Source organism: Triticum aestivum, chromosome 7A (genome assembly GCF_018294505.1).
Source record: "Triticum aestivum cultivar Chinese Spring chromosome 7A, IWGSC CS RefSeq v2.1, whole genome shotgun sequence".
Lineage (NCBI taxonomy): Eukaryota > Viridiplantae > Streptophyta > Magnoliopsida > Poales > Poaceae > Triticum > Triticum aestivum.
Genome location: NC_057812.1, coordinates 105,558,513 through 105,630,601, shown reverse-complemented (window position 1 = coordinate 105,630,601; position 72,089 = coordinate 105,558,513). Strand labels below are relative to the sequence as shown.

The window sequence follows — 72,089 nt, the reverse complement described above, 5'->3', positions numbered from 1 at the left end:
TTGATATTTACAGAGAAAGTCGACCCCTAAAAATGAAGTTCTTCGACTGAAGACTTTGGATTTCTGAAGACTTTCTGAAGACTTTGAAAGTGAAGAAATTGGTGTGACCTTGAAGACTTGGTATTCATTCGAGGAACATGAAGCGTGAAGACTTTTGTTTTCGTAGTTTCATTTTCTCTTTCTTCAGTCATAGGAAATACCGTACTGTTAAAGGGGGTCGAGGAAATACTAAGGAAAATTTCCATGTGATGCTCAACTCAAAATCCTACACCTACCAATCCCTTCGAGTGAAGCCATTGGAAATCTCATACAGTTCAGTCATATTCTTCAGTGACAGAGACGAAGTTCCTCTGGTCACTGAGGAATTTGTTCTGACTGAGGAGTTAGGAATTCGCCAGTGCGGATTGTCTACACAGTGAGGAACATGATAGCCCTGAGGATTTTGCTACTAAAAATTCCGACCGTTGTTGTGCTATGCGCCAGCTGTCCCAAAATATCTATCCACCTAATGGTCATATCATTGAAGGGCATTTATGTCTTATCATGTCGGGCTGCTCCCTAGGCTATAAATAGCCGCCCCCTACAACCACTAGCTAGTTGGCTGCTCCGGGAGAAACTGACACTTGTCATTTGAGAGCAACCCATCCTCCGAGAACTTTGAGCAAAAATCATCAAGTGAGGAAAAAACCCAAACCCAAACACCTACAAACCCCAAGTGATTGAGCATCACTGAAGAGATTGATCCTGCGTGGATCCGACGCTTGTTACCTTTGAAGATTGTGCTTCTTCCAGACGGTTAGGCGTCATGGTCTAGAGCATCCAAGAGGAATTGTGGATCGCCGAGTGACCAAGTTTGTGAAGGTTTGGAAGTCGCCTGAAGACTTACCACGAGTGATTGGACGAGGTTTGTGTGACCTTAGTTCAAGGAGAATACAGTGAGGACTCAGTGTCCTGAGCTGCGTGTTCAGGACTGGGTGTTCGGGACTGTGTGTCCTCGAGTTTAAATACCCAGCCGCTCCAACCAAATGTACAACTGAGACAGCAGTTGGAACTGGTCTACCAAATCATTGTCTTCACCAAGCTCCCTAGTTCTATTTCCTCAACTCTTTCATTTCCTCATAACTGTGTTGTGTGCTTGTTCATATATGTGTTTGAAGACTTTTGACTGAAGACTTTCTCAATTTCCTCAGTTCAATTTCTTCAGTCTGTTTGTCTTCATCCTGTGTTATCCTGTGATTACGCTTTCAGTACTCTGTGCTTGTCTTCATTGCATCATGATGACCATGCTTGTCTTCAGTTATGTTTACTGCTGAGTACTTATTCCGCTGCTAGTAGTTCTTCACTAAGGAATTTCCTCACCGGCAAATTCCTCGGTGAAGAATTTCATAAAAATCGCCTATTCACCCCCCCCCCTCTAGTCGATATAACACACTTTCAATGTCATTGATGATCTTTTCAACTTGCACTTCTTTTGCAATGCGAGGATGAGCTGGTTGTCATTGAGGAATTTGATCAGCATTCCCCTCAGCACCATTTTCTTCAATATTTTCTTCGGGTGCATTAGCTCAACGTTCTTCATGTTCTGGAATGAATTCTTCAGCAGATTCTTCAGTAGGAATGACATCCTCAGTAGCCTTGAACTTGATAGTTTACTCACGTGCTGGTTCATCTATCACAGTAGGTAGGTGCTCTCTTTGTGAGCCATTAGTTTCATCGAACCACACATCTACAATTTCAACAACCTTGTGAAGAACGTTGTTGAAGACTCTGTAGGTGTGCGAGACCTTTCTGTAACCAAGCATAAAACCTTCATGTGCTTTCGGTGCAAATTTTGAGTTGTGATCAGGATCTCTAATCCAACATTTAGCATCGAAGACTTTGAATAACTTACATTGGGTTTCTTATCAGTGAGGAGTTCATAGGCAGTCTTCTTGAAGAATTTGTGAAGATATACTCTGTTGATGATGTGGCACGCAGTATCAATTACCTCAATCTAGAACCGATGAGGCATTTTGTATTTATCAAGCATAGTGCGAGCCATCTCAGCAAGAGTCCTGTTCTTGCGCTCCACGGCGTCGTTCTGCTAAGGAGTGTAAGGAGCAAATAACTCATGAGTAATACCAAGTTCATCAAGATAGTCATCTAGACCAGAATTCTTGAACTCAGTTCCATTGTCAGTTCTGATGTGCTTGATCTTCACACCAAAGTTGGTTGAAGCCCTCGAGGAAAATCATTTGAAGACTTCCTGCACTTCATGTTTGTAAGTAACAATGTGTACCCATGTGTATCGAGAGTAATCATCAACAATAACAAAGCCATATTGAGATGCATCATTTGAAACAGCAGAATAATGATTAGGACCGAAGAGATCCATGTGAAGCAATTCAAATGGACGAGTGGTGGTCATGATAGTCTTTGCTGGATGCTTAGCCTTTGTCATCTTCCCAGCTTCACAGGCTCCGCATAGGTGATCCTTGAGGAATTTGACATTCTCGATGCTGATGACATGCTTCTTCTTCGCAAGCGTGTGCAAATTCCTTATGCCTGCATGACCAAGTCGTCGATGCCAGAGCCAGCCTTCTGAAGCTTTTGCAAGTAGGCACACGGCTGGTTGTGGTCCTGTAGAGAAATCAACAATATACAGGTCTCCTCTCCTAAAGCCTTCGAAGACTTTGGAATTGTCAGCTTCCATAACCACAACACAACGGTACTTGCCAAAGACAACAACCATATCAAGATCACAAAGCATTGAGATAGACATAAGGTTGTATCCTAAGGACTCAACAAGCATGACTTTATCCATGTGTCGATCCTTTGTGATCGCAACCTTACCTAGACCCAATACCTGACTTTTGCGTTTGTCGGCAAAGATGATATGCTTCAGATGCGACGGAGATAATGGAGCATCCATCAATAGATTCTTGTCACCAGTCATGTGATTTGTACATCCACTATCGAGGACCCACTTAGTGGCTTTGGGTTGATCATTCTGCAGATGAATTAGTGCAGCTTACAAACTCATATACTTTATCAGTGAAGAATATGACATCAAAGCATCAGATCAATTTCATCAAGCAAAAGAACACATAAAGCAGTATGAGGACGTGAGAAATGAAAGTTCATTTCTTCATGATTAGCCTACGTCCTTTCAGGCATACTCAGGTCTCCAGCAAATTCTTCAGACGATTACGTACGTCTGGAGACCTGACCCTGCAGACGAGATTAGTTCTTTTTCTTCACCACCCACATCTGAAGGGGTGGCAAAGAGTTCATCATTCTGCGAGCTCCATAAGAGAAAGGTGGCATAGATGCCAGTCCATTTCGTTTCACATAAGAGGGGGTTAGAGTAAGCATAAGAGTAAGCATGAGAGTAAGCAGAGAAATTCTTTGAGGACTTATGAACATAATAATTTGAAGAATAATGCACATATCCATAATCCTTAGATCTTCCCTGCGAAATAGATGGGTTAGCACGATGATGTTCATATGAGGACTTTGATCCTTTTGAGGAATATGATCCATGTGAGGAGTTTGGTCCGTATGAGGACTTGGATCCATATGAAGAATTTGGTCCATATGAAGAATTTGGTCTGGGGTTCCTATTCTTCACAGGTGGCGTCATGATGACATTCACCTGAAGATTTTCAAGGCATCTTTTGAGAACCCAGATTTTCTTCATAGGGGGACCATTCCTGCAGTTAGTGCCAACATATCTAGCAAATACTTCACCATTCTGATTTTTGAACAGTTTATAGTTGGAGTCAAATGACTCATCATCAGAACAAGGAGATTCACATGCAAATCCAGATAAATTAGATGGATCAACTGTAGGTCCCTTTGTAGCAACCCATGTAGTTTTGGGGTACTGCTCAGGCTTCCAATATGTACCATCAGCATTGAGTTTCCTCTCAAAGGCAATACCCTCTTTCCTAGGGTTCCTGTTGAGGATCTGCTTTTTAAGCACATCACAAAGAGTCTGATGCCCTTTGAGGCTTTCGTACATGCATGTCATGTACAATTCCTTCAGCCCTACGTCATCAGTGATACTAGTAGTGTCCTCAAATGAGGAATTAGTGATAGCAGAGGCATGTGAAGAATTTGAAACATTAGCAGCATTTGAACATTCAGGTGAAGAATTAGAAGATTCACGTTCAATGCATTTCAAACAAGGAGGAACAAATTCTTCCTGAGAAGCACTGATTTGTTGAGCAAGTAATGAATCGTGCTCCTTCTGAAGATCCTCATAACTCACTCTTAACTTCTCAAGGTCTTGCTTTCTTTGAAGAAATTCATAAGTAAGCTTCTCATGATCAGATAAGAGAGTGTTATGATGACCTTGAAGATTGTCAAACCTAGTCTGAAGTCTTTGAAGGTTTTCAGTCAAGGCTTTAGTGCGACCCATTTCTCCACCCAACATATCATCACTTTTGTCTAGCATGTTTTGAACCTTTTCAAAAGCCCTTTGTTGTTTTACAGCAATCTTAGTAAGTTTAGAATAGATGGGCTTAAGGTTTTCATCAGATTCATTCTCACTTGATTCAGGGGAGGTATATTTGAGTACCTTGGCACCCTTTGCCATGAAGCAATAGGTGGGAGCGTAGTCATCATCGCCTTCATCAGCCTTGTTGGTGAGGTCATTTTCTTCAGTGTTGAAGATAGACTTGCTGACGAATGCAGTAGCGAGAGCTACGCTCGCCACTCCGGATTCGGACTCCTCAGATGTCTCCTCTTCCTTATTTTCTTCAGATTCAGCCTCAGAGTCCATTTCCTTGCCAATGAATACCCTAGCCTTCTTGGATCTGCTCTTCTTGTGATATGAAGACTTTGAGGATTTTGATGATGAAGATTTTGTGGATTTCTTATTTTTCTTCGCATCATCAGAACTGTGATCCTTGTATTTCTTCTTCTTTGATTCCTTTTCCCACTGAGGACAATCTTGAATGTAATGTCCAGGTTTCTTGCATTTGTGACAGAGCCTCCTCTTGTAGTCACTGGATGAGGAATCATTGCTCCTTGAGGGTCTTCCAAGGCGACCACGTCTTGAGAACTTTTGGAACTTCTTCACGAGCAGAGCTAGATCATGGCTTAGTTCTTCAGGATCACCAAGGCTGCTACCAGAGTCTTCATCTTCGGACTCAGATACTGCCTTGGCCTTCAGTGCACATGATCTGCCATAGCTCAAACCATAGAGATCTCATTTTTTAGCAAGTTGGAACTCATGAGTATTTAGCCTCTCGAGAATATCAGCGGGATCAAGTGACTTGTAATCAGCATGTTCTTGTATCATCAATGCCAGAGTGTCAAATGAGGAATCAAGCGATCTCAGCAATTTCTTCATCACCTCATGGTTGGTGATGTCAGTGGCACCAAGTGCTTGAAGCTCATTTGAGATGTCAGTGAGGCGATCGAAGGTTTGTTGAACATTTTCATTGTCGAGTCTTTTGAAGCGGTTGAAGAGATTGCGAAGAACATCAACTCGAGAGTCACGCTGTGTTGAGACTCCTTCATTCACTTTGGACAGTCTATCCAGATAAGCTTAGCAGTTTCCAAAGCACTCACTCTTCCATACTGTCCTTTGCATAGATGGCCACATATGATATTCTTCGCTTGAGAATCGAGTTGCTTGAATCTCTTCACATCAGCAGCATTCAGAGAAGGTGTGACTGAGGGAACACCATTTTCCACAACATACAAGAGATCATTATCAATTGCCTCAAGATGCATTCGCATCTTATTGTTCCAGTAGGGATAGTCCGTCCCATCGAAGGTAGGACACCCAGCAGAGACCTTGATCATACCTGCGGTTGACATAACTAAAACTCCAGGCGGTTAAACCAAAATCACACAGAACAAGGGAGTACCTTGCTCTGATACCAATTGAAAGTGCGTTATATCGACTAGAGGGGGGCTGAATAGACGATTTTTATGAAATTCTTCACTGAGGAATTTGCCGGTGAGGAAATTCCTTAGCGAAGAACTACTAGCAGCGGAATAAGTACTCAAAAGTAAACATAACAGAACACAAGCATATTCATCATGATGAAATGAAGACAGGCATAGAGTACAGGAAGTGTAAGCACAGGATAACACAGGATGAAGACAAACAGACTGAAAAAATTGAACTGAGGAAATTGAGAAAGTCTTTAGTCAAAGTCTTCAAACACAGATATGAACAAACACACAACACAGTTATGAGGAAATGGAAGAGTTGAGGGAATAGAACCAGTAAGCTTGGTGAAGACAATGATTTGGTAGACCAGTTCCAACTGCTGTCTCAGTTGTACGTCTGGTTGGAGCGGCTGAGTATTTAAAATCGAGGACACACAGTCCCGCACACCCAGTCCTGAACACGCAGCTCAGGACACCAAGTCCTCACTGTATTCTCCTTGAACTAAGGTCACACAGACCTCGTACAATCACTCGCGGTAAGTCTTCAGGTGACTTCCGAACCTTCACAAACTTGGTCACTAGGCGATCCACAATTCCTCTTGGATGCTCTAGACCATGACGCCTAACCGTCTGGAAGAAGCACAGTCTTCAAAGGTAACAAGCGTCGGATCCACGCAAGATCAATCTCTTCAGTGATGCTCAATCACTTGGGGTTTGTAGGTGTTTGGGTTTGGGATTTTCCTCACTTGATGATTTTCGCTCAAAGTCCTCGGAGGATGGGTTGCTCTCAAATGGCAAGTGTCAGTTTCTCTCGGAGCAGCCAACCAGCTAGTGGTTGTAGGGGGGCGTCTATTTATAGCCTAGGGAGCAGCCCGACATGATAATACATAAATGCCCTTCAATGATATGACCGTTAGGTGGATAGATATTTTGGGACAGCTGGCGCATAGCACAGCAACGGTCGGAATTTTGAGTAGCAAAATCCTCAGGGCTATCATGTTCCTCACTGTGTAGGCAATCCGCACTAGCAAATTCCTAACTCCTCAGTCAGAAGAAATTCCTCAGAGACCAGAAGAACTTTGTCTCTGTCACTTAAGAATATGACTGGACTGTATGAGATTTCCAATGGCTTCACTCGAAGGGATTGGTAGGTGTAGGATTTTGAGTTGAGCATCACATGGAAATTTTTCCTTAGTATTTCCTCGACCCCCTTTAACAGTACGGTGATTCCTATGACTCAAGAAAGAGAAAATGAAACTATGAAAACAAAAGTCTTCACGCTTCATTTTCCTCGAATGAATACCAAGTCTTCAAGGTCACACCAATTTCTTCACTTTCAAAGTCTTCAGAAAGTCTTTAGAAATCCAAAGTCTTCAGTCGAAGAACTTCATTTTTAGGGGTCAACTTTCTCTGTAAATATCAAACTCCTCATAGACTTATAGACCTGTGTACACTCAAAAACGCATTAGTCCCTTAACCTATAAGTCTTCAATACACCAAAATCACTAAGGGGCACTAGATGCACTTACAGCATCACTACTAGGGAAAAGCCTAGCAGTAACGTGGGTCTGAGGGCTATCAGTAGCGCAGGGACCCCCGCTACTAATATGGCGCTACAGCTAACACTTAGCAGTAGCGCGTTCCTACCAGCGCTATTGTTATAGCTACTTAGTAGTAGCATTGTCCATACAGGCGCTACTGCTAATCCAACTAGTAGTAGCATTTTCCGCGCACCCGCGCTACCACTATTTAGTTTTTTATTTTTTTTAGTGCATTTATACGTCGTTATACAAATTTTGATACAATACCAATTAAGAGGTTGTTATATCATTATGTCCATGATGAATTAATATATCATTGTGAGGAAGAAACATGGACTAGATTCATTTGGATGAATCAAAAGTTGAATTAGGACGACGATCCTACTAATTCAACTTTTGGTCACTTTTGATCCATCCACATGAATCTAAATCGCGTTCCTTCCACCTATGATATAATAACTAATCATGGTCATAATAAAAAATCATCATGATAATCATGATCAACATCATCATCATATCAATATAAAAACTCTTGCATCATATCATCACCAACAACACTAGCTAATAATCATCATAGTCATTACCACCAACACTATTTAATCATCATATTCATAGTGTAGCTATCTAATCACCACCGATACTAGCTAATAATGATCATCATAGTCATTACCACCAACACTAGCTATTTAATCATCATAGTCATAGTGTAGCACATCATCATCTTCAAACTCATTCTAGCTAGCTAATCACTCCTGCTGCTCTCTCTCTCTCTCTCTCAGGTAAAATAGCATAGAACATATGTAGCACTCCTACTTCATCATATTGGAGCATGCAGATGAACATGTCTCCTAATTGTGGGCCGCGCTTCTGATTGCTGCCCCCTAGTACTTCTCTGCTGCAATCCTTCACAATTTTCTTCCAGTCTTTGACTATTAAGACTTGCTCGCTTCGAGAAATCTTGAATGCACTCATGTAGAATGTAGGATGTCTTGGTCGTAAGCTAACCATTGTCATGCCATCTTTAACCTTGATCCAATGAGGCACAAATATCATTGGGAGTCCCTGTTGAAGAACATCATAGTAACATACTTAGCAATGAAGTTTGGCTTAAAAATAATGTATGCAAAAGATGCACGGAGGACAAATAGTAAAAATATTACCATCTTTCCTAAATAGATGTGACCGTAGTTCAATACACACACTAGTGGTCGCAAGTTTTAAGTACTAATATCTCGAAGTCCAGGAAAATAACCTGTCTTGACAGTATCAAGATCTTCAAACAATGAAACATAATGACCTATCTCCTCGCGGTTTAGTTCAACCCTGGGACAGTAGTAGGTGCTGTCTACCAAGCGCCGGACAGGTTTGCTTGAATGGAAATAAGCTGTCAATAAAAATTAGTTGTCCACTATTTTTAAATAAACAATACAAATTACTTGATAAATATGGTTGAGAAACTCACATAATGGTAGAACTAGAGGCGTCTGCGCGTCGACCCAGATGTCGATATTACCTTCAATATCATCTTCCAGACGAATATCAAAGGTGATAAGCATATCAGTTTCAAATGCATAAGCCTTGCATGGTGCTCTCCAATTTCTGCATTCAAAATAGATGTAGGTGTCTGCATTGTATAATTTTGCGGCAAAAGTATAACCATGCTCGGTCCTCAAGTGAACTCTCTTTACCTCCATACTTTCCATAGTACTGAAACCAATCTTATCCAAGACATAAATTCTTGCATGGCAGGGGATACACTAGTAGAGTAGTAAAAAAATTAAAATTATAAGTTGAAGCAAAAGAAGCAGAAGTCATGCTTAATTATGAAAAAAGACTTGTCGTTGTGACTTATTGTATCCACTTCGAAGGCCTCATCCATCTTGATGTTGAAGCGCCTACCACCAACTAGGTGACGCCTGTCGCACAGGTCGTGCTCGTCTTCGTAGTATTCGCACATACAAAAATTATTTTTGTCGTCAGACATTTCCTATGTTCATAGTTGAAACATTAATTGAAAATCGATCGAAGGCAACTACTAGGAAACTCAACACATAGATCACTATTACTCAATATGCAACGGGTTGACTTTAGGTCCGTCGAGTCTTCCTTCCTAAACTCTCATCTCACGTATATCGTGGGCACTCCCTCTCTGATATTGTGACCGTCGGTGATGGTCGCTACTCCTCCTTTCCCTAGTGCATTACAAATATCTAGCACAAGGAAAAGAAAGAGAAGCGACCCCCACAAAAACAGTCGGCATTCTTCTTCTCTCATATATGATGGACACTCCCTCACTGTTTCAACTGTCGATGATGGTCGCTACTCCTTCTTTCCCTAGTGTGTAACAAAGCTCTAGAACAAAGAAAAGAAGGAGAAGCGACCCCCACAACAATAGTCGACATTCTTCCTCTCTCAAATATATATATGGTGGACACTCTCCCTCACTGAAAGACACACAAGGAGCCGAAACAGACCTAAAGTCAACCTTTTCCATATATCGAGCAATGACATAGAAAAAATGCCCAATGTTTTCCGGAAATATCATTGAATTCCCGTTCTGGCAAATCACAAGCACTCGATATGCCCTACATTGTAGCACAAGTCATGATAAAATTCATGAAAAAATTCGGCATGACCTTTGCTAAAGACAGGACATATCGAGCGCCTGAAATTTGCCGGGACGGAAATGAATCAACATTCCGGGAAAACATAGGTCACTCAGAGGCACATTGCAAACAAGAACACCAAGACATCCTCTATATTCAGAATGCATCATCATCGACATCAATGGCATGGCAACTATATAGCACTAGCATTTTCATCATCGACATTTACAACAAATTATCATTTGGCTATTCTCACCTAGAGGTCTTAAGAGGTCGGCGATGGGGACAACTGCGGGGATGAGGCAGGGGCAAACTTGATTTCTGCATAAACAAAATATATTAACCACTTACTATAAATAAACTAATTCTATTAAGCACTTACTATAAATAAACTAATTCTACTAAGCACTTACTATAAATAAACTAGTTCTATTAAGCAGTTGCTATAAATAAACTAGTTGTATTAAGCACTTATTATAAATAACCTAGTTAGTTAACCTAGCTAGTTAACCTAGATAATTAACCTAATTAAACTAGTTAACCTAGCTAGTTAACCTAGCTAGTTTGAATTTTTACTAATTTACTAAAAAATCTACTCTATGCAAGAACAGAGTGAGGAAAGATGAGGGAGGGAGGAGGGAGCAGGGGGTGGAGGGAGGGAGGAGAGAGGAGGGGGAGGAGGGAGGAGGAGGAGAGAGGACGAGGGGGAGGAGGCCCGTGGGAGAAGGGGGCGGCCGGAGGAGGAGGGAGGAGGGGCGGCCAGAGGAGGAGGAGGGAGGAGGGGCAGCCGGAGGAGGAGTAGGGAGAGGAGGGAGGGGGGCATACCGAGGACGGCGGCGGCAATGCGGTGGCGACGATAATGTGGCGGCGGAGGAGCGAGGCAACGGGGAGTGAGTGAAGGAAGAAGGTGGCGAGGGCGCGGGGGAGGAAATTTGGAGATAAGTCACCAATATCAGTAGCGCGTTCCTAGTAAGAGCGCTACTGCTAAGACCAATAGCAGTAGCGTTGGCTGTGGACCAGCGCTATTATTATACCTAGCCTGCCGGCAACGGTGTGGCAGTTATAGTAGTAGCGATTTTTACGTGGCACACGCTACTGCTAGTTATATAGTAGTACCGGTCTTGTACACAAAGCGCTACTGGTACATAGCAGTAGCGCTAGTTTTTGACCATCGTTACTGGTAAGCTTCTGTGTATGAGGTTTTTTTCTAATAATGTATATTTATAAAATGTTCGTTGCATACTTTTAAAGTTCATCCCACATTTTCAAAAAATTGACCCTATATCTTAACAAACATAAACAATTGTCCATGTGAAAATAAATGCCGAAATAAATATTATTCAAATTATAACGGAAGAACAAATATGAAAAGAAAAGGTGAAAATGGAAAAAATGAAACACCTAAAGGAAAGAAATTGAACAAGAATATAAAAGTGAAAAGAAAATTAATAAACCAAAAAAACGAACACAATCTCGCCAGTGAAAATAAGCCCAAAGAAGAAAAGCCAAAGAAAACCACTTGGAATAAAAAATAGAAGAAGTAGCTAGAAACAATATGGGTCAGACCCAGTCGAGCACGTCTCGTCTATTCCACGCATCAGGGCTATTTCTTGCCTACTGAGAGACCTATCGTCGCCTCGCCTCTGGTGCTGGGGCGCACTCTGCTTAGTCGGACGGCCCATCTTAATTTGGGAAGGTTCTACATATTGGTTTGGACCGGTAACCTTCCATGCATTTGTTTTCCAGTTTTCTAGTTTTTGAGTGGTCCTTTATTTTTTTCTACTATGTTTTTTAAATACATGTCGACTATTTTTGATACATGTCGTACATTTTTTCCTATACATGCATAATATATTGTGACACACATCAAATACATGATGACCATTTTTTAAAATAAATGTTAAAAAATTAAACATGCATTGACTAGTTTTTTAATGGTACGACACATTTTTTAAACTATGAGAACAGTTTTAAGGGTAAAAATATATTTTTTAAATGTCAAGAACGTATTCTTGCAATACGGGAACATTGTTTTAATGATACGAACATTTTTTGAAGGGTACCCTTTAAAAAACGTGACAAACATTTTTAGAAATGCGTGAACAATTTTTTGAATGGTATTAAACATATTGTTTTACATTGTGTAGGCACTGTTTTTTAGTAATGCTATGAACATTTTTTTGAAATACTTTGTACATGTTTAAAATATCTCAAACATTTTTTGAATGCTATCAACATCTTTTTAACATGTAGAAGGGCGGGCCTGGCGCAGTGTGAAGTACTCTCCACTTGTACCAAAAGGTCCTCGGTTCGAAGCACTCTCTCTGCGTTAGATGGTGCATGCCTTAGCGGCGGAGCCAGGAAATTTGTATCACTGGGGCCAAGCCAATGAAAAATAGGCGTTTAACAGTAGATAATCACTGGTTTTGCACTGTCCATCAACAAATTAGCACTACATCCATATTGTTAGGGGGAGGCCAAGGCCCGTGCTGGTCCTCCTGCCTCCGCCACTAGACCTGGTGCAGGGGTATGTTTTGCCTCGTATAATCCTTCCCCATACCTCACTTGATGTGTGAGCAGTTAGCGCTGGTTATATCCTTACTTTCCTTTTTATGGTTTTAAATATGTACTCCTCCGATCCTATTAATTGTCGCTCATTTACTAAATAAGCGATAATTAATATGACTCGGACGAAGTATATTTCATTTTCGCAATAAAAAAAGTAAACAACAAGTGTATATCGCGACTAACATAGGAGGCGAGCACTCTCTACGTCTCGCTGTGGCCGAGACAAAGTTGCGCCCCTATTCCACGTACGAATATAATTTGACATCAATGTACTATGCTCCTAGCTAAGAGCAACTCTCTCGTTCAGAAGCGTCGCCGTTCAAATTTTGAAGCCCGTAGCTTCGTAAAGGTTGCCATGACACCATAAATTGCACGCATATGTGGTTTTTGTGATCATGTCTCCTTGGGAGCTATGTCTCACCCGTACCGAGGCATAATACATCTCGCCTACAGCTCAGCGCTACTGAGCCGACCAAATATTTTAGTTGCGCACGAGTTTATTTCTGTATTATTTTCATCACTTCTGTCATTATTTTGTCTCAGGTATCTTTGTTTCCATCTTCAGTTTTCATAGGTTTCTTCTGTTTTTTCTTTTCATTTTTTTCTTTTTGCATAACACATTATACATTTTTCGTATATATAAGGATTTTTTATACATGTTTAATTTTTTTCAAATATATGTTTTGTTGTCTACTATTTTCATACACATCCTACTTTTTTGTATACATCTAATTATTTATATAGGTTTAACATTTCTTGAAATACATAGTTGACAATGTTTTTAAGAATACAGGTTAAACATTTCTTAAATACACGTTGATACATTTTTTTGAAAGATAATTTTTTTTAAACTATGTGAACAGTTTTTTATGTTGTAAAAACAATTTTAAATTTTACAGCCATATTTTTGAAACCCGTGAATTTTTTTAAATTTAACGTACATTTTCAATGGTTAGAAACAATTTTTATCCACAAAAACATTTTTTAACATTGTATACTAGTTTATAAAATGTCACAACTACTTTTTATTACACATGAGCATTTATAAAATGTAACATACAATTTTGTTTGAATGGTACATACATTTTTCAAAAGTTGAACAGACATTTTTTTACACTGCACGAACATACTTTGAATCTGCAATGTACATTTTAAAAATAACTAATTTTTTTCATAAGTGTATATTTCAAAATATAAAGAAAAGTAAAGAAAAAACTTGTGAGTGACATCATTATGATGTTAGTGTGACGAAACCACATGGCTATTGGACCGGCTCACTATTGATTCCATGTAGGTGAGCTCAGCCAAGCCGTATAGCCCCCTCAAAAAAAAGTCAAACCCTCTAGCCTCGCCTGGTTATATGAAAATCAATGTTGATGGTGATGTTGAGAAACATGGGGATAGAGGTGTCGTGGCTGCAATTTGTCGGGATCATCTGGGTAATTATATGGGCTCGTCGGTGATCAACTTCATGGGCATTATGGATGTGTGAGGCTTTGGCATTGGCCAATGATTTGATCATCTCTCGGGTCATAATTTCTTCAGATTGCTCCATGGTGATAAAAGACATTGAGTCAAATCAAGGTGGGAGGCATGCGACCATTATCAAGGAAATTCGAGTTAGTAAACTAGATTTCTTGGAGTGTGATTTTATGTATGAGAGAAGGTCTCGAAACTTTTGAGGCCGATAGTATAGCTAAATTTGCTTTGTCTCTAGGCATAGGAAGGCATGTGTGGTTCCTTCAACCACATGACATTCTAACGATTCCGTTGAACTTGATTGAATAAAGAATTGTTATACCGCTAAAAATAGCCTTGCCCTCATGTCTCCGCGAGTGATCACTTGCATCACTTCCCTTTGTATCTCCTTTTCCAATTTGTAAGGCTCACACGTAAGCCCAAATCAATAATTTAACCAACATAGTTTGGCTTATATATTAAAAATGCATCATTAGAAGCTTAAGAAAAATTTGAGCTAAAAACTTGTATTTTCTAATCGTGCTGTTTATATGATACATAATTTGTATTAAATTTATCGAATTGTCGATGTAAAGACACACGTGCACCTTATAAACCTGGAAGGAGGGAGTGGGCTTGCCAATAAAGCTCTCTGATCCATAACAAAAACACTACGCCATAGTTGTTAAGGATGTGAAGGTTGGCAGGGGAGGACGATATGGTGCTATCATTAAAGAAATCATTGCAAGATTGAAGGAGTTCAAAAGTTGTAATTTTATTCATGAGAGCAGAAGTACAAATTTTGAAGCTGATTCCTTAGCTAAATTTTCCTTGTCTTTTATCAAAAGGGTTTCGACCCGCTTTATATATAAAGCAAACCATCAGAGCCCTAAAGAGCCAACAAAGAGGTTCACGCCACACGCACACAAGAAGTACACATGCAAAGTACAGTAGGTTTTCCTGAGGGCACAGCTCAACAAGCTCTAAACGGAAGAAGAAGAAAAAAGGTAGCACAGGCCAAGGGAGCCGCCCCAAAGCTCTGGTGGTTTTCCTTATCTTTAGACATAGGCCGACATATTTGGTTCATTCAACCGCAACCGCATCATATTATAACGATAACTTATTTGAATAAAGAATCGTTATTCCCCTAAAAAAAACACTACGCTCCTAGGAGCAACTCCGACAGTTTCCTTAAAATGGGAGACCCTAAAACCATTTCAGGAGTAAACCCTACAGATTTTAGGGATTTCAGGCTGCACTTTTTTAGCACATTCCCAAACCCCCATTTTAAATTAATTTTCACATCATAAACATAATAATTTTAAAAATTAGGTTTAAAACTTATGTTTCTACACTTCAAATTCAAACATAAGTCCCACGCCGAGCAGTACTGTACTACGGTACTGCCGCACCCGTCCGTCCTCCGGCTTCCAGGGAAGGGAAAGGGACCACGCAAGACGCAATGCTCGCACGATCGATGTCGTTCACTGGCCCCGCCGCGCTATCCCCTCTCTCGGCGCCGGTGGCGCCGCACCCGGCTGCCATACCTAGCGGCGCACCTGCCGCGAGCCTCGCGCGGTGCTCTGGCTCGGGGGAACCCCAGGAGGGCGCCAGCACAAACCCAACCCCGCCACTCGACCAGATCGGTATGGCCAGGAACACCATGATCTTCACACCGCTACATGAGATTCACTAGACATCTACGTAGTACTATATCGAAGTTGCCTTCGACAAAACAGCGAAGACAATGAGATTCTGTGAACAAATGCCAAGATGATGCTGATGACTTTCCCCTTTTCATGTATTCAGCCAAAGACAGGCAGAAAGGCAAATCTGCCCTACCCATCCAGCCACATGATTTCCCAGGCACACACGCAGTTACACACAGAGCATCCAGTTAGAAATCACCACAGCAATCATCAAAACTCAGTTACCAGCCTAGACTAGACTACAGTCAGAACCTAGCCGATGAATCTGACTGTACATTCTATGTTTCACACTGTACTGCAGTCAGGAAGAGCCGCCGCCGGAGGAGGAGCCCGGCTTCCCCTGCTTCGACGACGAAGGGATGCCCGCGAACCTCGCGTCAGTCAGCTCCTTCACGACATCGACCATGGACGGCCGGCGGCTCGGCTCATTCGCCGTGCACCTAAGGGCCAGGCGCAGGACCTTGCGCACCTCCTCCATTTCGACAGTGCTGTACACTTCGTCCAGGAGGGCCGGGTCGCAGACGGGCCCTATCTGCTCAGTGCCGTTCAGGGCGTGGGGCACCCAGCCGACAATGTCCATGTTCTCCGGGAACGAGGGATCCACCGCTGTCTTTCCCGTTATCAGCTCGAGCAGGACGACGCCGTAGCTGTAAACGTCGGTCTTGATACTGTTTCTGGTGGAAAAGGCCAGCTCTGCAAGGAAACAACACGGCCTGTCAGGTATCAGCTTGTCACTGAAAAAACTCATGAAATGGAATACGATTCACTATCAAGAAATGGTTTGCATCATGCATACCTGGTGCCATATATCCAGTTGTGCCGACAACCCCGGTAGACTGTGGAGCAGCAGAACACTGATCCATGATCTTTGCTATGCCGAAATCTGCGATGCGCGGCACCATGTCCTTGTTTAACAATATATTGCTTGGCTTAATATCTCGATGAATGATCGCAGGGACAGAGTCATGGTGAAGATATGCCAGGCCATGGGCAGTTCCAAGAGCTATGTTATAGCGCATGCTCCAGTCCAGACTCGGCGTCCGGATCCTGTGCAGGACATCATAGAGGCTGCCATGCTCCATAAAGTCATACAGTATGAACCCAGAGTCACCCCTCACCCAGAATTCTTTCAGCTTTATCAAGTTCCTGTGCCGAACTTTACCAAGCGTCTTCAGCTCTCTGATCATGCTCTTGTAAGAACTGCTGCGTGCGGAAATTGCAAGCTTCTTTATAGCAAAGACCTCCCCTGAATTCAGTGTTGCCTTGTACACCGTCCCATGAGCACCTGTGCCTATGACATACTTGTCATCAAAGTTTTCTGTCTTCTCTATAATCTCATTTAATTTAGAAGAAGAGCCTTCAAGCAAATTACTGATTGTCTCCTCACTTTTTGTCTTCGAATCTCGATTCTGCAGAAGGATACAGCAGAGGATAAGTACCGCTACTGCTCCAATGAACAATGAACCAAGAATAATAAGTGCAACCTTGAATCGACGTTTTATTCCTTTTTTCCCTGATCCTCCACACGGTTTCAACACATCAGATCTCTTGCAAGAAGAGTCACTGTCATGGCAAGAGACGCAGAGACCTGAATTTCCATTGAAGGAGCTTGGTGTGGAGTTCAGAAATTTCAGAAGATATTCTGGCACTGGTCCACTGAACCTATTATAGGAAAGATTCAAGGCATGCAATGAATGTAGAGTTCCTAATGCGCCGAGACCTCCAGTGAGGTTATTAACTGACAAATCTAAACTTTGCAGTTCCACCAAATTGCCCAATGGTGTTGGAAGATCACCCACCAGTCCATTGCTGCTGAGATTCAATGCAATGAGTTTGATCAACTTTCCTAAAGATGAAGGGATACTGCCTCCAAGAATGTTGCCACCAAGTTGCAGCTCAAGAAGCATAACCAACTGCGAAAGAGAATCAGGTAAGCCCCCACTGAATTTATTCTCCTGCAACCGTAGTTGTGCGAGAAGCTTCAGGCTGCTTACTGTCATGAGTGCCGAACCATGCAGAGAGTTGAAACTCAGATCCAGGATATACAGCTTGGAGCAACTAGAAACCTGCGCTGGAAGTGCACCATGTAGACTGTTTTGTGAGAGGTTAAGGACTCCCAAATTCACCAAGTTTCCAATTTCAGGTGGTATTGGACCAACAAGTTTGTTTCCTGACCAGTTTATCATTGTAGTATTTATGCATTTGCCCAAGCTTGCTGGAATATCTCGACTTAAAGAATTATGACTGAAATCCATATAGCCCAGCCTTGCACAGTTTCTAAAATGTGGAATGGGCCCAGTAAGATCATTGTTTTTGAGAATGATTCGTTCCAAACCTGGGCAGTCTGCAACATTGGATGGGATGCTACCATTAAGAAGATTGAAGCCCAAAATCAACACCCTGAGTCTTTTCCTTGAACAAATGTACGGAGGTATTCCACCGGTAAAACTGTTGTTGGTGAAATCAATTTGCTGTAAAGGGCTATTAACACCCAAACCCGGGGGTATGACTCCGGTGAAGAAATTATCAAACAATGTGATGTTCTCCAATAACTTCAATTCAGCTAACTTAAGAGGTAGCTTCCCAGTAAAACCATTGCTGTAAATAAGAACACTTCGAAGGTACCGGATGCTCCAAATATCCTCAGGAAACTCCCCGGTCAGGCGATTCTCAAAAAGAAAGAGCTTCTGCAAGTGTCTCAGATTAGCCAGCTCTTTAGGAACAGTGCCCTCAAGCATGTTATGATCCAACTCTAGCCACTCCAGCAACCGACAGTTACCAATCTCAGGAGGGATTGAGCCAGACAAGGAGTTTTGAGAAAGCATAAGCAAGGTGAGGTTGCTCAATAGGCCGAGCGAAGCCGGAATTTGGCCAGAGAAACTGTTGTTGACAAGTGCAAGTTCTGTCAAGCTACTGCAATTCCCTAGCCGTGCTGGAATACCGCCCCTCATCTGATTGAACGACAATATGAATTTCTCCAACTTGCAGTTCTCAAAACTGAAATCAATCTCTCCGGTGAAGCTATTTCCAGTGGCATCTAAAACTTTCAGTCCTTTAACATAGCTCAAGGTTTTCGGAAGGCTCCCGCTCAGCCGATTATCCAGCAGATAGAGTTCCTCCAACTTGGTGCAGTTGCCAATTGAATCTGACAGACCTCCAGATAATGCATTGTGCATCAACCAAAATGATCTAAGGCTTGTCGTTTCACCAACTGATAAAGGGATAGAACCACTGAGTTTATTCTCATTGAGGTACACGTCCTGCAGAAACTGGTTCTTGAACAACCCCTCTGGTATTTCCCCACTGAGGGAGTTAGTGTACAACGAGAGTGATGATAGTTTTTTTAGGTTGGACAGTGATTCTGGTATTTCACCAGAAAGGAAGTTCTCGGAAAGATCCAACTGTTCAAGCATGCTACAATTGCCCAGTTCTTGAGGGATTGGACCAGATATGCTATTGTTTAGCAAAATGATGACTTGTATGTACTTTAGAAGTCCTATTTGAACTCCTAGTGAACCAGAAACTCCAGACGATGTTAGGTCAAGAGAAACCACATTGTTCCTTTTACCACAACTAATTCCAGTCCAGTTACATGGGGTTGTATCAGAAGCATTCCAACTTGATTTTATGGAACTAGGCAATATGAGATTTTTGGACAGAGCAAGAAGGGCACGACCATCTGAATTCAAACTCCATGACGACGAAACCAAACTTAAGAAGAGAAACAATGAATGCCACAATACAAGCCCCATTCCGTTCCTGCAAAAGTTCGTAAAGAAGTTAGCAGAAGATTGTATGTTTTCTCAAACTGATAGGAAACGAAACAATCGATGCCCAGAAGTGCCTCGCAGATATTACATCCCGAGCACAAAAATGGCAGCAAATTTTGCAATCCAGGGTCAGGCTTCTCATACTTTAGAAGGAATTACGCTATGTGCTATGGCCTAGTATACCATGTACACTCCAAATTATTTGCAAAAAAAATGTTGTACGTCCTAACAAGAGCTTTCTCTTGAAAAACATAAAACTGTGAGTTGGGTTTCATGGTTTATGACTCCTATCTCTTTTCAGCATAAATATATTTTACTACTAAATATTACCTCCGTATCAAAATATAAGACGTTTTTGTAGGCTAGCCTACAAAAACGTCTTATATTTTGGTACTGAGGCAGTAATATCTAAGGGTTGTGGTCATATCCATGAGGTCCCTCCAACAATCCCGAACCTCGAACAACCCACCACATGGGTGCAAGCATTTCTAGACTCGAATCTGGGTTCCTATTTATTATACTGTAGATTATTCAAACGAAAATTATTTTACTGTTAGGGCTCCCCTACAGCTTGTTGTTAAAAAATGTCCTTCAAACAAAAACTTTGAGGTGATTTCATAGGTGAGATAATTTCTTTTTTCCGAGGAAACTGAGGCTATTAGTAAGAATCAGGGTCAATTAAATTGAGGACCAAGTTGGCAATTGCTAGGACGTCATTAAATTAATATTTTGTTCATGGATACTGAAAAAGTTGATGTCATTTGCAAAGAATACGTGTAACTAATATTTTTTTATCGTTTTTTCTTTTCTTTTTGCGGGAAGAAGAGTGCTTAAACTTCTAGTAGCGCTGAGTCGAAGTGGTCTGAAATTCTAATGATAAACAGAGGAACAAACAGGGAAATAGCTGGGAATCCAATTATATTTTCATCAATTACAAACACTATAATTGTATAACAAAAGTCGCTTGGTGTCAACATATGTATTCTAGTGCGGCAACGCAAATGCGTGGAACATTCGACAGGCTCGATAATAAATTCCTGTAAAGTCAGACCTCCAAGCACCATCGACATACGCACCATTGCAGCGTAGCAACACAAACGCGCGGAATATTGCAAGTTGAACAATAAACTGAGAGAGCATGTGAAGTCAGACCGCAAATCACCATCAACCTTTTTTTTTCTTTTGAGAATCAAATCACCATCAACTGGAGAACCAGTTTGTAGTTTAGGCAAGTTTAGGTGGACCGGAGAAGCAAAACCCAGGACGACGCCGAAAGCAGCGACAGCCCATGGTTTTGAAGCTACCCCTCTCCTGGCTGGCCCATTTATTTCAGCGAAAGCAACTCAAAACAAGTTTCCCAAAGAGGTTCGGAAATGATAACTCTGATCCGAGGGGAGAAAAGATGATGCTGAATCACAGCTCTTCCCTGGCAGACGAAACCAGTGTTGAGCGAGCACCTAGTAATTTGTTAGTTTTGTAATTTGCACACATCTAATTCGACATTTGAGTTGAGGAAATGGGCACTCCGGAATGCTCTGCTCTATCGATTGTTCAGACTTCAGACCTAACCTCCAACGCGTTCCGCTAATTAATTTCCGCCGAATAGGTAGGCGAGCCAGCCCAGAAGCATCTCCGGGGAAACCACCAACTGTAATTTTTGCCCACACAACAGTTTCAGTGGGCAAGAAAGAACCAGCGGCATACCACGAGCTTGCTCCCTGCCATTGCTCCGTAACCGGGGGCAGATTCTGACGAAAATGCAGAAGCGCGCTATGTAACCAAGAACCAAGAATCAAGAACTGATGTGAAGGGAATGGCCCTACAACTACAAGGACGCCAGGCATGCCCAGGGATGAAGAACAGACAAAGCATCGGCCGGCGGTTCCACGGAAACGAATATTCCAGCCACAGCGAAAGCGGAAACTAACCCGACCCAGCGAGTGGAGAGCGAGCACAGGGGAGCGAGCGAGGAGGGAAAGGAGTGCGTACCGTGCAGCAGCAGCAGGCGGCCGGCGCCCCCGCAGATCTCAGGCGCCCGGGAAATGGAGGCCGGGGGGCGGCACCAGCGCCGTGGCTGCGCTAATACTGGGCTGCAGCGTCCATGGACCACGGCGAGAGAGAGGGAGGGGAGAGAGGTGGTGGCACTGCCGCACTGGCACACGCGTGGGAGAGAGAGAGAGAAATAGAAGGGGGGAGCAGCCAAGGCTCAAGGGGGAGCGGGGGTGCCGACCTCTGTTGTGGGCGCTGCGTTGGTAGTTGCCGCAGTGAGTGCGGGTGCGAGAGTGGAAAGTGCGTCCACACGCGGCAGTTCACACGCACGTATCCGCGGACGGGCGGTGAACAGTGCAAGTTCCCACACGGGCGTGCGCTTGGATCGGTAGGTGTCAACGAACGCCAGGCTCGCGTTCACACTGATTTTGGTTCGGTTTTGACAGTCAGGGGCTGAGCGGCTGAGGTTGCTTTCTTCCGCCTTAAAAAAGTTCACAGATTGCTTTCTGCCCTGAAAAGTGTCCTTTAGAAGTAATCATGTACTCCCTCCTCCGAAAATACTTGTCATCAAAATGGATAAAGGAAGATGTATCTCGAACTAAAATACATCTAGACACATCACTTTTTATTATTTTGATAACAAGTACTTTTGGACGGAGGGAGTATTTGATTACACAAACAAATTGTAAGGGGTAATTGCACTCCAGATACATTTCTACTTCTAAAAGGAAGTTGGTAGCCTGATATGGTTTATTTTCGTCTCACCACCTACCACCCTTTTTTACTGGTTTTTCTCTCTCCTATTAAACAACCAAATCCCATTAAGGGGATCTTGTTTCATGCTTTGGCAGATGTTGATTCAATTAAATCGTATAAATAGTACGTAATTAAGAATTCAGAATCCATGAGATCATCTTCCCAAAAAAACAAACATAATTTTTATCTCAATAACCTTTCAAAACAAAATCAGATATTTCTTCATATCAAATCACTAATTTTCTCTGCTCCTGAAGAGTAGTTGGTAGCCAGGTATGGTTTATTTTCGTCTCACCTTCCACCACACCTCCTCCCATTGGTTTTTTCTTCCTTCCATTAAAAACCAAATCCCATTAAGGAGGAATCTTGTTTCGTGTTTCCTTTTATAGGTGCTAATTCAATTCAATCACGTAAATAATAAGTAATTAAGAATTCAAAAATCGCACCATATATGTGAAATCACCTTGCTAAAAGGCAGACATAAGATTTATCTCCATAATCTTCAAAAACAAAATCAGATATTCCTTCATAAAAAATTGCTAATCCCACATGCTATACCAATTATTATTATTATTACCTCTACTATTAATTGACAATCACAAGTTTCCTAAAAACAACAAAAATAATATATCTTTTTTTATGGGCGTACGCATCAGCGCGCCCCTATGGTGGGATGCCGTGCGTAACACCATGGGAGACGTCGTGGCTGGGCTGACACTGGTGCGATGCTCTAGAATGCTAGGGTGTGGATCATGGCGTCGAGGACGACCGTGGCGGAAGGCAGGTCGTCAGACCGCCACATACGTGTTTTCGTGGACGTAGTCATATTATATTTTTTGTCAGTCATACAGAGAGCCAGATAGACTACATTCTCAAATGAAATGTGTCCATTCAAATGTCAAGAAATTCGTTAAGCAAATGTGTGCTACAATACTCAGTAGTCATCATCGTTCGTAGCAGCCATTCATGCAAAAATATTTTGAAAATCAAGCACTGAAACAATTTGGAAATCAAACCATTAATGAATTAATTAGCTAGATAGTTAATTACGCATGCAATTAATTAGATCCATTTAAATAGAATTTTTTTTCCACATCGAATCAATTTGGAAATCGAGTCATTAATGCAATTAATTAATTTAGTAGCCAATTATTTATGCCCACAGATAATTACAAGGTAGGAAATTTTTTCAATTAGTCGGATAATTAATTGATTTGGTTGGCAGTTATTTAGGCATGCAAAGAATTAGATAGGCCGTTAATATTTGTGTACTTAATTAATTAAGCAAGCATTTAATCACGTCGAATCATTTTGAAAGCCCACGTGGGCAATGACGATCAACATGCTCTCAGCAACATGGCCGAGCACTGCTTGCTAACATGGACAACGGCCACCATACGCTCACGACATGGGCGAACTAGCGTTCACTAAGATGGATGACAACTATGCTTTGCAGGATGTCCACACGCTGATAGTTGCCGAAACATTCGCGGGTGAGGACAACACGACACAATATTGGCCAGGTGGTTCATGCTATGGTAGAAAGGAAGAGTGTTCCAAGAATAAGAAGGAAAAATAACTAAAGCGACCAATTGATACATGGTGTTGGAGAAAGAAATAGTGTTCACAAAATAAGACGAAAAAAAAGAAAGAAAGAGTATTCTAGAAAATAAGTAGGAACAAGAACTAAAGCTAGCGAGGAATAAGAAAGTAGAAGACGAGGCGTTGATGACGAACACACTAGTGTTGGCGTGGTGCTGGTTGGCGCCAATGAATGAATTGGCGAACAAGCTAGAGTATAAGATGTAGGGAAAGACGAGGAAGAAAAACAACAATTATCCCTTCTAGCATATGTGGGTTGGAGGTGAAGCTTATTGGTGAATAGGAAATACGTTCACGTTGCCACTCGTCTCCAACGTTAGTGTGCATTTGCAAAGATGAATGGACCTTTGACAATGATCTCTATAGTTATTTGTTGTTTTGTGTCAATAATATGTGTTAGTTTAACCCACTTCATTATATTATAAAAATAAAAAAAATGTATCCATGTTGCAGTGCACGACAAAGATGAGGTAAACTGTTGGAGATATGCCCTAGAGGCAATCATGTATGATGATATTTCCTATGTGTTTATGAATAAAGATAGTCCTTGGACATTATCAATGATGTGTATCAGTAAGTACGTGACTTGTTTGTGAGACTATGCATTGTATGATGACTATCCTAAAAAGTCCCTAGTCGAAAGGGCTGTGTGGACGCGCAGCCAACTAGACTAGCATATGACACGGTCGATGGTTTGGTCTCACTAGCCATGGAGCATTGGATGCTAACCAGATAATATGAACTTGGAAAGATCTGGTCGGATTCGACGTAGTCGGATACGAGTCGAGATAAGGTCCGAGTCGGACAAACCCAACTATGAGACGCAGCGATATGTCATATGTGAGTCTCGAGTACAACATGTGTTCTATGTCCTAAGACCTGAGCTGACGCATGTACTCGGGATGATGACAGACTTGCTTTGTTGAAAATATGAGCAAATTACTATGAGATTTAATCTGAATAAATAGAAGATAAATCATGACTACAGTAGCAGAGATTAAACTAATCATATGAAGTAGCATAGCAGATGAACAGATCACATCTAGGGCACATACTAGAAACATGAATTCTACCACGATCTCGAACAGGAAGGATAGAATCACATACGATGCAGCGAGAACAGCACCGCCGGCGTTGACGTTGTCGCCCATGTCGTCGAGGATGAGGTTGCCGAGGTCGGGGAAGAAGTCGTCGTTCACAAAGTCGTCGATGCCAGCAGTCGCGCTAGTGCGCTCCCCAAAAACCTGATCGCCCTCTCCCGTACAGGATCACGAGAGGCGGGGTTCCGGAGGCCTGCTGTCCCTTCTCCCAGTGCACGCCGAAAGGAGGAATGGAGAAGACTTGCTAGGCGGCGCAATGATCTGGAACGGTGGTGAGAAACCATACGAAGCGGCGGCGGCTAGGTTAGACGTCTGCCTGACTATATAGTGCGGGCCGGGTAGGTCGTGGGAGTAAACCCCACGTCCGAATCGTCACGATCCAAAAGAATCGGAAACGGTTCAGTAATTAACGCGTCCGTTAATTACTAATTAATGACTCATATTTTTCCCGCGCAGAAAAAATATAGACAACGTGCATACCTCTGTCCTCGGCTCGGCTCAATCCCGCAACCCGCGGCGCGGCGTGACGAGGCGTGGCGTGGCGAGGCGAGCGAGGAGGAGGAGCGCGCGTGTATGTCTCCTCTTCTCATGCTCATACAAGTGGTAGAAGAGCTCACCTTATAAAGAGGTGCAACTCTCTCTCAACGTATGAGGTGGGATTAAACTTTAGCCTCACTCACTCCACTCACATGTGTGTATGAATGGGCCAAGAGAATTTCAGAATTTTAGTTGGGCTTTGGGCTAAAAGCCCACTAGAAAATTCCAACAATCCCCCATAAAGTCTCATAGGCATATCTCACCATTTGGTTCCAAAACATTGTTTATATACCGGTGCTTAGTGGAGACTGTGAAGTTGAATTTTCACTTGGAGATTTATGCTACACTAGATCACAACTTGAATAGTGGACTATGCCTTGAACTACAAGTTTTCTGCGACACTAGTTTCACACAAATTCTTGATCGATACTGGGCTGCCGCAAGGCTTCCCCGTGGGTGGAGCGTATATGTCGTACTCCAGGGCCTTTTCATGAATTTATTAGAGAACACTCAATTCTCACAGACTGCGACATTAATAGTAAAATTCATATAGGTGTGTTCCTCAGAAGATGTTCTGCAGGACAACATCTCTGCTTACCCAAATAAGCCACTTGAAACACATTAAGATAAGTATCAACCTGCCATGCAGATCAGGAGAGTATTGCATCTTCACGGAGTGGGATAGTTAATATAGGGATACTCTCCTCCCAGCTGACCAACAACTTGTCTCCCACTTCTACTTCACGGGATCTCCGATCACATAGAGTGGGTTACCACTATGGACAACTCATGCGGTGGGTCTCAGACCCATCTCCAACAATGCATTATCTATCACATTATGTGATAGACCCTTTGTGAAGGGATCTGCCAAATTTTTCGATGTTTGGATATAATCCAATGTAATAACTCCGGAGTTCCTCAATTTTCTGACAGATTTTAGTCTCCTCTTCACATGCCTTGAGGACTTCATATTGTCCTTAGAACTGTTTATCTTGATGATCACAGTTTGATTATCACAGTTCATCAGGATAGGGGGTATTGGTTTTTCAACCATAGGTAAGTCCATCAAGAGCTCACGAAGCCACTCTGCTTCAACAGTGCCAGTGTCCAATACTGTGAGTTCTGCTTCCATAGTTGACCTTGTTAAGATGGTCTGCTTGCAAGACTTCTAGGAAACAGCGCCACCACCAAGTGTAAAAACATAACCACTTGTGGCCTTAATCTTATCAGCATCAGATATCCAGTTTGAGTCACTATAACCCTCCAGTACCCTTGGATACCCGGTGTAGTGAATCCCATAGCTCGCGGTGCCTTTCAAATAGCGCATAACTCTCTCAAGAGCATGCCAATGATCATCTCCCGGTTTTGACACAAACCGACTCAGCTTGCTCACAGCAAACAAGATGTCAGGCCTCGTGGCACTCGCCAAATACATAAGCGAGCCAATAATCTTAGAATACCTCAGTTGATCTCTAGCAATCCGTTGGTTCTTTTGAAGCAACACACTAGCATCATATGGAGTTGGAGAAGGTGTGCAGTCGCTATACCCAAAATGACTCAAGACCTTTTCCACATAGTGAGACTGAAGCGGTGTGATCCCACCATTCTCATCTCTCAACAGCTTGATGTTTAAGATAACATCAGCTACTCCTAGATCCTTCATCTCAAAACAGCGAGATAAGAAATCCTTAACCTCCTTGATTAAATCAAGTTTGGTTCCAAAGATCAATATGTCATCGATATACAGACAAAGAATAACTCCTTCGCCCTCACCATAGCGATAGTACGCACACTTGTCACCATCATTTACTACAAAGCCGGCAACAGTTAATGTTCTTTCGAACTTCTCATGCCACTCCTTAGGAGCTTGTTTAAGACCATATAAAGACTTTAATAACTTGCACATATTTCCTTCCTAACCAGGTACTACAAAACCATCTGGCTGATCCATGTAAATTTCCTCCTTCAACTCTCCATTGAGGAAAGTTGTCTTAACGTCAATTTGATGAACGAGAAGACCATGTGAGGCAGCCAGTGATAGTAGCACCCGAATTGTGGTTAGTTGAGCCACGGGTGAGTAAGTATCAAAGAAGTCTTCACCTTCTTTCTGGGTATAACCCTTGGCCACAAGCCGTGCCTTGTACTTTTCAATCGTACCATCAGGTCTAAGCTTCTTCTTGAACACCCACTTACATCCTACATGTTTGCACCCATAAGGACGATCAGTGATCTCCCAGGAACCGTTAGCTAAGATGGAATCCATCTCGCTACGAACAGCTTCCTTCCAGTAGTCAGCATCAGGAGATGCATAGGCTTCTGAAATAGTCCTGGGTGTGTCATCCACAAGGTACACAATGAAATCGTCACCAAAAGACTTTGAAGTCCTCTGTCTCTTACTCCTCACAGGAGTTCCATTGTCACCCTCAACAGGATTCTCAACGTGTTCCATCGCAATGGTGGGTTCAGGAATTACAGCGAATTCCTCACTAGATGGAGTAGGTATCTCCTGATTTGATGAACTCGACATATCATTCATAGGAAATATGTCCTCAAAGAAAGTTGCATCATTCGACTCCATAATCATACCAACATGCATGTCGGATACCTCAGATTTTATTAATAAAAATCTATAGCCAATGTATGAAAAGCATAGCCCAGAAGAACACAATCCACGATTTTTGGTCCAAGCTTGCACTTCTTGGAAATTGGTATATTGACTTTCGTCAAACAACCCCAAGTACGTAGGTAAGAAAGTTTCAATCTTTTCCTTTCCCATTCCTCAAATGGAGTCATGGTCTTACGCTTTGTAGGAACTCGGTTTAGGACATGACATGCAGTCATTAGCGCCTCCCCCCACCATTCCTTGGAGAGACCTGATGTGTCTAACATGGTGTTAACCATATCAGTTAGAGTTTGGTTCTTTCTTTCGGCTACCCCATTTGACTGAGGTGAGTAGGGAGGCGTCCTCTCATGGATTATACCATGTTCCGCACAAAACAGATCCAATTCATTGGAAAAATACTCTCCACCACGATCGGACCTAAGCCGTTTATTTTTTCGATCTAGTTGGTTCTCTGCCTCGGCTTTATAGTTTTTGAAGAAAGTTAAAGCCCCATCTTTTGATTTCAGAAGATACACATAACAATATCTAGTAGAGTCATCAATCAACATCATGAAGTATCTCTTTCCACCTTTTGTCAACACGCCATTCATCTCACAAAGATCAAAATGTATAAGCTCTAGTGGCGCCAAGTCTCTTGCCTATGCAGTCTTATGGGACTTGCGAGGTTGCTTAGCTTGTACACATACTTGGCACTTAGAGCCTTTGACAGTAGAGATTTTTGGAATTAAATTCATATTGGCTAGCCGCGTCATGCAACCAAAGTTAATGCGACAAAGTCGTGAATGCCAAATATCAGACTCATTATTATGGCAAACATTATTAATAACTTTAGTGCAAATATCTGACAAAGACAGGCGGAACAAGCCTCCGCTCTCATAGCCTTTTCCAACAAATTGTCCATACTTAATTACAACTTTATTGGATTCGAAAACCAACTTAAAACCATCTCGACATAAACGGGAACCGCTAATGAGATTTTTATTGATGGACGGCACATGATGAACGTTCTTCAGACGCACGGTCTTCCCCGAAGTAAACTTCAGATCGACCGTACCAACACCTCGAACGATGGCATGTGACCCGTTCCCCATCAGCACGGGAGAAGTCCCCGTGGCCTGGTAAGAAGAAAACATGGAGGCGTCAGCACAAACATGTACATTGGCACCGGTGTCAATTAACCAATCAGGGGATTGAAATACTGAAAGGATGGTAGGAAAAATACCGTACCCTGATTCCTTCATATCAGTATCACCGATGACAACATTAGTGGACTTGCCGCTCTTCTCATGTCCGCGCTCCTCAAAGAGGTTAGGACACTTCGGAGCCCAGTGATTAGGATCACCGCATACATGGCAAAGTCCCTTCCCCTTTTTATGAGAATTCTTCTTCAAGTTGGTAGAATGTGATGGCTTGTTCTTTGTCAACTTGCCTTTGCCCTGAGTTTTGTTCTTGTTGTTTTTGAACTTGTTGGGCTGGAAGTTCTTCTTATGTAACATGTGGGCACTAGAAGCTCCCTCGGCAACTCGAGCACGTGTGTCCTTTGCTCTCGCCTTCTCTTCAACATCAAGAGTACCAATGAGATCCGCAACGGAAAATTCCTGTCTCTTGTGTTTCAGGGAAGTAGCAAAATTGTTCCACGAAGGTGGAAGCTTGGCAATGATGCCTCCGGCAACAAATTTGTCCGGCAACACACACTTGAAGTACTCAAGTTCTTTTGCGAGCGACTGTATCTCATGAGCCTGCTGTACAACAGAGCGCTCATCAGTCATCTTGTAGTCATAGAATTGCTCCATGACGTACAACTCGCTGCCGGCGTATGATGCACCAAACCTGGCCTCGAGCGCAGCCCACATGTCCTTGCCATTTTCAAACGACATATACGAATCCATAATGGAATCATCCAGAACACTCAGAAGAGCGTCTTTAAAGAGAGTATCGATCTTCTCAAAAGCTTCTAGTTGTGCTGGATTAAGATCGCCCTCAGGCTTGTCCTTGGTGGCGTCATAGCAGCCCATGGTCTGAAACCAGTATACTGCTCTTGTGTGCCACCTCTTATATTGTGCCCCCTTAAAGGTAGGTGGCTTCAGATGCACAGCAAAACAACTCGGAGTAAATTGTCTATAATCAGGTTTTTAGATTGCTGGAAATATGAGAAAATTACTACGAGATTTAATCCGAATAAATAGAAGATAAATCATGACTACAATAGTAGAGATTAAACTAATAATGCGAACTAGCATAGCATATGAGAAGATCACATCTAGGGCACATACTAGAAACATGAATTCTACCACGATCTCGAACAGGAAGGATAGAATCACATACGGTGCAATGGGAGCAGCACCGCCGGCGTTGACGTTGTGGCCCATGTCGTCGAGGTCGGGGAAGAAGTCGTCGTTCGCGAAGTTGTCGATGCCAGCAGTCGCGCGAGTGCGCTCCCCAAAAACCTGATCGCCCCTCTTCCGTATAGGATCATGAGAGGCGGGGTTCCGGAGGCCTTGCTGTGCCTTCTCCCAGTGCACGCCGAAAGGAGGGATGGAGAAGACTTGCTAGGCGGCGCAATGATCTGGAACGGTGGTGAGGAACCATACGAAGCGGCGGCGGCTAGGTTAGACGTCTGCCTGACTATATAGTACGGGTCGGGTAGGTCGTGGAATATAGACAACGTGCATAGCTCTGTCCTCGGCTCGGCTCAATCCCGCAACCCGCGGCGCGGCGCGGCGCGGCGCGGCGAGGAGGAGGAGCGCGCGTGTAGATCTCCTCTTCTTATGCTCATACAAATGGTAGAAGAGCTCACCTTATAAAGAGGTGCAACTCTCTCTCAACTTATGAGGTGGGACTAAAGTAGGGGTGGGCATAAAAACCGATGAATCGAAGACCGAACCAAAACCAAAACCGAATAAACCGAATTTTCGGTTTTCTCTACTGTCACATAAAAATTTGGTTATCTTGTCTACTAACCGAATAGACTTCGGTGGGTTCAGTTTTAAATACGGTTAACCGAAGAAACACCGAACAAATGTAAAAGCAGGCGTAGCAGCGCAGCCAACGACACAGAGAGTCACGCGCCACGATCGTTTCTTTTTTTATGAGGCCGCGCCCACAATCGCTTAAGCTTTAAGCGAGCAACCACATCGTGCATGAATAAACAAAGGAAAAACGTGGGCCTCCCTGACAAATGCATGCAAGGATGCAAGGCCCAGCCCCAGCTCACGTGGGCGGTGTGCCTGCGCGTGCGGGCAGGAGAACAGGAGGTATTTGGCTCCTTTAGTCCCACCTTGCCCGGTTGAGGAGATGTGGCAGACATTTTTGCCTATAAGAGGCTGCCGCGGCTGCACGCATATCACGAATACTAAAAGCAAAAAAGCATGAATTTTTCGGTATAAAACCGAATACCGTACCGAATTTTCGGTTAACCGAGATGTCGGTTAGCTGTTTTTGCTTGCTATTTTTGGTTTCTTGTGCTACTAACCGAATTTAGAAAAAAACCGAATGGTAAAAACCGAATTTTCGATTTCTACTGAATGCCCAGGCCTAGACTAAACTTTAGCCTCACTCACTCCACTCACATGTGTGTATGAAAGGGCCAAGAGAATTTTGAAATTTTAGTTGGGCTTTGGGCCAAAAGCCCACTAGCAAATTCCAACATGCTTTGGGCCGACCAAACGCTACTCCGTAACTGGGTAGTTATAAAGGTAGGTTTCGGATTTATTCAGAACCATGCTGCAAGACGTGGTCGAGCAAGATGGGATTTGCCCCTCCAATCAGGAGAGATATACTCTAGGCCCCTCGTGTGATCCGACCAGGATAAGCATGGCCATGCGACAAGGATTATGAGATAATCCGGTTTGTGGTCGGCATCACTGAAACGAGAAAGAGGTCGGGCTAGCACAAGGATGACAGACTCGCCTTGAGCCCGACAACATATATCGTGTGGCAAAAGGAATGGAAGTATGATGTACAGGTTCGCCTAACCAGCTTCATAGTCTGTTTGGTGTTCGGCATGCCTTGCTAGAGGCTGCTACCAACTGTGCAGTTCGGAGGTGATCCGAATTGCGACCAAGCCGGCTTGAACCTAAGGGGTCGCACGCTTAAGGGAAGGAACCTACGAGGTCGGATCCGAGGACACTGGTCGGATGTGATCCGAGCTGTATTCGGATTGTGGCCGAGTAGACTTATGGGATTTAGGGTCCGTGCGAGGCCCAAGTGTTGAGCCCACGACAGACGCCTATATAAAGTGGGGTGCGGCACACTCATGCGGTTGATCGCTTCGGCGCTGTCACTAGGGTTTGCATGTGTTGCGAATAGACACCTCCACTCGCCGCCGGTTGTGTGATTGGACCTAGCAGTTCACCGCACAATGTTCCTCCTACACGCGTGGATACCGTTAGAGGCAGTGCACTTGCGCCGCTCCGGCGAACCTGTACGTGGGAACCAACGACCGGTTGTTCGAGGGAGATCGGACGAGGAGGAGACGATACATGCGGACGCGCTACCCCAACTCTTCTTCCGCTGCATGGCACTGCACGTCTAGTGGTAACGAACTGTGATCCATCTCCCATAGCATGTTCTTGGTTGTTCTGCGCGTAGGAAATTTTTTATTTGCAGTCGACGCACCCTACCGTAGAATTCGACCAACAGTGGTATCAAAGCATCTGCTATAGGATTTGGATTCAGATCGTATGCATATTAGATATGTGGAGGCGATAGATGAGATCTGTTGTCGTTGATGAGATCGGCTGTGTGCACGGTTGATGAGATCAACTGCACATGGGAATCGATGTGGCTATGTTGTCTGATGATCGGAGTCGATGAGATCAACTATGTTTTCTGATGATCGGAACCGCCGTGTGCATAGCGCCTTATATTTCGTACACGATCACTCAAACCGATAGAATGTGATTCTATGCGTAACTTTGTTTTGCAGGTTTGATGTGAATAGTATAGCTCATGTGTATGTGAGGCATGCATGTAAAATATACATGGCCTGCGTGTCATGTTTGTCAGCCGGCAGGAGCCAAAGTGCTGTCATTATATTGTATAACGAGCTGCGTGTCGACTTGTGACTCTATGTAAAATTCATTACTAGTTGTAGTAGTTGGATAATAGAGATTAGGTTGGTGGCTTGGCGTCCCGGCGTGACAAACAAGATGGAGTTCCTAGATGGTCATCGGAGTCGGAGCCGACCTAGAAGGACATCCATGAAGGAGCCATACTATTTCACAATATATGTTTTACTTGTGATTGTTATGCTTCTTTGTTTCTATGCATGTTAGAATGGTAGAAAGATCCCTCATGAATATCAAGTAAATTGCCATTCCCGATGTTGCACCTTCACACGTCAAGTACGTCTAGTAGTGGGCTCATAAAATTGGGGTGCTGCTAGGTGTCCTTGAACTGAAGGATTCGTGTCAGACACGGACATGCACTGCATCAGGTTAACTTGACAAGGCTATCAAAACGGTTTTCGGCCTTGTGGCAAAAGAGGCCGGGAGCCGGGGTATGAGATACCTACCCGACCGACAGGAGTCGTATAGAGATACGATTAGTAAGGAGTTGCTTACCGGATAGGCATGTTGTCTAGCAGTGATGCTAAAGCTCACTAGTCACATGTGCTAGTCGGATCCTGAATCACTGAGAGTTTGCGGAGGGATGCTGACTTCAGTGGGAGTATTTCTGTTTAAGGCTAGAATTACTCTACGTAAACACATTGCTTAGTGATTGCATATTTTTCTGTTGTAGATCAATGGCACCACCTGCTCAACCCAACTTTGCATTGAAATCAATTCTGGAAAAGGATAAACTGAATGGAACAAACTTTACCACCTGGTATAGAAATTTGAGAATTGTTCTCAAGCATGATAAAAAGGAACATGTTCTAGAGGTTCCGCTTCTAGAGGAACCTGCCGATAATGCTAGTACCACAACCAAGAATGCCTAACATAAACTCATTGATGAGACTATGGCTTTTACACTGAAAGGAGCGTCATCAATTTTTTTGAAATAAGTGCTACTTTGTAGGATATCCCAAATGATTGGGTATTCCTCTATTGCTACACTGAGGCAAAGTGTTTTGCCATAGAGTGTGGAAATCTTGAAGAAAATGTTTTGTGCAAAAGTGTGAGTGGGAGGACAGTGCAACTAGACAAGATTACAGGATCTTCGTGATTAGGTCAAAGAAAAGAAACGATGGAAGTTATTCTAGAATTTCCTACCATGACTGATATGAAAGCCTCTACATTAGATATAGAGACTTCGGTCGAAATTACAGTTGAACTACATAGGTTGAGCAAATTCGTGTGTACCTTTGTGGTGTGCATACGAAATATTGTTGAACAAACAATGAACTTATAATACACAAAGAAGTATTGATGGGCCCTAACTCCGAAAATTGGCTATATGCCAACATCGAGATTGTATCCAATCACATATTGAAGCTTAGAACTTGATGAACCCTCCCAAAGACTTAGAGTCTAAATAATAGTAATGGATCTATAAACTAACAAAGAAAACAATGTTTTATAATGTTTGATTTGTTAAAAATACTTTATGAGAAGATCAATGAGTTGACTATGACGAGATTGTCTCATCATAGCAATACTTAAAGTCAGTTTGGGTTAAACTAGCAATAACTAAATATTTCAATTATGAGATATAATAGATGGATGCCAAAATGATTCCCATGAGATGGAAATAGAACCAAGGTTGTATATTTGATACGGTCCAAGGTAATTTTGTCGATCCAGAGGATGCTAGTAAATGTGCAAACTTCAAGAGATCCTATAATGATCTGAAGCAAGCATATTGGAGTTGGAATCTTCATACTGATGAAATGGTCAAATAATTTGATCTCGTCAAGAAAAGCGGAGATGCTTGTATTTACAAGAAAAGTAAGTGGGAGCATGATAATGTTTCTAAACACTATATGTGAATGACACATTTTTTATTGGAGATTATATAAATTTCTTTGCACGGATTAAGACTTTACTGGAACTAGTATTCTAGTGAAGTACTTAGGTAATATATAGTCCTGGTATTAGGAATAATGATCTATGGAGATAGTATTGTCTAAATGGGCTTAGCCAAAATACATATTGACAAAATACTAAAGCAGTTTAGTATGAAATACGCAAGAAGTGTGACAAGTCACATGGAAAGAATTTTAAGCAAGAATCAGTATCCTGAAACACTAATGAGCGAAATACATAATTTCGATCATACTTGTGTTAAATAGGTTCCATGGTATGTAAACGACCAAATATGTCTAGTACTCTAAGTAAGTTGTGAGTAAATTACCATAATGACCAAATTGTTGATCATAGGACAATAGTGAAAATGTCGTTAAGTACTAACAACATGTTTCTCGCATAAAAGAAGATGAAGAGATTGTTGTAAGGAGTTACATCAATACACGCTCATTGTAAGTAGTACATCGATAAAATCTTCATCAGTGCTCCATGCGACTTTCGGTTTCAATTAAATGATTTATGGTGGCACAGTAAGTTGGAATTGGTCCAAGAAAGTTACTGTGGTGAATTCTATAACAGAAGGCTAAGTATATTGTCGCTTTAGAAGCAACAATAGAGGGTGATGAATCAAAGGTTCATTTATTAACTTGGTATGATTTCGAGATGATTGTGCAAATGGAACACTGTTCTCAATAGTGGTTCCATAGCTCAATCTAAGGAATCAAAGGTCCTACCATTGGTTCAGTATATACAAAGCCCGTTTCACATAAATTATGAATTATTATGAAAGCATGATAGATGCATAATATGCAAATGATACACATAGGTCTGGAGTTGTCAAGATCTCAAAGGACGAAGATTATGGGAATGTATCTGGTGCACCCACACTTGTGGTGCTACCGGTGCACCTGATGCCATAGAATATTTTAAAAAACCTGAAAAATTCTAGCACGTTAACGCAACATCAATGTATGATGTCACAAAATTTCATGTAAAAACTTGAAATATTTTTTGAGATACAAAAATGACAAATTTGACATCAGTGTGATAATGGGCCAAATCTAAAGCCCAAGTTATGTTATGTACTACTCAGTGTTGAATTTGTCATTTTTGTGTTTCGAGTTATGTCTCAAATTTTTATTTGAAATTTTGTGACAACGTACATTGATGTTGTGTAAGTATGCTAATTTGTTTCAGAATTTTTTGGACATTTTAAAGGCACAATGTGAGTTTAGTGCACCGGTAGCACCACAAGCTCCGGTGCACCAGATATTTCCCCCGAAGATTATACCATAAGCAAAGCATGGACAAACACGGGATTGACATTGGTGTAAAAGAAAATGTGCCAACTAGATAAATATTGTATTATTATATTTCCAAGAGTTTATATTTCATGCTATAACGGTTATGATCCTGGAATATACGATTATGTGGAAAACTCATATGCACTTGTGGAATGATAAACGGTAAAGAATAGGTTCCCAGTCTTGCCTCTAAGACTGGCTCAAGTGTTGTTGGTGATCATATTTTTTGGATCTTAGGATATCATTAAGTGTAATGATAGTCCTGAAACAACATTGAGATTATGCCGTTAGAAGATCGATCATATTGAATTGACCCAAACTTGTTTGTTATACTTTGAGATAATATCGTCTGAAATCTATTGTTATAACAAGGAGTGTTAACATGTGTTTTTAGTTCCTCAAACCATGAGAGTGTCTTAGTTACTTCCTACTATACGGTGGACTTTGGGGTTACTCAAATGTCATATGTAACATGGTGATCATAACGACAACTTACAGGTTCATCGAATAGTTTGACAAGGGACTAGATAGCTTCAGAGTGGAATTTGCTCCTCCAATGATGGAGAGATATTCTAGGGCCATCTTAGTTTGATGGCATCCATCATCGTTTATCCAGACATAGGTGACTACTCACGGGGATGCCCGAACACATCAGTGAGAAGGAAGAACAAAACCGGTAACGAGGGGAACGATATAGTGAGCATGTGGGTGACTCAAGAGGATACTAACACTCCTTGGGTTTAGTAAAGTATCGAAAAGCAAAGGGAACATCACATGATAACCAAAGGTTCACCTGAACGTCATTTGTGTAATAATAGGGATCGATATGATCATCCATGGTTCCGCTATCGATCATTGAACAAAGGGGTTTCCTTCCTGTGTATGTTTTATCGAACCTACGGGGTCATAGGCTTAAGATAATAACAATATGTTGAGTGTTAGTACGACAGGAGTATCAAGGATTTATTCATGGAATTGTTTCATGAATATTCAGAGTAGTTTCGAGAGGAACCGGAAGCTTTTTCGGTGTCACTCGAAGGGTTTCGTGGCTTATTGAGCAATACCGGTTATTACTGATAAATAATGTATAGGTGTAAAATATTTCCGAAGATGTTAAATTAATAATAAAAGGCTCTAATAATAGTTAGGAGGCTTTTATATTGAATTTAACATCATCAGGTCTTAAAAGGCCACGAGGTGGAGAGCTACTCACGCGACTTGGGTCCAAATAGGTGGAGGCCTCCTTTCTCCTTGTAGAAGGAAGGGGAGGCCGAATTGGAAGGGGATTCCCCCCTCCTTGGCTGGCCAAAGGGATAAAATTTCCTCCCCTTGTGGTGCCCCCTCTCCCCTTCCTCTAACCTATACTTGAGGACTTTGGCTCTTTGAAGACACAACTTTTGGAGCCTCCTCTAGCCCAATACCACTAGTTCTAATTGAGACAATTAGAGCTAGTTCTAGTTCCTCTAATACTTATAATTAGAAGCCCCGTGTGGCTATAATCTTCTCCCCTAATTATCTGGTGGCGATTAGTTCTGGACGGTGAAGCACTGCCAGATCGTGAAGACGGTACACTTGCCAACTATAGAGAGGTCATGTTTTCGGCCTTTGGTTCGAGGGATCGTTCGAGGGCAGTTCATGGGATCATTCATTGGCGGTACGAGGGATTCCAAATATGATCTAACACCGACTCATCTACTTCCGCTACTAGCCGAAGTTGGTAATGATCATGATCCAATCCTCTAATGCACCTTCATATTGTCCCTAGGTGTTCGTAGGCCGATTGTTGTTTTCTACTAAGTTTCCCAACATCATCTACTTACTAATCCCACAATGCCTTCCCCTAGGCCCAAGCATGGTAATGTGTCATGTAGTTGCGATGCCCCCGATTCAATCATACACTAATCATACATGCAAATGTGTACGATCAAGATCAGGGACTCACGGGAATATATCACAACACAACTCTAAACACAAATAAAACAATACAAGCTTCATATTACAAGCCAGGGGCCTCGAGGGCTCGAATACAAACTCGATACACAAGAGTTAGCGGAGGCAACAATATCTGAGTACAGACATAAGGTTAGACAGGAGTGCCTTAAGAAGGCTAGCACAAACATCAACGATCGAAGAGGCAAGGCCTCCTGCCTGGGACCTCCTAACTACTCCTGGGCGTCGGCAGGCTCCACGTAGCAGTAGGCACCCTCGGGGTAGTAGAAGTAGTCGACTGGGGTGGCATCTAGCTCCAGGGATCCACCATATGGTTGCGACAATCAGAAAGAAGGAAGAAGGGGGAAAGGGGGTAGCAAAGCAACCGTGAGTACTCATCCAAAGTACTCGCAAGCATCAGATCTGAACTAAGTATGCAATGGTATCAAATGGAAGGGTTGTGTCTGTGGACTGAACTACAGAATACCAGAATAGAGGGGAAGGCCTAGCCTATCGAAGACTAGCATCTTCAAGCAGCTCCGAGCATCTTGCAACATGTAGAAGAGTAAAGAATAGCAGTTTATAATTAACAAGCATGTTGTAGCATTAATGTCCAGAGATCCTTCCTCGACTCCCTGCGAGAAAGCAATCCCAGAGCCACATATCCATCACATATCAAGTATCCATTTCTAGTTGTATAAGATCAGGATACAAGTCTGAACGTCCATTACCATGGACACGGTATTCGAATATATATCTTCCCTGCAGGGGTGCACCACGTTTTCCAACACACTTGATTACTCTGGCCGGACACACTTTTCTGAGTCAATGCCCGGCCTCGAAAGATCAACATGTCGTAGCCCTACCTAGGTTCAGCAGAGAGGTCCCCGCCGGTCCACATTCTAAGCACTCCTTGGTCTGGGCCCATCGTCCGTTCCACTCCGAGTCATTGCGAGCAGGGCGGACCAAGCTCCACCACTACAGGATGGTGCCAGCTAATACGTCTTCGTCGTATCTACTTTTCCAAACACTTTGGCCTTGTTTTGGACTCTAACTTGCATGATTTAAATGGAACTAGCCCGGGCTGACGCTGTTTTCAGCAGAATTGCCATGGTGTTATTTTTGTGTAGAAATAAAAGTTCTCGGAATGACCTGAAAATCAACAGAGATTATTTTTGGAATATATAAAAAATACTGGTGAAAGAATCAATGTCAGGGGGCCCACACCCTGTCCATGAGGGTGGGGCGCGCCCCCTACCTCATGGGCCCCCTGACGCTCCACCGACCTCAACTCCAACTCCATATATTCGTGTTCGGGGAGAGAAAAATCAGAGAGAAGGATTCATTGCATTTTACGATACGGAGCCGCTGCCAAGCCCTAAACTCTCTCGGGAGGGCTGATCTGGAGTCCGTTCGGGGCTCCAGAGAGGGGAATCCGTTGCCATCATCATCATCAACCTTCCTCCATCACCAATTTCATGATGCTCACCGCCATGCGTGAGTAATTCCATCTTAGGCTTGCTGGACGGTGATGGGTTGGATGAGATTTATCATGTAATCGAGCTAGTTTTGTTAGGGTTTGATCCCTAGTATCCACTATGTTCTGAGATTGATGTTGCTATGACTTTGCTATGCTTAATGCTTGTCACTAGGGCCCGAGTGCCATGATTTCAGATCTGAACCTATTATGTTTTTATGAATATATGTGAGTTCTTGATCCTATCTTGCAAGTCTGTAGTCACCTATTATGTGTTATGATCCGTTAACCCTGAAGTGACAATAATCGGGATATTTACCGGTGATGACTGTAGTTTGAGGAGTTAATGTATTCACTATGTGTTAATGCTTTGGTCCAGTACTCTATTAAAAGGAGGCCTTAATATCCCTTAGTTTCCAATAGGACCCCGCTGCCATGGGAGGGTAGGACAAAAGATGTCATGCAAGTTCTTTTAAGCACGTATGATTATATTCGGAATACATGCCTACATTACATTGATGAACTGGAGCTAGTTCTGTGTCAGCCTATATTATAACTATTGCATGATTGATCGCATCCAATATAATTCTCCATCACCGATCCATTGCCTACGAGCTTTTCATATATTGTTCTTCTCTTATTTACTTTTCTGTTGCTACTGTTACAATCACTATAAAACTAAAACTGCTACCGTTACTTTTACCACCGTTACCACTACTATCATATTACTTTGCTACTAAATACCTTGCTGCAGATATTAAGTTATCCAGGTGTGGTTGAATTGACAACTCAGCTGCTAATACTTGAGAATATTCTTTGGCTCCCCTTGTGTCGAATCAATAAATTTGGGTTGAATACTCTACCCTCAAAAACTGTTGTGATCCCCTATACTTGTGGGTTATCACCGGCCCAGCTATGCTGCAATGCTGAACTGGACGTCTGACAAAGCTTCGGTTGATACTGCGACGTCGAGGCCCATATCTATTCTCACGTGGTGGGTAGTGTGTAAAGGCCAGAGGCCAACTCAGAACAAGTACCCAAACCTGTTAGTGCATTATTAAAAGAAGTGACGGTTGTCGGGACAAGTACGGAGCTATCACCCCTCCTTGGTGATACCGTTAAACAGCCAGCCGCCACCGTCACATCGCACAGGTGCTCTCCGGGCCCGCCCGACTTTCACAACGGTCTCAAGTAAAGTCAAGGTAACCGTGTGTCCAAACATCAAGGGGAAATCCCGAGGAATCACCCCCGGTGGATTCCATTCGATGTAATCATCAAGGTGAACATAATAGGAACCACCCTCGAGGTTCACACTTGAGGTGTTGCACGACATATCCGTATCAGGAATGGTGAAGGAGGAACCACCCTCGATGAGCATGACCGAATAGCTACTCTATAGAGATCTCATCAGGAGTGATGTATGAGGTTCCACCCTCGGTACTCGATGGTAACTCTACAGAGTCGATCAACAAAAATGGGCATGATGTGATGTGAGGTGTTGGGCTCTGGTCGTCGATCACGTTGATCGAGTCGTCGATGATGAAGCAGGGGAAACAAGGACAAGGTGGGGTCCATGATGGATTATTTATCCAACCTATACCAAGCAGTTTAGGATAAGCAGGTAAGGTACAACAACGGGTTACAAAAGCAGGCTATGCATCAGAATAGGAGCAATCAATTACAATAGCAAAATCTAATGCAAGCATGAGAGAATGGAATGGGCGATATCAGGATGATCAAAGGAGGGGCTTGCCTGGAAGCTCCGCTGAAAGGGAAGAAGGTTCATCATAGACGTAGTCGATCATAGGGGCATCAATAACAATCTCGGGGTCTACCGGAGAGAAGAGGGGGAAGAAACAGTAAATACAGAGCAAACAAGTGCAATACTATGCAGGACAAGACAATTAGCAGCACTAGGGGTGTTCTAACGCGGTGCTACACGATACCGACGAAGGGGGATAACATCCAGAAAGTTTTTCGGAGTTAGGCATTTTCGGACAGACGAACCGGAGGGGAAAGGTTCGATGTCCGCTATGCTAGGGGCATGTGACAGATGAACAGAGAGTGTATTTCAATTCGTCTCGTCGTTCTGAGCAACTTTCATGCATAAAACATTTTCATCCGAGTTACGGATTATTTTCTAAGATTTTCAAAGATTAAACAATATTATGAAAATCCCCGAAATTCTGCTAAGTCTGAGAATTTCACAGTTTTTTTAGACATCACTTGGCTGTTTTCAAATGACTACAACTATTGTTCTGTACATCCTATGAGTTAGTGCCTTATATCAATTTTGAGTACTTTTCTGTGAGCTACATGTTAGTACAAATTACATCCATATTAGAGTTCATTTGCTTGATCATCAAGAGCACTAAAGTAGCTATGAAAATAAAATTGTTTTTCGGTTTTTCTATTAACAGAACATTGAACTTTGTGATTGTCGTAGGAATTAATCCATACATCAAAAGGATTTGGTCCAGTGGGATAAAATGGAGTTTGTCATGTATACTTTCTATTCATATTGATTTTACCCATGTTAGGACTTGTCTAATCACTGTTTACGAGCTGTTTAGAGGGCTAGTCAGGGTAGAAATAGAAAAGCTAACTAGTAGCAGCTACAGTAGCTAGTAGCAATAGTAGATTCAACAGAGCAGCGGCGGCATGCATACGAGCTGGGCGCGGGGCGCGGCGCTGCACGGTGACGAGCAGCGGCAGCTGATAACCCACAAGTATAGGGGATCTATCTTAGTCCTTTCGATAAGTAAGAGTGTCGAACCCAACGAGGAGCAGAAGGAAATGATAAGCGGTTTCCAGCAAGGTATTCTCTGCAAATACTGAAATAAGTGGTAACAGATAGTTTTGTGATAGGATAATTTGTAACGAGCAACAAGTAACAAAAGTAAATAAAGTGCAGCAAGGTGGCCCAATCCTTTTTGTAGCAAAGGACAAGCATGGACAAACTCTTATATAGAGAAAAGCGCTCCCGAGGACACATGGGAATATCATCAAGCTAGTTTTCATCACGCTCATATGATTCGCGTTCGGTACTTTGATAATCTGATATGTGGGTGGACCGATGCTTGGGTACTGTCCTTACTTGGACAAGCATCCCACTTATGATTAACCTCTATTGCAAGCATCCGCAACTACAAAAAAAGTATTAAGGTAAACCTAACCATAGCATGAAACATATGGATCCAAATCAGCCCCTTATGAAGCAACGCATAAACTAGGGTTTAAGCTTCTGTCACTCTAGCAACCCATCATCTACTTATTACTCCCCAATACCTTCCTCTAGGCCCAAATAATGGTGAAGTTTCATGTAGTCGACGTTCACATAACACCACTAGAGGAGAGACAACATACATCTCATCAAAATATTGAACGAATACCAAATTCACATGACTACTAATAGCAAGACTTCTCCCATGTCCTCAGGAACAAACGTAACTACTCACAAAGCATAAACATGTTCATAATCAGAGGGGTATTAATATGTATATAGGATCTGAACATATGATCTTGCACCAAATAAACCAACTAGCATCAACTACAAGGAGTAATTAGCACTACTAGCAACCTACTAGCACCAATTCCGGACTTGGAGACAAGAATTGGATACAAGAGATGAACTAGGGTTTTGAGAGGAGATGGTGCTGATGAAGATGTTGATGGAGATTGCCCTCTCCCGATGAGAGGAGCGTTGGTGATGACGATGGTGATGATTTCCCCCTTTGGGAGGGAAGTTTCCCCGGCAGAATAGCTCCGCCTGAGCCCTAGATTGGTTCCGCCAAGGTTCCGCCTCGTGGCAGCGGAGTTTCGTGCGAGAAGATGGCTTATTATTTTTTTCCCATCGAAAGACTTCATATAGCAGAAGATGGCCACCGGAGGGCCACCAGGGGGCCCACGAGGTAGGGGGGCGCGCCCAGGGGGGTAGGGCGCGCCCCCACCCCCGTGGGCAGGGTGTGGCCCCCCTGGTGAATTTCTTCTGCTGAGTATTTTTATATATTCTGAAAATGTCTTCCGTGAAGTTTCAGGACTTTTGGAGCTGTGCAGAATAGGTCTCTAATATTTGCTCCTTTTCCAGCCCAGAATCCCAGCTGCCGGCATTCTCCCTCTTTATATAAACCTTGTAAAATAAGAGAGAATAGGCATAAGTATTGTGACATAATGTGTAATAACAGCCCATAATGCAATAAATATCGATATAAAAGCATGATGCAAAATGGACGTATCAACTCCCCCAAGCTTAGACCTCGCTTGTCCTCAAGTGAAAGCCGAAATCGAAAATATGTCCACATGTTTAGAGATAGAGGTGTCGATAAAAATAAAATACGGACATGAGGGCATCATGATCATTCTTAGAACAGCAACTTATATAATTCTTGTCATATGATTTCTTATGCTAGAGTAATAATTCAATCACGATTTCAAGTATGAATCGTAAACTTCATTTAAAACTAACAAACTATAATCTCAGTCATTGGATCAATTGCAATTTATCATAACATAGGAAAGAGTCAATATACAAGAGCTTTTCAGCAAGTCCACATACTCAACTATCATATAGTCTTTCACAATTGCTGACACTCACACAATGCTTATGGGTATGGAGTTTTAATCAGACACAAAGAAAAATAGGGGCTTATAGTTTTGCCTCCCAACGTTTTACCTCAAGGGTAATGTCAACAATAATAGTTCATGAAAACTCACATCCAATTAGCCATATATACCAGGATCATTCCAACATACTGTGCTTGCCAAAGGATAAAATGTAAAAAGGAAGGGTGAAGATCACCATGACTCTTATGCAAGGTAGGAGATAAAAGTATGATATAGGCCCTTCGCAGAAGGAAGCAGAGGTTGTCATGCGCTTTAATGGTTGGATGCACAAAATCTTAATGCGAAAGAATGTCACTTTATATTGCCACTTGTGATATGGACCTTTATTATGCAGTCTGTCGCTTTTTATTTCTTCCATATCACATGATCGTATAAAGCTTATTTTCTCCCATGCTAATAAGTCATACATATTTAGAGAGCAATTTTTATTGCTTGCACCGATGACAACTTACTTAGAGAATCTTACTCAATCCATAGGTAGGTATAGTGGACTCTCATGATAAAACTGGTTTAAGGGTATTTGGAAGCACAAGTAGTATCTCTACTTGGTGCGATGAATTTGGATAGCACGAGGGGGAAAGGCAAGCTCAACCATGTTGGATGATCCATGATAATATAATTTATCTCAGATGTAAGAAAACATAACCCATTATATTGTCTTCCTTGTCCAACATCAACTCTTTAGCATGTCATATTTTAATGAGTGCTCACAATCATAAAAGATGTCCAAGATAGTATATTTATATGTGAAGACCTCTCTTTCTTTATTACTTCCTATTAATTGCAACGATGACCGTCAACCCTCAACAACTTTTATTCATCATACTTTTTCTATGTGAGCTCATTACTCTCCATAAGACTCACATGATCTCTTTGTTTCTTTTTATTCCTTTCTCTTTTTTTATTCCCTTAGGATCATGGCAAAATAATCAAGCCCTTGACTCAACACTAATCTTTATTATATAGCTCACGGACTCGATTACATAGAGGAATTATAAAGTAAAACTCACAACTAGATCATACTAAGAACTTTTATTCTACTAGATGAAGATATTACCGAAAGGATCGAACTAAGAAAAACGATAAAGATAAAAGTGATGGTGATATGATACCGGGGCACTCCCCCAAGCTTGGCAGTTGCCAAGGGGAGTGCCCATACCCATGTGATTATGTCTCCTTTGTTGGTGAAGAAGGTGGAGTTGTTGATGATGGATAGTCGCACATCGAGCGTAGGAGGTCTTCTAACTTGCGGATAATGCCCTTGAGTGTGATGATATGCTCCTTTAACAAAATATTTTCACGTGTGAGATACTTATTTTGTATACGAGCTAACTCAATCATCTTGAAAGCTTTGATTTCTGTTGGGGTAAGAAGATTGTGATCAAGTTGAAGGGTGTCTTCTGTTGCCAGAACTTGGTCCTCCATGGCCTTCTTGATCCCTTCATCCTTGTTGATCTCCATGGGTTCTTCTCTCTTTAGCTCTATCTTCATTAGCCAAGCATCGTTGCCCTCATGGTTGGAGGAGGAGGAAGATGACATAGTGCCTGGCCTTGACAACCCTGACAGAAAACAGCTCGAAACAAAGACATGAGATTTTTGCGTGATACGGGAGTCAAAACCTCCGGGAGATTACATAATGAATTTTTACCAACCAAAATACGTGTCGCGTAAGAAAACATAGTCCGGAAAGCGCACGAGGTGCCCACGAGGTAGGGGGCGCGCCCAGTAGGGTAGGGCGCGCCCTCCACCCTCGTGGAGGCCTCGTGTCCTTCTCGGACTACTTCTTATTTTTCAATTTTTTGAAATATTCCAAAACAGAGAAATATTGCCTTAAAAACTGTTTTGGAGTCCTTTTACTTACCGTACCACATACCTATTCCCTTTCGGAGTCTGAAACATTCCGGAAAGTGTCCCTTATGTATTCCTCCGGGGTTATGGTTTCAATAACATTGGTTTCAACATTTATGGTATTACCTGAGATACAATGTTTGATTCTTTGACCGTTCACCACCTTCGGATTTGTGCCTTCGAAGTTGTTGATTTTTATGGCACCGGAAAAATAGACCTCCTCGATAACGTAAGGACCTTCCCATTTAGAGAGAAGTTTTCCTGCAAAAAATCTTAAAAGGGAGTTGTATAGCAATACATAATCACCTACATTAAACGCACGCTTTTGTATCCTTTTATCATGCCATCTTTTAACTTTTTCTTTAAACAACTTGGCATTTTCATAGGCTTGGGTTCTCCATTCATCGAGTGAGCTAATATCAAATAACCTCTTCTCACCGGCAAGTTTGAAATCATAATTGAGTTCTTTAATAACCCAATATGCCTTGTGTTCTAGTTCGAGAGGTAAGTGACATGCTTTTCCATAAACCATTTTATACGGAGACATACCCATAGGATTTTTATATGCAGTTCTATAGGCCCATAATGCATCATCAAGTTTCTTGGACCAATTTTTTCTAGATCTATTAACAGTCTTTTGCGAAATTAATTTGAGTTCTCTATTACTCAATTCTACTTGACCACTAGACTGTGGGTGATAAGGAGATGCAATTCTATGATTAACATCATATTTAGCAAGAATTTTACGGAAAGCGCCATGAATAAAGTGTGAACCACCATCAGTCATTAAATATCTAGGGACTCCAAACCTTGGAAAAATAACTTCTTTAAGTATTTTAATAGAAGTGTTATGATCAACACTACTAGTTGGAATAGCTTCTACCCACTTAGTAACGTAATCAACAGCAACTAGAATATGAGTATATCCATTAGAGGAAGGGAAAGGTCCCCTATAATCATAGCCCCAAACATCAAATGGTTCAATAACAAGTGAATAATTCATAGGCATTTCTTGACGTCTACTAATATTACCAATTCTTTGACATTCATCACATGATAAGACAAACTTACGAGAATCCTTGAAGAGAGTAGGCCAATAAAAACCAGATTGCAATACCTTATGTGCAGTTCTATCTCCAGCATGGTGTCCTCCATAAGCTTCAGAGTGACACTTGCATAGGATCTGTTCCTGTTCATGCTCAGGTACACAGCGTCTAATAACACCATCTACTCCTTCTTTATAAAGATGTGGGTCATCCCAAAAGTAATGCCTCAAATCATAGAAGAACTTTTTCTTTTGCTGGTTCGTGAAACTAGGTGGTATAAACTTAGCAACAATGTAATTAGCATAATCAGCATACCATGGAGCAGTATGAGAAGCATTTATGACATTTAATTGCTCATCAGGAAAGCTATCATCAATAGGTAGTGGGTCATCAAGCACATTCTCTAACCTAGACAAGTTGTCTACAACGGGGTTCTCAGCTCCCTTTCTATCAACAATATGTAAGTCAAATGCTTGTAGCAAGAGAACCCATCTAATAAGTCTAGGTTTAGCATCTTTCTTTTCCATAAGATATTTAATAGGAGCATGATCAGTGTGAATAGTTACTTTGGAATCAACAATATAGGGTCTAAACTTATCACAAGCAAATACAACTGCTAAGAATTCTTTTTCAGTAGTAGCATAATTTCTTTGAGCATTGTCTAGGGTTTTACTAGCATATTGAATAACATTTAATTTCTTATCAACTCATTGCCCTAGAAAAGCACCTACATCATAATCACTAGCATCACACATAATTTCAAAAGGTAAATTCCAATCAGGTGGCTGAACAATAGGTGGAGAGATCAATGCTTTCTTAAGTATTTCAAATGCTTCTACACAATCATCATAAAAAACAAATGGTATATCTTCTTGTAATAAATTAGTCAGAGGCCAAGAAATTTTTGAGAAGTCCTTAATGAACCTCCTATAAAATCCGGCGTGACCAAGGAAACTTCTTATACCTTTGATGTCCTTGGGGCATGGCATCTTTTCAATAGCATCAACCTTGGCTTTATCAACTTCAATACCTCTTTTAGAAACTTTATGCCCCAGGACAATACCTTCATTAACCATAAAGTGGCACTTTTCCCAATTCAAGACAAGATTTGTTTCTTCACATCTCTACAAAACTTGATCAAGGTTGCTCAAGCAATCATAAAAAGAAGATCCATAGACGGAGAAATCATCCATGAAAACCTCATAAATCTTTTCATAAAAGTCAGAGAATATAGCCATCATGCATCTTTGAAAGGTAGCAGGTGCATTACATAAACCAAAAGGCATACGTCTATAAGCAAAAGTACCAAAAGGGCAAGTAAAAGTAGTCTTTGATTGATCTTTGGCTGACACATGTATTTGAGAGAAACCAGAATAACCATCTAGAAAGCAAAAATGTGTATGTTTGGATAGTCTTTCTAGCATTTGATCGATAAAAGGGTAAGGGGTAATGATCCTTTTTAGTGGCCTTATTTAATTTGCAAAAATCAATTACCATCCTATAACATGTAATAATTCTTTGAGGAATCAATTCATCTTTATCATTAGGAACAACAGTAATACCTCCCTTCTTAGGGACACATTGGACAGGGCTTACCCACTGACTATCAGCAAGGGGATAGATTATACATGCCTCAAGGAGCTTTAGTATTTCCTTTCTTACCACTTCTTTCATTCTAGGATTCAACCGTCGTTGATGATCAGGAACTGGTTTAGCATCTTCTTCCAAATTTATTTTATGTTGACATAGAGTGGGACTGATGCCCTTAAGATCATCAAGAGTATACCCAATAGTAGCATGGTGCTTCTTCAGAGTTTTCAATAGTCTCTCTTCCTCATGCTCTGAAAGGTTAGCACTAATAATAACAGGATATATCTTTTTCTCATCAAGATAAGCATATTTAAGAGTATCAGGCAACGGTTTAAGCTCGAACACGGGATCACCCTTGGGTGGTGGAGGATCCCCTAGGATTTCAACAGGTAAATTGTTTTTCAGAATAGATTCCTGTTTAAAGAATACTTCATCTATTTCCCTTCTTTCATTCATAAACATATCATTTTCATGGTCTAGCAAATATTGTTCTAAAGGATCACTAGGAGGTACAGCAATAGAAGCGAGACCAATAATTTCATCCTTACTAGGCAATTCTTCTTCACGGTGTTGTCTACTAAATATAGAGAAATTAAATTCATGAGACATATCATCTAAACCGATAGTAACAACATCCCTTTTGCAATCTATGGTAGCATTAACAGTGTTCAGGAAGGGTCTACCAAATATAATAGGACAAAAGCTATCTTGTGGGGAACCAAGAACAAGAAAATCAGCAGGATATTTAGTTTTCCCACACAAGACTTCAACATCTCTACCAATTCCCATTGGTGAAATAGTATCTCTATTGGCAAGTTTAATTGTGACATCAATATCTTCTAACTCAACAGGTGCAATATCATGCATAATTTCTCTATGTAGGCTAATAGGTATTGCACTAGCACTAGCTTCCATATCACATAAGCCATGATAACAATGATCTCCTATTTTAACAGAAATAACAGGCATGCCTAACACAGGTCTAGGTTTATCTTTAGCACACGGTTTAGCAATTCTAGCAGTTTCATCACAGAAATAAATAACATGCCCATCAATATTATCAGACAAGAGATCTTTAAAAATAGCAATATTAGGTTCAACTTTAACTTGCTCAGGAGGTGTATATGTTTTAATATTGCTTTTACGAACCACAGTTGAAGCTTTAGCATGATCCTTTATCCTAACAGGGAAAGATGGTTTCTCAACATAAGAAGTAGGAACAACAGGATCATTATAAGTGATAATCTTTTCTTCAACTTTAATAGGTGCAGTTACTTTTACTTCTATGGGAGGATCATATTTAAACCACTTCTCCTTGGGGAGATCAACATAAGTAGCAAAAGATTCACATAAAGAAGCTACTATCTCAGAGTCAAGTCCATATTTAGTGCTAAACTTACGGAAAACATCGGTATCCATAAAAGATTTAACACAATCAAACTTAGGTGTCATACCTGACTCCTTACCTTTGTCGAGGTCCCAATCTTCAGAGTTGCGTTTAATTCTTTCCAATAAATCCCATTTGAATTCAATAGTCTTCATCATAAAAGAGCCAGCACAAGAAGTATCAAGCATGGTGCGATTGCTATCAGAAAGCCGATGATAAAATTTTTGAATAATCATTTCTCTTGAGAGCTCATGATTGGGGCATGAATATAACATTGATTTAAGCCTCCCCCAAGCTTGAGCGATGCTTTCTCCTTCACGAGGCCAAAAATTATATATATAATTGCGATCACGATGAACAAGATGCATAGCATAAAACTTCTGATGAAATTCCAATTTCAATCATTTGTAATTCCAAGACCCCATATCATCACATAGCCTATACCATGTCGATGCATCTCCCTTCAAATATAAAGGGAAGACCTTCTTCTTAACAACATCTCCGGGTACACCTGCAAGCTTAAATAATCCACAAACTTCATCCACATATATTAGATGCTCATCAGGATGTTTTGTTCCATCTCCTAAAAAAGGGTTAGCTACCAGTTTTTCTATCATACCCGAAGGAATTTCAAAGCAGACATTTTCATTTTCAGTAAGTTCAGTAGGTTGAGGAGCAACTCTTTGCTCTACTGGTCGGGGTGAAGATACCCCGAACAAGCTCCTCAGAGGATTACTTTCCATAGTAACAAGTGACAGTAAATTTCAGCACACTATATAAATTTTTCCTTACCAAAGGCGCTTCACTCCCCGGCAACGGTGCTAGAAAAGAGTCTTGATGACCCACAAGTATAGGGGATCTATCGTAGTCCTTTCGATAAGTAAGAGTGTCAAACCCAACGAGGACCAGAAGGAAATGATAAGCGGTTTTCAGCAAGGTATTCTTTGCAAGTACTAAAATAAGTGGTAACATATAGTTTTGTGATAGGATAATTTGTAACGAGCAACAAGTAACAAAAGTAAATAAAGTGCAGCAAGGTGGCCCAATCATTTTTGTAGCAAAGGACAAGCCTGGACAAACTCTTATATAGAGAAAAGCGCTCCCGAGGACACATGGGAATATCATCAAGCTAGTTTTCATCACGCTCATATGATTCACGTTCGGTACTTTGATAATCTAATATGTGGGTGGACCGATGCTTGGGTATTGTCCTTACTTGGACAAGCATCCCACTTATGATTAACCTCTATTGCAAGCATCCAAAACTACAACAAAAGTATTAAGGTAAACCTAACCATAGCATGAAACATATGGATCCAAATCAGCCCCTTACGAAGCAACGCATAAACTAGGGTTTAAGCTTCTGTCACTCTAGCAACCCATCATTTACTTATTACTACCCAATGCCTTCCTCTAGGCCCAAATAATGGTGAAGTGTCATGTAGTCGACGTTCACATAACAGCACTAGAGGAGAGACAACATACATCTCATCAAAATATTGAACGAATATCAAATTCACATGACTACTAATAGCAAGACTTCTCCCATGTCCTCAGGAATAAACGTAACTACTCACAAAGCATAAACATGTTTATAATCAGAGGGGTATTAATATGTATATAGGATCTGAACATATGATCGTCCACCAAATAAACCAACTAGCATCAACTACAAGGAGTAATTAACACTACTAGCAACCTACTACACCAATCCCGGACTTGGAGACAAGAATTGGATACAAGAGATGAACTAGGGTTTTGAGAGGAGATGGTGCTGATGAAGATGTTGATGGAGATTGCCCTCTCCCGATGAGAGGAGCATTGGTGATGACGATGGAAATGATTTCCCCCTCCGGGAGGGAAGTTTCCCCGGCAGAACAGCTCCGCCAAAGCCCTAGATTGGTTTCACCAAGGTTCCGCCTCGTGGCGGCGGAGTTTCGTCTGAGAAGATGGCTTATTATTTTTTCCCATCGAAAGACTTCATATAGCAGAAGATGGCCACCGGAGGGCCACTAGGGGGCCCACGAGGTAGGGGGGCGCACCCAGGGGGTAGGGCGCGCCCCCCACCCTCATGGGTAGGGTGTGGCCCCCCTGGTGAATTTCTTCCGCTGAGTATCTTTTATATATTCTGAAAATGTCTTCCGTGAAGTTTCAGGACTTTTGGAGCTGTGCAGAATAGGTCTCTAATATTTGCTCCTTTTCCAGCCCAGAATCCCAGCTGCCGGCATTCTCCCTCTTCATATAAACCTTGTAAAATAAGAGAGAATACGCATAAGTATTGTGACATAATGTGTAATAACAGCCCATAATGCAATAAATATCTATATAAAAGCATGATGCAAAATGGACGTATCAGCAGCCGCGCGTGGGCGTGGCCTAGCTGCGGCGGGGCACACATGCAGGCGGGCGGAGGTGTACGCCTGCGCAGGAAGTGGCAGCAGCATCGGCAGCGCAGGCGTGCACGAGAGACAGCAGGCAGACAGGCACAAATGTGCGTGAGCACGGCAGAGGCCGGCCACGACACTGGTCAGCGAGGAGCGGCGCGGGAGCGGCAGGGCGGACGTGGCCAGCATGGGCATGACGCGTAGGCGAGCAGCAGCAGGCGAGCCTGGCAGCAAACAATAGCGACAGCAGGACAGCGGCGGCAAAAGTCAGGGCGTGCGGCAAGCAGTATGCAACGCGGGCGACGCGGCTGGCCACGACTAGCAGGTGAGCATGCAGGCGTGCGTGCGTGGAGGCGCGGCCGTGGGCGCGTGCAGGCGATGCTGGGGGTGCGGAGACGGGTAGGTGAGCACGTCGACAGGGGCGACGTCCGACGGCGGCTACGGGTGGTGTTCGGCAACGGGAGCAGAGGAGAAAGGGAGGAGGGGACGAGCGGCTCATCGGGAGCCTGTAGGTGTGCAAGAGCATGCTCGGGGAGGGGCCGGAGCACAGGACGACGGACTTGAAGAAGAAGGCGCCGGTGCCCGAGGAGGAAGACGGGTGAATCGATGGCTCAGTGGCGCTCCAACTCGAATCCGCGCGTGTAGTGGACGAAGACGAAGACACAGAAGCTCCTGGACGTCCTGGCCGGTGGCCGCGAGCTTCACCGGGGCGCGTCCATGGCGACACTTGGATGCGCGAGGCAGAGAGCGACGAGGGAGAGAGGGGGTACAGAGGGAGTGGGGTGAGTGCTGTGGCAGGGGGAGGAGCCCGAGGAGGCGCGGGTGGCGGCCTTATCCTCCCCGCGGCGACGCCGGCGAGGTGGTCGGGGGCAACCATGCCCCTGTAGCGACTGAGCCAGGGGAACAGGGGGGAGAAGCTGACCGGTGGGGGAGTTGGGCTAGCTGGGTGGGAATGGGCCGAGGCCCGGGGGAGCAGGGGGTTGTGGCCTTTTTTTATATGTTTTGTTATCTTTTTATAGTTTCTGTTTTCAAAATAAGTTTCCTTTTATTTATTTATTTTTATTTTTATAAAATATAAACCTAGCCCCAAAATTAGTATTACTATTTAGGCTACTGCCACAATTAATTTGGCACAATAATAAAATAGGTTTGTATTTGTTTATTATTTAATGGCATTTAATTATTGTTTTAATCAATGTTTTAACTATTTTAATGGATTTAAACATTTTACAAAAGTGTGATTTCTTCACCAATATTAACTATGAATTAATTTTCACAGTTTGCACATTTTAGTTTTGACTTTTGAAAACTTTTATTTTTGGCTTTAATTTAAATTTGAATTTGAACCGTTTTGAATCTAAGCGAGATTAGCAATAGCAACAATGATGACATGACATCATTAGCGGAGAATTACTGTAGCTTAATTATCCGGGTGTCACAGTAGTCAACGTTCACATGACACCACTAGTGGAAAAAAAACATAACACATCATCAAAATATTGAATGGAGATCAACTTCAAATGATTGCTTATAACAAGACTTCTCTCATGTCCTAAAAAACAAACGAAACTACTCACAAATCATATTCATGTTTATGACCAGAGGAGAATAATATATGATTAACAATCTGAACGTATAATCTTCTATCAAATAAAGCAAATAGCATCAACTACAATATGTAATCAAACACTACTATTAACCCACAAGTACCAATATGAGGTTTTGGACAAAGGTTAAATACAAGAAATGGACTAAGGTTTGGAGATGAGATGGTTTTTGATAAAGGTTGAATACAAGAGGAAGTGCCTCCTTATTACTCACTAAAAAATGATTCCTCCCCTGACAGCTAGCTGGGACCCAACAACTATATCTTCGCACACAAGGTAGCGTTGTCTGTCTGGTTGCGAACGTGTACGTACATACTGGTCGATCGGTCTCTCTGCAAGAATGAACCATGGTCGAGTAAGTAGCGGCACATTTCATAGCAGAGCCCCCGCCATAACAGTTCAGGTAGTCCCGTCTAAATCGTGTACACATAAGTACAACCACATGGCAAAAAATATGGCCACCTACATACGGGCGGGGTCTCGAACACATACTCACGCATACGTATGGCCAGGGCTATTGTACATGAAGAGGGAACGGACGGCAGCAACGGCGTCCTGTTCATAGGTAGCCAACCAGCTGGGTCGGAATGAAGAAAAAACATCATGTTCATCGGGAGGCAACCGACTGGGTCAGAATGCGTCCTGTTCATCGGGAGCCAACCGACTGAATCGGAATGCTTCATATTCATCGTGAGCCAACCAGCTTGGACAGAACAGCATAAAGGGTCCTGTTCATCGGGAGGGGTGCCGCATACCGCAAAACGAAGGAAACAGAGTTCTCTTCGATTGCCTACAGTCGAAACGGGGTCCTATTCCTCGGGAGGGGTGTGGAGTACCTCACAATGGAGGAAATGGAGTTCTCTTCAACCGCTTACGGTCGAAACGGGGTCTTGTTCATCAAGAGGGGTCTGGCGTAACACAAAATGGAGGAAATGAACTTCTCTTCAACTACCTACGGTCGTAATGAGGTCCTATTCATCGAGAGGGGTGTGGTATGCCGCAAAACGGGACTCCATGGGTTACTGTTCATCAACCGTCGACTTCCTTTGGTCTCCACCAGCTACTATTCATCCATCGTCGACTTCCTCCAGTCTTCACTGGCTACTGTTCATCCAGTCTCCACGGGTCCACTGGTGCAGAAAAGCCTAGCTATGGTATGCCAAAAATAGCATTGCTAGCGTAGGAGCCCGATGCCACCAATATGACACCATTGCTAAAATATAGTGGTGGCGTTGGAGCCTGCGCCAACAATATCCTACATCGTGTTGGCGTATCACCAGTGCAGCGCGAACACTAAGTTTGTCATAACTCTGGTGTGCCTACTTGTCTAATGCCAGGAAATGGTTTTTTGGTAATAAAAAAATTGCTAGCTCATCAACACTAGCTACTTACTTAATAGATACTACTAAACACAATATACTCATCAACACTAGGTACTTACTTAATAGATAATCATCACAGAAGAGGCTCATGAACTCAACAAGTTGATAGTAATTAAACTTCACGAAAGTTGCTCACTCAAGTACTCTAGTTACTCGATCATCATCAACTAATAAGATGAACTAGCTAGCTACTTAAAAAACTAATCTTCATCAAGGAGTATGCCTAGCTCGAGAAGCTTCTTTTTATCCCCCTCTCATTCTCTTCTGAAATGACCTATGTGTAACGCCCTCGATGCGGCTATATCTCCCACGTGTCGAAGCACGACTTAGAGGCATAACCGCATTGAAAGCAATGTCACAAGTGAGGTAATCTTCACACAACCCATGTAATACATAAGGAAAGAGATACATAGTTGGCTTACACTCGCCACTTCACACAATACATGAATAAAGCATTACATCAACCAGATACAATCAAGGTCCGACTACGGAACCAAAATAAAAGAAGACTACCCCAAATGCTACACAGATCCCCGATCGCCCCAACTGGGCTCCACTACCGATCAACTGAAACGATACAACACAATGAACGAGATCTTCATCGAGCTCCTCCTTGAGCTCGATTGAGTCACCTGCCCGGTAACATCGGCACCTGCAAACTGGTTTTGGAAGTATCTATGAGTCACGGGGACTCAGCAATCTCACACCCTCGCGATCAAGACTATTTAAGCTTATAGGAAGGGTAATAGGTATGAGGTGGAGCTGCAGCAAGCGACTAGCATATTTGGTGGCTAACATACGCATAAGAGAGCGAGAAGAGAAGGCAAAAGCACGATCGATGAACTATGATCAAGAAGTGATCCTAGAACAACCTACGTCAGGCATAACTCCAACACTATGTTCACTTCCCGGACTCCGCCGAGAAGAGACCATCACGGTTACACACGCGGTTGGTGCATTTTAATTAAGTTAAGTTCCAGGTTTTCTACAACCAGACATTAACAAATTCCCATCTGCCTATAACCGCAGGCATGGCTTTTGAAAGTTCAAAACCCTGCAGGGGTGTCCCAACTTAGCCCATCACAAGCTCTCACGGTCAATGAAGGATATTCCTTCTCCCAAGACAATCCGATCAGACTCGGAATCCCGGTTAGAAGACATCCTCGACAATGGTAAAACAAGTCCAGCAAGACCGCCCGATGCGCCGACATCCCGATAGGAGCTGCACATATCTCGTTCTCAGGGCAACACCGGATGAGCGCTCCGTACAACTAAAACCAGCCCTCAAGTTTCCCCGAGGTGGCGCTGCAAAGGACTCTAGTTCGGACCAACACTTAGACAAGCACTGGCCCGGCGGGGGTTAAAATAAAGATGACCCTCGGGATGCATGACTCCCAAGGGAAAAAGGCTAGGTGGTGAATGGTAAAACCAAGGTTGGGCCTTACTGGAGGAGTTTTATTCAAAGCGAACTGTCGAGGGGTTCCCATTATAACCTAACCGTGTAAGGAATGCAAAATCCGGGAACATAACACCGATATGATGGAAACTAGGGCGGCAAGAGTGGAACAAAACACCAGGCATAAGGCCGAGCCTTCCACCCTTTACCAAGTATATAGATGCATTACTTAAATAAGAGATATTGTGATATCCCAACAAATGTATCCATGTTCCAACAAGGAACAAACTCCAACTTCACCTGCAACTAACAACGCTATAAGAGGGGCTGAGCAAAGCGGTAACATAGCCAAACAACGGTTTGCTAGGACAAGGTGGGTTAGATGCTTGGCTTAGCAACATGGGAGGCATGATATAGCAAGTGGTAGGTATCGCAGCATAGGCATAGCAAAAGAGCGAGCATCTAGCAAGCAAAGATAGAAGTGATTTCGAGGGTATGGTCATCTTGCCTGAGATCCCGCAAGGAAGAAGAACGAGTCCATGAAGAAGGCAAACGGACGTAGATGAACGGATCCTCACAACTCCGGAATGAAACCGAAGCTAACGCGAGAAGTAACCCGGAAAGAAGCAAACAACAAAGTAAACAACCATCACATAATCATGGCATGATGCACAATCGAGTATGATGCATGTCCGGTTTAATGAAGCATGGCATGGCAAAGTGCACAAGCAATCCTACAAATTAAGTGGAGCTCAATATGCAACTCCGTTGCATATTGACGAAACACCATGACAAGTTATTTAGTTCGATCTCGTTTATGTACCCAACAATATTAAATGTTGATTAACATGTCAAGGGGTGAAGCAAATGAAAACTACCTATCTAGGCAAGTTTAAATGAGGCCGAAACAACAAACAACAAGTCCGGAAAATCCTCATATGCATATATTAGGTTTGGTACTGTTCTGTCCTAAACACAATTTTAGAGTTATTAAACATGCAAAACAAGTACACTATGTTAAAGTAGGCATTTTTCCACCCCATTTACATATAAAGTTTATTAAAATCCGAGTTACGGTTATTTAGTTATGAAATAAAGCATTTTAGCATGGCATAGGAGCAAATTAATGCAAACAACAAGTTTAAACATTTTACACATGGATGGAAGCTGCATATTATGAAACTAGATGAAATTCTAGTCATGTTTCATATAGAGATCATTTTAATCCAGTGCACGGTTATTTAATTATGAGCAATGCAAGAAAATGGCATTTCTATAATATGCATGCACTGGTTAAATGCAAAATTCGCTGGACAAAGGAAAAAACAAATGGGCCGAAATCTGAGGGATCTGGGCTGGTGGGAGCTGCTCACTTTGGGCCTGGCCCAGCCGGACGAAGAGGGAGGCCTGCAGGAAAAAAACTAGCAGTGGGTGGCTTGGCTTTTGTGGATTCGCTGGCGGGCTTGGGGAAGCTGGGTCGGGCTGGAGCGATGGGCCGGCTGGAGTGTCTCGATGAGAAGTCAACGCAAGGGCATGGCTCTGTCGTCCTCCTCTCGAATGGCGGCAGCGCATGACTTGGCGCTCGATGCAGAGGCCTCGCGGCGCAATATCGGGTGAAGCAAGGGGTTTCGGCCGGTCGGAATCCGACCGTGGAGACATGCTGACATCGAGGTGCGACGGCGCTCGCGGGGTCCGGTGAGGACACGGATTGAGGCGGAGCAGGAACTTGCGGCTGGGGTCGTGCTCGTACGTTCGACAAGGCAAGCAATGGCAGCAGCAGGTGTGGTTGACGTCGACGGGAGGTTCAGGACGCAGCAGGCGGTGGGATCCGGCCAGGAAGGGCCGTGCCTGGAGGAAGAGGCGGATCCAGCCGGATCTAAGGCGGGGAACGACGCTGACGACGTCTTGGTCCACGGCGGCGGCATCCTGGTACTGCTCACCGGAACAGTGTCGACGAGGAGGAAAGGCCTCGGGTGGACTTGAGGCAGCGGCGGGACTTGATTCCTGCAGAGACATGGGAGAGAGAGGGAGCACGCTGTGAGAGAGAGGCAAGGGAGGAAGAAGAACGAGGGAAGGAGGCAGCTCTCTCGATCCCTTCGGGGATCAAAGCAGGAGGAGGGGCGCTCGCTGGTTGGACCAGGATGGATTGCAGCGGAACCAGGTGATGGTTGGGTGGATCGGGAAGGAGGAGGCTTCGGCTTTGCAGTGGTTGGGCGGCGGCGCAAATCGAGGGAGATGGTCGGAGCTAGGTGATTGGCCTGGCGCTAAAATTAAGGAGAAAGTGGGCGGCGGCACTAGGGTAGGATCTCTAGAAATTAGGGGTTTGGTCTTGGTTTAGACTAGTATATGTAGCGGGTAGGTTAGGCTAGGGGCTAATAGGACCCTCCGATCGCAATCGGATGATCACGAATAAAATAGCTAGGGAGTCCAAATAAGGAAACGGAGACGTTTTGTAGATGTTTGGGGATGATCCGGACACAACGGTGGCGACAGTCCGGGTCGGGTCAGGGACAACTTTCGGACGCGCGCGCGAGGAGGGCCGCGGGCTGACGAGAGAGGTTAGGTTGGGCCTGGCTGTAGGTAGTGGACTGTGTAGAAGGCCTCAGGCTGAGAAAAGAGAAGAGATAAGGCCCGACGACTGTTTCCAGAGACCGAAAGCGTCCGACGTGTGCCCGGCTATAATGCCGCTATAGTTATTCGTTGGGGCATCAAACGGACTCCGAACGCGATGAAACTTGGCAGGCGGCCTACATACAACATAAAAATGCCGCACGACAACTTTCATCCCATTCCGAGAACATGTTCCAGCCACTTATAAAATAATATATCGGACATGCCACGGGCGCGTGCAAGTGTGTCTAGGCTCAGAACGGACAACGGAGAGAACGAGGAGGCCGGGACGGATGCAAGTTTCGAAAACATGATGATGCAATGCACATGATGACATGATCAAATGCAACACGCAGGCAAATGACATGGCAACGACATCGAATAACTGGAAGACACCTGGCGCATCGGACTCGGGGCGTCACAACACTCCACCACTACGAGAGGATCTCGTCCCGAGATCTAGAATGGCACCGGAGGGGAAAATGGAAGAGGAAGAGAGCAGGTAAAACTAAGTTGCTTCTTTGACAAACGAGTGAAACCAAAGACCCTTGAAAAGGTTAAGCCATTCCGAGAAAAGAATAGAACTGAGATGAACGAAGTTGATAACTCTCCGTTAGAAAAGAGGAACAAGGAACATCACGAGAACCCTGTAGGTTGATTTTTTTAGAAAAAAGGGTTGCAATGGACAAGATGTACATCCAAGCAACTCGGATGACACGAGATGTACAAGGAATGATAAAGATCAATTACGGCAACACTCCGGTTGAAAATGGAAGGTAAATAATATGAGCTTTGCAATATGAAAGCACTTGGATGAGACTCCGGTTAGAAGAGTAATGATAGACACAACACTCCGGTTAAAACCAGATAGAGAAGGAATAAGACTGATATAATTTGGACAGCACTTTGACTGTAAATGGAAGAATTTGAGTATGAACTAGACAAGATGAGAGGACACTTGATGAATCAACAAAACACTGCCTCCGGAACTATTGAAATAATGGCACAAGGGGTAAGAAAGATTTCAGACAGCACACCGGTTGAGAAGGGAGGTAAAACTTGATAAGATGAGAGAACTTGAAAGGAGGGCACGATACTCCGGTTAAATGGACAAGCACGGAAAGAACATGATATTTGACAAAACGAGATGATGGGTGAATCTAGCAGCAATACAAAGCCTCCGGAAGAAATGAAAGAATGTGAAGAAAAGAACGGAGAAGAAAAACAACATGTTCTACCTCAAATGAATTTGAGAGAGCATCCTTAAAAAGAAAAATTGAATGGAGTTGTTGGGAAATCAACAATGAAAAGAACAGGCTTGTTGAGGGCTTATGGAAAACATCTCGAGAACTTCAGGTGAAAACCTGCCACAAATGAAAACGATTGCTAGCTTGAGAGCGACGGAGAGATGAAAACATCTTTCATCGCGAGAATAGGAGGAAACTTGGCTTATTGATAAGCACCCCAATAGCAACATTCCTTAGGGAAGGTTTTAGGTGAAATATAACCCAAGATAACCCCAATGAAGAGATTGGTGGATTTAAAATATCTCATTCTTGACAGCATGCGAATCATGAAACACGAAGGGAAATTGTCAAGAATGACATAATACCACCTCAAAAGATAAGATAGAATGAATTGTACTTTGAAATGCAAGATGAAGAATGCTTAAACTCCTCAAGACAAAACATGTGTTGAGCACCATGTTTATATTAGAGTATAGCTTGGTGGATCTTAGCTCCGAGAGAAATCTTGAAGAACAATTTAAGAATGAAAGGAATCCTTGGCGAACCACCATGTAGAGCCTTCGAGAGAACTCCGGTAACAAAAGGATGATAGAAAGAAAGAGAAGTTGAAAACACGAGGTGAAGCCTTGTAATGATTTAGATGGATCTTCGCGACGATAAAATTGAGAGAGCTTGGAACTCTGTGAAAAGAAAAGATGAAACAATAAAACCGAGAATTTGTTGAGCCTCCGGAATAAGGAATTAATCACTTGGATGAAACAAGAATAAGAATTACATTATGCTTATCCTTCATCAATTAAATTGATGACAATCAATGGATTCGGCCTACCACTTATTCTCGTAGAAAGGATTAAGAGAGATATAGCACAAACTTGGGAAAATCTTCAATGAACAACCGGTAGGATTCAGGAACAACGAATGAATCTGTATGATAACGAAGGAGAAGAACTCTTGAACGAACCACCGTAAAAATTAAAATGACCGAAGGAAAGATAAAGGAACACCGGGAAGAATTATGAAATGAACGAGGATACTTGAGAGAATTTAGATATATGAGAACGAAAAGATGACGAGCTGATTAGAGAATACTTGAATGATGCACCGGTAAGATTTGAAGAATGATAGCTGAAAGCTGAGAATGAATAACCCAAAATGATGGTCTTCGGACAATCAAACTGAAAAGACTCATGAATTGCTCCGGAAAGGTGAAAAGAATTCCCACAACTGAAAACAATTATGAGAGGATGACATCAAGCTAGAACCATGAATCTCTGAGAGAGCGGATAAGATATGGAGGAAAACTTTTCTTTGGTCTTCAAAATTTGAGAATTACGACGGGAAACACCACGAAGAATTGTTGAAGCACTCCGGAATGAAGAATGGAAAAGTTGAGCCAACGATGAAAAGAATGTGAAAGATCTTGGAGGAGGTATTTGACTGATGACAATTCATTCTGACGTCAAACTTCGAAATGAAATTGATAATAACGCCGTGAAAAGAAGAGTCAGGTAAGATCCTGGAAAAAGACCTGTGGGTTAGGGCCCACTGAAAAGATACACCGTTGAACGATTTTGAAGAGAGATTGCACCAGTTGATTTAAAAGGCTTGAATGAGATAACATCCTCGAAAGAGCTTGAACGAATGTAGAGTGGAAACACGAACCTTCGAGATATCTTGAGCACTTCGGAACAATTGAATAGTGAGAAGTGGATGATTAAGAGGTGTACCGGCATGAGAAAGCATTTAAACAAGGAAAGGATATGATCAACAAAGCTTGACTTGAATCCACCGGAGAAGAAAAGAATGAAGAATGATAAGCTTGTAGAGCATCTTCACGAGAACCACCGGGTAAGAACATTGATTGAAAAGAATGGAGAGACTTCCCATCAATAAAATGGATAGTTGAATAAGGAATCTCATTCCTTGAAGAAAAAAGGGGTGGGAGGGTGGGAAAACAAAGGCAGCTTGGGACGAATGAAATGAACATCGTTGAGAAACTTAGAATTGATCTTGCGGATGTTGAAATGATTGGATCCACTTGAAGAGAAACGCACCGGTTGAAAAGGATTGACATGACAATCTCAATGATCAAGAAGGATTAGTATTCCCATAGAAATATGAGAACACCGCTTAGGGAAGGCATGGAATCAACACTTGACATTGAAGCAACTAGAATACCACAAACCAAAACAAAACAAAGGATTGGCTTGCAAAATAAGCCGGAACAAACATATGATAGAGATTTCGTCCGAAGTTTTCGTGGTGGGGCCTACATGGGCTCGATCATACAACACCATCATGTACAAGGAAGTGCACATGACATACGGAGCATCCCTGAGTCAACATAGCCAAGGACTCTTTAAGATACAACGAGACCACTGTAAAACCGACTGTGGATAGCCGGACCACTAGACGTCGAACCCCAATATCATATCATACATCTGTCAGAAAGATATCCTAAGAGCTACTTGAATTCCCACTTATAAAATCCCGAAACTTTCCGGTTATGCAATCAGGTGTTGGGGATACAGGGGAAGCATAATATCTCACCCAAAACTAATAAATCCTACATCTAGATGTATCCATCCTTCAACACATAACCAAGAAACCTTCGGAAATCATTTACCTCAACCTTCGAAAAGCATCTGTTATATGAGTTATGGCAATACTCCCGAACTTCCACCCCAGTACTGGGTGGTGTCGAGGTTATCTCACCAACAACTGCATAAAAGAGATTTTCGATGTCGGTGAAACTCAGGTATTCCAGAATTGCAATGATAAAATTGTGACGACAATACCTCGGAGCTCAACTCCCCGGGACACTACCACAACCCCTAAATGTCAGGAGGCACCAAGAACAATGTTCTCATCACAAAACCATCGGAATGATTCCAAAATACCCGCGTGATCCTAAATTTTTTTAGTGAAATTTGAGAAGAAAAGAGTCCAAAACTCTACGTCAAGATGCCTCACCAGAGCGACGAAGGGACTAAGGAGTAAAAAGAATCCTACTCTCCGATATATAATCCTATAAGACTCAAAACATTTTTCTAGACTCAACAACGCCAGCGATTCGATCAAGCAGGGGGCTCCTAAGTCGGGGAAGGCTCTAATTACCAACTTGTAATGCCCTCGACGCGGCTATATCTCCCACGTGTCGAAGCACGACTTAGAGGCATAACCGCATTGAAAGCAATGTCGCAAGTGAGGTAATCTTCATACAACCCATGTAATACATAAGGGAAAGAGATACATAGTTGGCTTACACTCGCCACCTCACACAATACATGAATAAAGCATTACATCAACCTGATACAATCAAGGTCCGACTACGAAACCAAAATAAAAGAAGACTACCCCAAATGCTACAAAGATCCCCGATCGCCCCAACTGGGCTCCACTACTGATCAACTGAAATGATACAACACAATGAACAAGATCTTCATCGAGCTCCTCCTTGAGCTCGGTTGAGTCACCTACCTGGTCAAATCGGCACCTGCAAACTGGTTTTGGAAGTATCTGTGAGTCACGGGGACTCAGCAATCTCACACCCTCGCGATCAAGACTATTTAAGCTTATAGGAAGGGTAACAGGTATGAGGTGGAGCTGCAACAAGCGACTAGCATATTTGGTGGCTAACATATGCAAAAGAGAGCAAGAAGAGAAGGCAAAAGCACGATCGATGAACTATGATCAAGAAGTGATCCTAGAACAACCTACGTCAGGCATAACTCCAACACTGTGTTCACTTCCCGGACTCCGCCGAGAAGAGACCATCACAATTACACACGCGGTTGGTGCATTTTAATTGAGTTAAGTTTCAGGTTTTCTACAACCGGACATTAACAAATTCCCATCTGCCTATAACCGTGGGCACGACTTTCGAAAGTTCAAATCCCTGCAGGGGTGTCCCAACTTAGCCCATCACAAGCTCTCACGGTCAACGAAGGATATTCCTTCTCCCAAGACAATCTGATCAGACTCGGAATCCCAGTTACAAGACATCCTCGACAATGGTAAAACAAGTCCAGCAAGACCGCCCGATGCGCCGACATCCTGATAGGAGCTGCACATATCTCGTTCTCAGGGCAACACCGGATGACCGCTCCGTACAACTAAAACTAGCCCTCAAGTTTCCCCGAGGTGGCGCTGCAAAAGACTCTAGTTCGGACCAACACTTAGACAAGCACTGGCCCGACGGGGGTTAAAATAAAGATGACCCTCGGGATGTGCGACTCCCAAGGGAAAAAGGCTAGGTGGCGAATGGTAAAACCAAGGTTGGGCCTTGCTGGAGGAGTTTTATTCAAAGCGAACTGTCAAGGGGTTCCCATTATAACCCAACCGTGTAAGAAACGCAAAATCCGGGAACATAACACCGATATGACGGAAACTAGGGCGGCAAGAGTGGAACAAAACACCAGGCATAAGGCCGAGCCTTACACCCTTTACCAAGTATATAGATGCATTACTTAAATAAGAGATATTGTGATATCCCAACAAATGTATCCATGTTCCAACAAGGAACAAACTCCAACTTCACCTGCAACTAACAACGCTATAAGAGGGGCTGAGCAAAGCGGTAACATAGCCAAACAACGGTTTGCTAGGACAAGGTGGGTTAGAGGCTTGGCTTAGCAACATGGGAGGCATGATATAGCAAGTGGTAGGTATCGCAGCATAGGCATAGCAAAAGAGCGAGCATCTAGCAAGCAAAGATAGAAGTGATTTCGAGGGTATGGTCATCTTGCCTGAGATCCCGTAAGGTAGAAGAATGAGTCCATGAAGAAGACAAACGGACGTAGATGAACGGATCCTCACAACTCCGGAACGAAACCGAAGCTAACGCGAGAAGTAACCCGGAAAGAAGCAAACAACAAAGTAAACAACCATCACATAATCATGGCATGATGCACAATCGAGTATGATGCATGTCCGGTTTAATGAAGCATGGCATGGCAAAGTGCACAAGCAATCCTACAAATTAAGTGGAGCTCAATATGCAACTCCGTTGCATATTGACGAAACACCACGACAAGTTATTTAGTTCGATCTCGTTTATGTACCCAACAATATTAAATGTTGATTAACATGGCAAGGGGTGAAGCAAATGAAAACTACCTATCTAGGCAAGTTTAAATGAGGCCGGAACAACAAACAACATGTCCGGAAAATCCTCATATGCATATATTAGGTTTGGTACTGTTCTGTCCTAAACACAATTTTAGAGTTATTAAACATGCAAAACAAGTACATCATGTTAAAGTAGGCATTTTTCCACCCCATTTACATATAAAGTTTATTAAAATCCGAGTTACAGTTATTTAGTTATGAAATAAAGCATTTTAGCATGGCATAGGAGCAAATTAATGCAAACAACAAGTTTAAACATTTTACACATGGATGAAAGTTCCATATTATGAAACTAGATGAAATTCTAGTCATGTTTCACATAGAGATCATTTTAATCCGGTGCCTGGTTATTTAATTATGAGCAATGCAAGAAAATGGCATTTCTGTAATATGCATGCACTGGTTAAATGCAAAATTCGCTGGACAAAGGAAAAAAACAAATGGGCCGAAATCTGAGGGATCTGGGCTGGTGGGAGCTGCTCACTTTGGGCCTGGCCCGGCCGGACGAAGAGGGAGGCCTGCAGGAAAAAAAACTAGCAGCGGGTGGCTGGGCTTTGGTGGATTCGCTGGCGGGTTGGGGAAGCTGGGTCGGGCTGGAGCGATGGGCCGGCTGGAGCGTCTCGATGAGAAGTCAACGCAGGGGCGCGGCTCCGTCGTCCTCCTCTCGAACGGCGGCAACGCAGGACTTGGCGCTCGATGCAGAGGCCTCGCGGCGCAGGATCGGGTGAAGCAAGGGGTATCGGCCCGTCGGAATCTGGCCGTTGAGACATGCTGACGTCGAGGTGCGACGGCGCTCGCGGGGTCCGGCGAGGACACGGATTGAGGCGGAGCAGGAACTTGCGGCTGGGGTCGTGCTCGTACGTTCGACAAGGGAAGCAACGGCAGCAGCATGTGCGGTTGACGTCGACGGGAGGTTCAGGACGCAGCAGGTGGCGGGATCCGGCCAGGAAGGGCCGTGCCTGGAGGAAGAGGCGGATCCAGCCGGATCTGAGGCGGGGAAGGACGCTGGCGGTGTCTTGGTCCACGGCGGCGGCGTCCTGGTACTGCTCATCGGAGTAGCGTCGACGAGGAGGAAAGGCCTCGGGTGGACTTGAGGCAGCGGCGGGACTTGATTCCTGCAGAGACATGGGAGAGAGAGGGAGCATGCTGTGAGAGAGAGGCAAAGGAGGAAGAAGAACGAGGGAAGGAGACAGCTCTCTCGATCCCTTCGGGGATCAAAGCAGGAGGAGGGGCGCTCGCTGGTTGGACTGGGATGGATCGCAGCGGAACCAGGTGATGGTTGGGTGGATCGTGAAGGAGGAGGCTTCGGCTTTGCAGTGGTTGGGCGGCGGCGCAAATCTAGGGAGATGGTCGGAGCAAGGTGATTGGCCTTGCGCTGAAATTGAGGAGAAAGTGGGCGGCGGCGCTAGGGTAGGATCCCTAGAAATTAGGGGTTTGGTCTCAGTTTAGACTAGTATATATAGCTGGTAGGTTAGGCTAGGGGCTAATAGGACCCTCCGATCGCAATCGGACGATCGCGAATAAAATAGTTAGGGAGTCCAAATAAGAAAACGAAGACGTTTTGTAGATGTTTGGGGATGATCCGGACACAACGGTGGCGACAGTCCGGGTCGGGTCCGGGACAACTTTCAGACGCGCGCGCGAGGAGGGCCGCGGGCTGACCAGAGAGGTTAGGTTGGGCCTGGCGGTAGGTAGTGGACTGTGCAGATGGCCTCAGGCTGAGAAAAGAGAAGAGAGAAGGCCTGGCGACTGTTTCCGGAGACCGAAAACGTCCGATGTGCGCCCGGCTATAATGCCGCTATAGTTATTCGTTGGGGCGTCAAACGGACTCCGAACACGATGAAACTTGGCAGGCGGCCTGCCTACAACATAAAAACACCGCACGCCAACTTTCATCCCATTCCGAAAACATTTTCTAGCCACTTATAAAATAATATATCGGACATGCCGCGGGCGCGTGCAAGTGTGTCTGGACTCAGAACGGACAACGGAGAGAACGAGGAGGCCGGGACGGATGCAAGTTTCGAAAACATGATGATGCAATGCACATGATGACATGATGAAATGCAACACGCAGGCAAATGACATGGCAACGACAGCGAATAACTGGAAGACACCTGGCGCATCGGACTCGGGGCGTCACACTATGTCCATCTTCATGTCAAGTCCTCTCAACCCTGAGGTGTCTCCTCTCCTCCTTCAGTTTATCCCGATCCTCGATGAGTTTATCCCTCTCGTCCCTAAGCTGATTAGTCTCTTGAATGAGCTGAACACTCTCCTTGCGTAGCTCTTTAATCTCGCCCTTTTAGATCGTCATCTGCCCCTTGCACGCTCTTGATGACATACTCATAAGTGTCTAAGAATTCATTGTTGGCCATGTCCACATCACACGCAGACTCGTTGTTGCCTCCAAAATTGGCCGGGACCAACAAACACGACGCGTATACGATCAAGATAATATGCAATTTCATATCACTGAATATTGACACCAATGTAAAGTAGTTCAAATATTGCAATGTATAGAACTAATTAAACTAGATAGCATGTGGTGACCTACAACAGCAAATTGCATAGCAAACTAGATATGCTTGTTATAGAGGATCAATCGATAGAAAAGTTCGACAAGTGCCAGACTTTTAACTTCCAGATATATCAATTTCTACTAAACTAGCTCAGACCCACCAAGGGAGGGAGACACACAAGTAAATAAATTCTATGCATAATACATTCTATCCATTTCTACTAAATATATCAATTTCTATTAAAGTAACTCAGATCCGCCAAAGGAGGGAGACACACAAGTAAATAAATTCTACACTAGTAATTTACAGGAGTTCATTTATTTATTCCTAATAATCCAGACATTGAAAATATTTCTAATAAAAATGCATTATAAATATCGGATTCTACACAATAGCAATCGGAATATCACTATAATTTCTACACAAAGCAATCCATACAACTAACTTTGGAATCTACATGACACAAAAGCAAATCCCAATGGATCACGGTCGTGTGGCGTGTCCGCGAACGGAGGAGTAGTGGATGTAACCTTGGTGCCGGCGAGGGGCGGCGAAGGGACGGCGACGGGGCGGCAATGGGGCGTCGCCGGGTGGCGGCGGCGGCTTTGGTCCAGGGGGAGGAGTTGTGTCTACGACCGGGTGGGGTGTGAAATAACAGAGAATGATGACTTAGGTCTTTTAGTTTGACTCAGATAGGTTATTGTCGTCGTTGGATAAAATGGCAACGCCATAGCTAATCACAGGTCAGATAAAAAAGAACTAAGATTAATGAAAGACTTGACAGAATAAAAGACTCAAAATTTAAACTGGTGGTAAAGAAATAAAATTCCTAAAATGATAAAAAAAATATAAAAATAATGATGACAAAAAGCATAATATAAAATCTTCATTATTTTGTGACTAGTATAATAATTAAATACGTAAAACACTTGATCAAATGGAAAAAATATTTCTGGCCTGCAAAGAAGTCGTACGCCAGCACTTACAAATTAACTATGGCATACGAAGAAAATCAACGCCACCAGTGCATTCCAAACGGTGAGTGTATATGGGTCAATAGATTTGTGGCGTTTTCTAAAAATGCAATGCTAGTACTAAGCTTGTAAAGTCGACGTGCTGATTTGACCTACGCCATCACTATCTAAAAAAATAGTGCTGGTGTGGATGGAAAATGGCACGCCATCAACGAAAGTTGTGGCTAGCACTTTTTTTACTAGTGGTCCCTGTTCATACACCCCTAACTGGCTAGAGTGTGACGGCCTTCTCGGGGTTGCGTAACCGCCTACACGGCCAGGATCCTGTTCATCTGACCCCCAATGGCTGGGTGAGGCGTACGAGTGAGCGGCAGCAACAGAAACTGTTCATCCACAGCCAACCAACCGGCTCGACTCACCACGTCTGGACTCGTTCTACGTATCGCACACGCGACAACAACGGGCATTGTTCATCGAGAGACGACCCAACACCGCTCTAGCTAGCTACGTCTCGCACAGGGGCTCGATCGGCTTCAGTAAGCAGCAAGAAGGAACGATCGGGTTTAGTTAGCAATGAAGGAATAGTTCAGGTTCAGTTAGCAATGAAGAGATCGATTGATCGGCTTCAGTACGTAATGGGATCGACCGCTCGTGTTCAATACGTAGCTAGTGCAATCGCTCGGGTTCAGTAAGTGAATGCCTCACTCGGGTTCAGTTAGCGAACGTCTCGCATACACGCGCGTACAAGGGAAACATGCAAACCACACTGCACCGCTTGGCCCCGACCACCCACCGTAACTGGGAACACCCCCAAAATTTTCTCGCCCTCACTTCCACCATAATTTTTTACGTCATGAAAGGCCCAAAGAATGTCATGCAGGTGCGTCTTCGGCATCGCTCTAGGCGTCGTGCCTTTTTTGTAGTGGTTGTATATCTTTGGCATCGCTCTAGGCGTCGTGCCAGCCTACGGTGGTCGTGCTGTGCTAGATAATAAGGTGCGAGATGGTGATTGTGTTGACGTCGGGTACGCGCAAGCCAGCCACGGCCCTGCTCGGCGGACGAACCCTAGGTACGGGCGGCGCGGCCCCCGACGGCGGTCATGGAGGCCGACCGCCCTGGGGGCGGCGCGCAGGTGCGGAAGCAGCGGCGGCTAGGGTTTGGATCGTGATTAGGTTGATACCATGTTAGAAGGAGAGAGGGATTTGGTGGAATAGTTTGTTTGTTGCATTGCTTGAGCCTCGTGGGCATATATATAGGAGTACAATGATACTTGGAGTACAAGACAAGCCAGAACAAATCCTAATTTATCTCGTCTTTCCTAATAATCAATATACTCAACACCAGCCAATCGATCGGCGACGCGTGCATGAGGCAGGAATAAGGACCGGACCACGAGCATGACACGAGGAGAGCCGCCGCCGCCCAGACGCGCCTCCACCGCGACTGCGCGCCACCATCGCGTCCATGCGCCGCCGCCCCTGCCGTCAGACGGACGAGATATGCGTCGCCATGAGCCGCACACTCGCGAACTAGGTGCCCCGCGCCGCCGAGATGTCACGCGAGAGGGGGGGGGGGGGAGAGCCTCGCCGCCGCCTACGCCACACGGGCTTCGCCCGGCGGCGCTCGCCGGCGGCGATGAGGAAAGGGAGGCGGAGAAGGGAAGTTAGCCGGCGGCACGATGGAAGGCGGCCGTGTCACTCGCGGGAGCGGCACGGGGCGTGATTGGGGGTGATTGGGCGGGATGGAATACACTTTTGTGTGATTATTAGTACTGTAGCGACTCTACATGTACACTCATATACATGAACCGTGGAATTGGATTATAATTGTTGGCATTACACATAAACTACTTCATGCAGTCGTTCATTGATTCTTGGAAGTGAATACCATTTTTTGTGATCAACAGATGAATAGCAATTTGACAAGTATGGTATAGTGTAACCAATGTATTCACAACTCTGAAGCAGACACACAGCAGCTCACCTGTTTGCTAAAAGATTAGAGTGAAAGACTGGCGATGATTATTTCAGCAAAGCATGGTTAATTGGTTTAATTTAGGAGTATTTTAAATGATTTTAAAGTATATTTTGAACAAGCATCCTGGTCTGCACTTTGTAGTTCATGAGGACCACCACTGAATTTCCAAGAAGATATGATAAAGGGGGCGGCTAACAATTATCTAGATGCGAATCATATCTATATGCTAGACTATCTTCGCCATGTTGTGATCTTTTATCCCGCCTAATGTGTTACTTTGTTTCTAAGTACAAAGCGATAATGATGGTGACTGCAAAAACAAATTAAATTTGTTGTTTAGTACTATAGTTAGAGTTGGTTTTCTATTATTTTGTAGTTTGGTTAATTTTCGACTGAGCTACCCTCACATGGTAAATATTGTTTTCTACAGTATTGATGTGTCAATTTTTTCAATAGTTCTGCCATGACTAACTGCATGTTAATTACATATAACCAAAGTTCTCTTTTTTTTCAATATAGTCCTATGAAAAGAAGGTTAAA

General features: G+C 43.2%; 1 protein-coding gene across 2 annotated transcripts; it reads right to left on the bottom strand.

The window, feature by feature from the left end:
- Positions 1 to 15,779: 15,779 nt before the first annotated feature.
- On the bottom strand, positions 15,780 to 21,819 carry LOC123149042 (receptor-like protein kinase). Of its 2 annotated transcripts, XM_044568575.1 has the most exons (4): positions 21,531 to 21,819; positions 17,256 to 19,530; positions 16,568 to 17,180; positions 15,780 to 16,464 (listed from the first exon to the last, which is right to left on the bottom strand). In XM_044568575.1, the coding sequence occupies exons 2-4, from the start codon at positions 19,521 to 19,523 to the stop codon at positions 16,073 to 16,075; spliced, it is 3,273 nt and encodes a 1,090-aa protein (XP_044424510.1). In that variant the 5' UTR covers positions 19,524 to 19,530; positions 21,531 to 21,819; the 3' UTR covers positions 15,780 to 16,072. The 2 variants fall into 2 exon arrangements, with proteins under 2 accessions (XP_044424510.1, XP_044424509.1); XM_044568574.1 differs by having other exon boundaries at positions 16,568 to 19,530.
- Between the last annotated feature and the right edge of the window lie 50,270 nt (positions 21,820 to 72,089).

Bases quoted from the DNA above. Each gene is read 5' to 3' on its own strand.
- LOC123149042 (XM_044568574.1), bottom strand. From the start codon at position 19,523: ATGGGGCTTGTATTGTGGCATTCATTGTTTCTCTTCTTAAGTTTGGTT. The intron at 16,465-16,567 runs GTATGCATGATG...GTTTCCTTGCAG, and splicing joins AACTGGATATATGGCACCAG to AGCTGGCCTTTTCCACCAGA.